This window comes from Podarcis gaigeae (genome assembly GCF_964106915.1).
Source record: "Podarcis gaigeae genome assembly, chromosome: 7".
In the NCBI taxonomy this organism is placed as follows: Eukaryota; Metazoa; Chordata; class Lepidosauria; order Squamata; family Lacertidae; genus Podarcis; species Podarcis gaigeae.
The window spans coordinates 57361355-57433443 of record NC_139683.1 but is presented as its reverse complement, the minus strand read 5'-3'; the positions used below and the strand labels follow the sequence as shown (position 1 = coordinate 57433443).

The 72089-nt window shown below is 41.1% G+C and overlaps 2 protein-coding genes across 10 annotated transcripts in view; one reads left to right on the top strand and one right to left on the bottom strand.

Moving 5' to 3' along the window:
* The window catches only part of SLC66A2 (solute carrier family 66 member 2), a 54953-nt gene extending 42332 nt beyond the window's left edge, over window positions 1–12621 (top strand). For 3 of the 4 annotated variants that reach the window (XM_083747055.1, XM_083747056.1, XM_083747054.1), the window contains one exon: window positions 9099–12621. In XM_083747055.1, the coding sequence (XP_083603181.1) occupies window positions 9099–9306 (208 nt within the window). In that variant the 3' untranslated portion in view covers window positions 9307–12621. The remainder of the gene's footprint in view (window positions 1–9098) is intronic. The other variant, XM_083747057.1, reaches the window with a different exon arrangement.
* A 2747-nt stretch (window positions 12622–15368) lies between these two features.
* On the bottom strand, window positions 15369–67260 carry KCNG2 (potassium voltage-gated channel modifier subfamily G member 2). 6 transcript variants are annotated; one of them, XM_083746963.1, is made up of 5 exons: window positions 66778–67170; window positions 66282–66487; window positions 66060–66104; window positions 29288–30120; window positions 15369–18617 (listed from the first exon to the last, which is right to left on the bottom strand). In XM_083746963.1, exons 4-5 carry the CDS (start codon window positions 30041–30043, stop codon window positions 17793–17795), a joined length of 1581 nt encoding a protein of 526 aa, XP_083603089.1. In that variant the 5' UTR covers window positions 30044–30120; window positions 66060–66104; window positions 66282–66487; window positions 66778–67170; the 3' UTR covers window positions 15369–17792. The 6 variants fall into 6 exon arrangements, with proteins under 6 accessions (XP_083603089.1, XP_083603087.1, XP_083603085.1 ...); XM_083746961.1 differs by lacking the exon at window positions 66060–66104; XM_083746959.1 differs by lacking the exon at window positions 66282–66487.
* Between the last annotated feature and the right edge of the window lie 4829 nt (window positions 67261–72089).

The following is a 72089-nucleotide window of genomic DNA, read 5'->3' as shown; positions in this document are numbered from 1 at the left end:
AGCATTTTAAAATTTGTGTACTGACTTGTTCGGTGAAAGCACTCTAGAATTTTAGAGAGGAAACTTTATCATTCTTGACCCTCTTTGCTTCTATTTTCTTGGCAGTATTTGCATATGTGAAGAAATGGTTGCACCGTGAGCAAAAATGTCAATGTACCTTGTGGTGTAAAGGATCAATTGTGTAGGGTAAAACTGACAGTTCACTTCTGACTGAAGCCAGAAAAGATACTAAGGCCTAGTTCACACTAAGTGATAATCCTTGGTTAAGCATGAACAAATTGAGCTTGTGCGTACTTACTGCAAAAATTGCAGCTGCTTTGCTCCTTCCTGACGAAGCACTAACCAGAACTAAGCCATGATTTGTCTATATCCAAGCTCGTGGTTTTTGTCTCCCAGACAGACCATTGGCAGTAAGCAAAGAGCAATCTTTGGCCACAGCTTAAGTTTTGTCTGTAGTGAGACAAACCTTGAACGTGGGTTCTTGTGTAACACTAAAGCAAACCACAGCAGGGCTGTGGGTAGCATGATAGCGGCATGATAGTAGCAGGAGCAAACCAGACATTTTTTTTTGTACCCACATATAGACTTGTTCATGCTTAGCCATCATTCAGCTTAGTTTTAACATGCAAACCAGGCTAATGTACATGTGGCAGTCTGCCGAGAAACGACTTAGGCTGGAACATTTTACAAATAGGTGTTTTGTCAACATGCAAGATTTTCTGTTGTGGCAGTTAATAGCAGATTCTAGCTTTTCTGTGGGTCAAGAGAATTGACAAGGGTTAAATTGTGATTGGCCCTTTAGTGGCTATTCTGTTCAGAATTTGTCCTTAGGTGTACACGAGTGAGGAGTCAGAATTCCAGGAAGGACCTGATGATTGGTAAAATTGGTTCTGGCTGGAGGCAGTATAAGGGTGGGCAAAATACTGTTTGAAGTCTGTCAGTCATTAAAGCAGCAGTTGGTTGGTCAGAGGGTGAAGATACTGAAAAGACTAAAGATGCAGAAAGTGAGCTCAGAATCCCTGATGGCAGAAGCTTAGGGAAGCCACCCAGGAAAGCGAAACCCCGGAGTCAGTTCTCCAGCATAACTTCTGACTAGTCAGTGGCTGGCCACAGGAAGACACCTGTTAAGACCTTTGTGGTTAAGTCCTTCAGCAGAAAGAAGACTTCAGAGGAACACTGATGTATGTCTGTCAGGTGGACAGCAGCAGTCTCAAGAGTCAAAGAATCATAGAAGTTTAGAGTTGAAAGGAACCACAAGGCTCATCTAGTCGAAGCCCAAGTGACAGTAGCAGATTTAAAACAACAGCAACTTATTTTTAACAGTTATTATACCACATACTATTAAATAACTAATCTGCAAGCAAACCATTTCTTATTATTTTATATTATCTTTAAGAAACTTGGCATATTCTCCAGTTCTGTTTGACTCATATCTATACTCTGCTACTATGTGTAGTAAAAGGCGGTTGAAGAAACAAGTTGGAATTAAAATGCTGCATTGATGATTTAAGAGGTTTTATTTAAATTGTATGAGGCAGGGATCTTAACAGAGTGTATAAATAGAAAACGGGATATTGTACCTACAGATATTAAACACCTAGCAACTAGAAATTGCTAAGCACCCAGAGATATGCAAACCAAATTCCTCCCTATGCCTAGTAGGATTCCTCTACATAATAGGGGCTAGAGCTGGTGGCTCTTCACAAAGTGGTGGCAGCTGATGGAAAGACAAAACCCTCTAGACCCAATCTTTCATAATGCATTTCAAGTAGCAAGCAGAAAAGTGTAAGTAATGGTTAAGTGAAAGTTCAAAGAATTGACAGTAAAAATACTTGCTCAGGGCAGATGCAAGCTAGCATAAGCAGTCAGACCAGATAGATGACACTAATAATGGTGAGATTTCTACTGGGACTCTTATAACTGAGACTAGTAAAACAAACATTTTGCACAGTGAGATGTACCACAGTGTAGTAATGACCCACCTGAGGTCTTTACCCACTACGAGAGAGAGAGAGAGAGAGAGAGAGAGAGAGAGAGAGAGAGAGAGAGAGAGAGAGAAGTGCTGGAAAGTCATGTATATTTTAGAAATCTAATTCTGTGGCTTGGATTTAAGAAACAATTTGCCATTATCCTGGCAGCAAGCATGTAACTGAAGCAAGACCATTTGTCTGTGTTCACAAACTTGATCCAGAATAACTCCTTTGCCATTTTAGTAGCTGTATGCAGATTCAGTTTCTCTCGCAGCACAGAGTCACAAAAATCCCCACTTGCAAGATTTCTCTTTGTTATTGAGCTACCCAAGGTACATGTACTTAAGAGCTACCAAGTTGCTTAAATGAAAATTGTCTTTGGCAAATTGGTTGAGTGTAAGTCTGGCTTTCCTGAATATAGTCATCATACGTTACAAGATGCCCTCTATGCCTTTTGGGGGGGGGGGGAAGACTGTGGAAATGTCTGAATTGGTAATCCATAGGGAGTTTCACATGGTCTCCAGTAAAAGAGGTTTTCTTCCATCTAACATAGAATGTGTCCTCAACAATAAACCATGCCCTGTGCTAGTTTTCTAAGCCTAAGCCAGGATGACCCCTCAGATGAAAACCCCAGTGACATGAAGACTGAAGACCTTATGGTATCTCCTGACTCCAGTGCTACCCCAGACACCCCCAACATCTCTGGAGAAGGGTCGCCAGGCCCATCAGCAGTAGAGGACCCAGAAAGACCCATGAAAGACGTTCCCAATTGACCTGCTGCTGCTCTTTCGGCTGTTGAATACTGGCATCAGAAGATGCAGGCACTGACATCCACTGTTCAACTGAGTGTACAGCTCAAGTCCAAAAGAACTAGACTTCTCAAGAGAAAAGGACCTACTTAGAAGCAGACAACCTTGAAGGCTGGGCTAAGAGATGTCGGTGGGAACTGGGTGACCAGTCTACATAACTCCCCAATGAAGACTGTCGGTTGCTGGTCATTGGCTCTGTGCACCCAACTTCCTGTTCCTACTTCCTGCTACCCTCATTGACCCTGGGCCTTGGACCTTTGCTATTACAGTGGTACCTCAGGTTAAGAACTTAATTTGTTCTGGAGGTCCGTTCTTAACCTGAAACTGTTCTTAACCTGAGGTACCAATTTAGCTAATGGGGCCTCCCACTGCCGCTGCGTGATTTCTGTTCTCAACCTGAAGCAAAGTTCTTAACCCAAGGTACTATGTCTGGGTTAGCAGAGTCTGTAACCTGAAGCGTCTGTAACCCGAGGTACCACTGTACTTTGCTCTTGGAAATGTGCCCACTTTTGTGTTTGATTTCTGCTTTACCTCTAAACCATGCTATCTGATGGCACCCACTTTGGAACTGCTTCATTTTGATTGACCTCTGCTTCTCCTTAATAATTTGTGTTTCTGGATTGCCCTGAAATCCAGCTGCTATCTTAATGTTTCAGAGTTTAGCCAGCCCTGTCTTCTGGGGTTCCAGCTTCTACTTCTGCTTTGGCTCAGGATCAGAACCCGAACACTTAGAGGCCACTGCAAAGGAGAGAAGCTACAATGGTTTCCCATTCTCGTTAGTAGAAAGACACAGACAAGAGATTAAATAGAAATGGTTTAGGACACATCTTCATCTATTTTTGAAAGACACTTGATGCTTTTCCAGAGCAATGAAGATACATGCACCTTCTTAGTAGTCCACATTACAGAAGACCTTCACTGTGGTCCAATTTGGGCAGTCTGCATAACTGGCTCTTCAATGCTTGAAGCTCAAAAATGGGTTAATTCTGTATTCAGAGATTGTTTCATAAGTGCTTCCCAAGTTTCAGATTAAGTGCATGACAGTGTGCAAAGTGGAATGTAGGGAAATATACATTAAAATCTCAAGGAAAGAGTAGCAGGGCAATGGACTGCATTGCCTGCGGTAGCTTATAGAATAACCTTTTCTTAAATATTTCAATATGAGCCCTGAATCCATGATGTCTTGCTTAGGTCTAGAAAAAGCTGGAGATGACTAGGTTTGAGCATGCTTTTTTAAACATTGCAGGTGTAAATCTCAATCATACTAGGTTTGACCCAAAGCAGTGCTGTCAAAGGAGATTAAAAAAATATATTAGATGACTTGCAGAACTTTATAATAATGTTTAACATTTGACTTTTTGCATTTCTGAATATTTTCTATGTTTAACTTTCTCTTGGACTGTCTTGTTTGTTTTTGTGTATGTTAATTTTGTAATGGCCACTTGCTACATACAGTAGAAATCTGACTGACTGAAGTTTTTACTTTTAATGTGGCACGTGGTATGCAAAATATAAAATAAAATGTATCTTTCCCATGGATAGCAGGGTGCTCCTTGCCAAGTGCACACAAAGTAGTATCTTGACTAAGAAAGTGAGGGGGGGGTGCTGGGTGTTTTTTTCTGAGAATAAATTGCAGTCGCATAAATATCAATTCTGTCATATTTTAAATTACATGCCTGTACTGCTGGAAAAAGGCCGGTGTGTGGTAAATGCAGTTTTATGCGTTGCATAACTGGATTGCTGCATTTGCATACCGTTCTTTAAAGTAGTAATTTTGAAGAGCTCAGCTATAAGAAAAGCGCTTCTACTGGGGAGGTGTGTTGTCACTGGATACCATTGGAGTGCATTACATCGCTGGGAAGTGCTATTTTTGTTGCTTGAGCCTCTGGCAATAACATCTCTTTCAGAGCACCTCCTGCTTCCTTTGCTCCCTCTGGCATATGTGTTGTTGCAAGACCCGATGTTACTTGTGCACCTCTTGCTAGTTAACCAGCCATGTTGCGGCTCAGTTCACCACATGCTTGATCCCCACCTGGCCCTGCTGCTTTGTATTCCTGACAGCCATGGAGCCGTTAACATTTCCCTAACCGATGGGTCTTTTAGTGACAAATCACAGTAACTTAGAAGAGCAGCCCACTGGAGATCTGCAACAAAGTGTGTTTAATTCTGCAGTTGGAAAAACTAAATTCTGCGAGGAGAGCCTCCTGTGATCAATACACACTAACGAAGTTGAAGCTGTAAATGTACAGTGGTACCTCAGGTTACATACGCTTCAGGTTACAGACTCCGCTAACCCAGAAATAGTACCTCGGGTTAAGAACTTTGCTTCAGGATGAGAACAGGAATTGTGCTCCGCCGGCGTGGCGGCAGCAGCAGGAGGCCCCATTAGCTAAAGTGGTACCTCAGGTTAAGAACAGTTTCAGGTTAAGAACGGACCTCCAGAACGAATCAAGTTCTTAACCTGAGGTACCACTGTATTAGCTTTGTGGGTTCTGGCATATACTGCTTGTTTTCTGCTTTTCGGGAAATTTGGAGGCTGCAGCAGGACTTGCATTTTGCAGAGCTGTATAGTGTGAATGTTGGTTTGGTAGGGCCATTGACCAGTTGAACTTGGTGGCAACTCCAGGAGCTGGGGATTGTCCTTGAGTTGACCATGCAGTACTATAGTGGAAGCATTCATTTTCTGTCTTAAATCTTACACTAATGAGATTGCCAAATTCTGCAACAAGTTTTCTTGTTTGTTTGTTTGTTGCTGTTTGTTTGAAGCTACAGAATCCTGGGTCTATATTGTATTTTATAGTCCAATATGGAAATGTTAGTGTTAGTCAAAGCAGCATTTGGGTCAGACTAAATTCTCCCCTGTTGGAATTTTACCGTTAACACAGTCTTGTTACATGTTTGATATACATGGATCGGCACATCACATGGTTGCTAGACACTTGGTAAATAAAATTCGAGTTCTACACATTCTGGACCTTTTATTTTGAAGTCGGCGGGATTTCAAAGTCTCCTTAGCTTATTCCCAGCTTGTTAAAATGCCTTCTTGTATCTTTCATTAAATGATTGCATTGTTGCATATCTCTTCCCCCTTCTACTAATGGAGAGGAAAATTGTTCCGTAGAACAGCCACTCAAAATGGGGAAAATAACCTTTGTGAAATGAAATCCTTCTTATCTGTCCATGCACTTGGCTTCTTTCTTGCTTCCAGGCAGATTGTGTGCTACTTCTAGCTTCCTGCCTATCTGGGGTTTCTTTCTCCCCCCCCCCCTAAAAAAAGAAAAAAAAAGAATTCTGAGCGGCTGTTGGACTTCACAGAAGGCAATGCTTTATTCAGCTTACAAAAGTCTCTTTCTCCCATATGAAATTCTGAAATGACTGAACAGGAAAAAGTGGTGTGTCTGCAAAGCTAGCCTGGTTTTCTTAGATATATGCCAAAAAAAAAGTCATTCCCTTATTCATCAGGGAAGCTGAATTTGTGCAGTGAAGAGACAATAATATCATAAATGGGGGCACACATGAAGCAGAAATTTCCAGTGTCACTAATTGTACCAGATGAGTTCCTGAGAGGGCATGCAGTGGGGGCAACTTTCCCTTTTTTTCTCCCTGGCCAAACACACTTTTACTAAACTAGAGGGGGTTGTAACTGCGCTGCTTTATCTTTTCTTCCCCTTTAAGTGGGCTTGAAATACAAAGCATTGATAAATGAGTGACTGCGGCATATTGAAAAAATATGTGGCATTAACTAAAACATCTGAAAAGGTTTTTCTTTTGTATTTATGTGCAAAAACTCAGGGCTGTAGGGTTGGGTGCAAAATATTTTTTAAAGCAGCATTTAAAAAGCACAGTCAAATAAGACGGTGTGTGTGTGTGTGTGTGTGTGTGTGTGTGTGTGTGATAAATTGCCTAGGTTTATTATTGTTCAGGGTTAAAAAGAAGTTTAGGATGTCCACGTATCCATTTCTAAGTTTTGTCTTGCCTCCACAGTGCTTCCCATGGGTTGGGATTGAAGATGCATAGTGAATATTACTGAAACACTGTGTAGAATCATTCCTGTTCTTAGACTGCACACAATACAGCATCAAAGGCTACCATAAACACTGTTGTCTCAATACTTTAATGAGAACGTCAAAGCATACATAGGGTTTAATGTTGGAGCTTATGGGTTACTAAAATGTTGAGAAATGCTCTGTGCAAGTACAATGACAGTCTTCCTTAAGGCAGAAAGCAACCCCCCGCTGCACTTTTGATTGCTGTCCTTGGTATTGATTCATGCAAGAGAGCTGTATCTGCATCTAGGGCTTTCAACAGTTTCCCAGTGCATGCCCCATGTGGTTTGTGAGCATGTAGCTTGTTTTCTGCTAGTCCTAGCATGAGCAGAATGGACTGCAGTTACATTTGCAACAGTCACCACCAATGACAGTAGCTCCGGATCCTATGATAAGTTGCCTCTTCTTCTATGAAGTCCTTCCTGTTTTGCTTTTGGGTTTTCAGGCACCATCCCCAGGAAACTGAGATCTTAGGGCATCTTAAGTAGCATGTGAGAGGATTGCAACTCTCGTAGCATGAAGACCCTTCCTTCAGGATTGATCATTTTAAAGCATTAATTTATCTCTTGCATAAGCTTATTTTGTGATCTCTATAACTGGGCTTGTATGAAGTGTATGCGCAGCTGTGATAGTTTTGCTTTCTTCAAAACACAAGTTGACTTGTGTTTAGGCTGTAATTCTGAGCCGCCTTAATACAGATTAAATACCATTGAATGCAGTGGAGCTTATTTCTTAGTTGCCACGTTGGGGACTGTTCTACACATCTCATATTTTATTTTACTTATGACTTGTATTGAACCATAAACAAATAACCGTATCCCTAACATGGATCTTCCCTTCTTTTTCTGGACTGCTGTCAACTAGAGTATAAACTTGTCTCATTTCACTTTTCTCTTTGCTTCCATTTTCTCTCTCATCGGTTAGAGAAATGCTGGACGTTTTCCCTATTTTGTCACACACATGGTTGCGTCTGATTACTTGTAAATAAGAGCTGAAGTGCTCATCGCTTTCAATTATATTTCATACACATTGCATAATATATTTTAGGTTATTATAACAATGAACTCCAAAGCTTTTACTGGGCCCTGCTTATAATTCCATTAAAAATATGTCCATTTATAATGCATTAAGACTGTTACAGGCACTTAAAAACTGGCAGTGGTTTTGACTTTCACTACTGAGAGTGTGTTAATGAAAATTTATTTTTTAAATTATAAAAGCTATCTCTGACTTCCTTCACTTCAATATTATACCTGAATAGAAATAAAAGTTTCAATAATATTGTGCTTTAGGACTCACAAGGGTAGTTTATACGAAGTAATGAGTGATGATTAAGGTACTCCTTCTTTTAATTATTTATATACTTGGAGACACTGTCTTATTTCTTGGTATGTGTGCATGATCCGATTGTCTAGTGAGTTGGGATAAGCTATAAACCAATATAAATAAATGGAAGGGGGAGTGAACCTGGAAAGCTCGAGTTAAAATTCTATCTTATGCTCATCCAAAGCAAGCCTTTATGACTATCTTGCTGCTAAAAGTAGAAAGATGACTTCTCTCTTCACATAAGCCTCACTTAAACCAGGAAGGCTCTATTTAAGCAAAGTTTTCCATTCCACCCAAGCTAGGAAACTGTGTTTGCCAGTTTTGGAACCAGACACAATCTTTAAAACCGTGGTTTGAAGTTGGGTTAAGAGTCTGGCTTTTTTGAAAATGGTAACCATAGTTATCTGCTTTGGGTCAAACAGGAAACTGTGGTTAATTGGATACTTTCTAGATTAATTATGATTTGAGCTGCTTGTGTGGGTAAAAAGTTCATGCCAAATTATGAGGATCCAAACCAGCTCATTCTCAATAACCTTGGGTTAGTCATAACTGGTTTCAAAAGCTAAATATCACGGCTTCTAATATAGGAACCTGTTTATGCATTTGAAAAATTAATAAAAGTGTGTGTGTGTGTTTGAAAGAGACATTTTGCTTTCTCTATTTTATGTACTGTGACATTCTTTTGATTTTTAGTATGAACTATATGGCTTATGACTGGCTACTCTGCAAAAGAGTAGACAAAAGCTCTATCCACATTCATGTTAGATTTGCCATGCATTATAGCAGAAGATAATAAAGTCTGCTGATGATTGTGCTTTGCTTATCCTAACTGTCACTCATATTTAATCAGTTACAGTTACTGTAGCTGTGCTACTGTCATAATTCTTTGTTTCAGTTTTCCATTTTTCCTCTTCTTAAAAGTGCTTTCCCTTTCTCCCCCTGTTAAGTGTCAAGATGGTGCTGATGTGGACCAGTGGTGACACCTTCAAGACCATGTACTTCCTTGTGAACCAGGCTCCCTTCCAGTTCTCTATCTGCGGACTCCTACAGGTCTTTGTGGATATGGCCATCCTGTTGCAGGTTTACTTCTACAGCTGCTACCCACAAAAGCCAGCTTCACACGCAACACACCCAGCCAGTACGAAGGCACTTTAAAGCACAAAGTGGAGGCAGCTATCAGTCAAAATATTTGGAACCAGCCTTGCAGCTTCACTTTCAGTTGTAAATACTGTGTTTCTGATGGGCTGCAAATAGAAGCGTCAAACATGGAAACCTAGCCAGGTATCAGGCCTGGCATTGTTTTTAATTATTTGCTTTCCTTGTGTTCCAAATCCATTGGAATGGATTTTTCTTTTTGGGGCTCACATGAGGGTGCTTTTTAAATATATATATATATATATGGACATATCTATAAGTCTTATTCACTCATCACGCTTCGTATATATGTGCTTGTGTGAGTGTGTGTATGTGTACCTACTCAAGGGCTGGATGTTTTTCAGTGCTATTTAAAAAAAATTCAATCACAAGAATCAGAGTATTTTGTCTGAAGCTTTTACCTATTTATATAAAATGTATAAGGGTCATACTTTTGGAATGTCTGTTATATTTCAGTTAGGACTCATGAAGGCAATGCAGTTATCGGCAGAAATGTTAAAATTGTTTTTTTCCAAATGGTGACAGAGGCTGCAGCTAGGAAGAAAGGGGTAAATGAATGATGTAAAGAAAATGTATTTTATTCAGTGTAAATGTGTTAAGCACACACTGCTGGACCAGTGTGTCCAATTAATAGATCAAAGTGTGAGGTGTGGTTGTGGAGTGGTTGATGCTATGGCCAGATGAAAAAAATAATGAATTGGCATTCAACTTGTTGCTGTGAAGAAAGAAGGGAAGGAAGGCGTCTAACACAACTCAGCCTTCTTTCTGAAGTGGCTACAGTCATAAGAGACCTGAGGAAAAATGCCGAGCAGGTTGAGAAACCCTGTAGAGGCATTGCCAAAAGACCCAATGAAGGATTTATGACAGTAGCCGTTTGGAAGCCAGAAAGAACCCAAATGTGTAGCCTAGGCCTTAATCTGAACTCTCTGTGCCCATATATGTCTGGCGGTGAAGCCAGCAGTGTTACATAGCTGAGACTTTCCAGTATGGGCACAGTGAAATGCCTTCCGACATACAGTCTTAAGCTGCACTGACAATGGGAGCACTGTCTATATAACTGCATCTTAATCTAAAATAAACTACCTGGGTGTGCGGTCTGCTTCAATAAATGAAAGGTAGACCAGGCTAGGCAAGAGCCACTCGGAGGAAGAAGAGCAATTGCCTAGTGATGAATAACGCAGCAGGCCTCTTTTTCAAAAAGAAAGCTGAAACTCGACACTTTCCTTAGTATTATTTAATGCCAAATGTCTTCTTTGCATTAGCCAAATATTGAGGAGGAGGAAGAATCCTAACAGTATTTCTAGCCCTTTAAGATCATGAAGATTGCTTCCTTTTTGCAAGTTCTATGGCCAGTAATTGAGATAGTATATGAAATACAGGTGGGAATTTGTGTTATCCACATGCAACGTAGATGAAGATTGGGGAAAATCTGTACCTAAAATATGTTTGCCAGTTTCAGACTTGCATACTTCCTTTACTGAAGACTTGATCTAGAATTCAGCAACTGCACAGCTTGAACTGTTCCACTTTTCAAACCACTCCTCTTTGCCAGGAGGAACTTGCTTTGACCCGGTAAGGAATATGCAGTCATGCTGTGCTTCAGGAACTGTTTTCTCCTCTCCACAAGCCATGGTTGTCCAGAAACATATATTCTCCAATGCTAGATGAAACTGCTACGTGGATATTTTGGGTCAGCAATAGACACGTGTTAAAGTGGTTGCTTTCCTCCACTAAAACGTTTTCAAAAAATGGATGAACTTGATGCACTTGCACGTCTGATCTACGAAAGCTGTTTTTAGCTGGACATCTTCCTCGTTTAATACATTTGGCTGTGCCAAATCTTCTTTGTACTGAAAAGGCAGAGAAGTTTCATAATTGTTATCAGGTTTTTTTAAAAAAAAGGAAAGGAAAGAAATTATTTGCCTTCTGCACTTGCACATTTGCTTCTAAATTCTTTGTCTGTTGAGTACGGAACAACCTCAAAACTGGCTGGACTTCCTCTTCTAACCAGTTAGACACTCCATGTCTGAGGAGCAAATTGTCCTGGAGATCAAGACTGTTTTTTTAAAAGAAGAAAGAGGAGAGGCTACTACCACCCTGCAGTAGCTGTATGGATCTTTTCCTCCCTGGCTGGCATATAAACAGAACCTCAGGAAAACTGTTTTATTGAGAGCTTAGTGTGAAGCGCTATGGTTGACCTCAGACTTTGTGCTATTGATTGGTTACCATGCTTGTTCCCTAATGCCTGAAGTGACCTTACCTAGCTGATGTTATGTGGCATGGCAGAATATGAATGTTTAATTGCTCTCCTTTTCACAAATGTTCTGGCTGTGTTAGAACTTCTGGGCATTTGTCTTTTAAATTATAAATTTCCACCACAGTTCTGTTTCCCTTGTATGCTGCTGTAATGATGATTGTATTTCTACTTGTACAACAGGATTTAATAACAGTAACTTGCAACGCTGTGCTTTATTTTTGTATGGGGCAGTCCTTCCCTCCGCCCATTGTTCTTTGAAAAGGGGCTTAAGACTCAGCTAGTGTGTGTTAGCTTAGTCTGTGCATATCCCCCATGCCTCTTTGTTTAACAAGTATTATTGATGGTAAAATTGGTAATATTTCCCAGGACGCTGTGCACAGATTCAGTTAGATCTGTTAAACTGATAACCATTTCTTGTCAATATCCAAACAATTTCCTTCATGCCAGGATTGCCGATGCCAGAAGAAAAGCCAATAGAGTTGTGTCTAAAAATGCTACATTCATCTGTGGCATCTAAACAGGAGCTGGGGAACCCATGAATCCCAAATTTCAAGGTATTTAGGGAAAGGCACAAGGGCTGTTTTCAGGCATGCCAGTTAACAACAATTCTAGTGGGACCACAGCTATCTCAGGTGTCTTTGACATTCTCCCAGGTGTGTAGGAATGCTAGTCTGTGATCAGCTTCTATGTACCTGGGAGAATGTTTAAATGACCCAGTGCAAGTTCTGCAGAAAAGACCCCGTCACTCTTGCTCCATGGTTGGATCATTGAAACATTTTCCCAGCCACAGGTCAACTAACTGCTTGCATACAAACAGATCCCACATATTCAGGAGACCATCTAAAGGGCACCTCAATGGTCAATGAATCACTGGCTTAAAAAAAATGCAGTTCTTTTTACTAGTAAAGAAATCTCTGTAACCAAGATCGCATCAGGGTTCAGAGATTAAGTAAATCTTAAATCCATCTTTCTGCTGAATGTATGGAATATCTCAATGGCACTAATGTTGATTTATCAGTTGCAATTTTTAAAAATAAACCAATCAGTTGTGCACAGAATTTGTTGTTGTTCCTTTTAAATGTAAGATAGAGAAGTGCCTTTTGGCGGGGGTTCAGCATGTCAGTAGAAATCAGTTTGTCTCACCATCCTATACATTGATGGGGTGTGAATGAGCGCCAGACACCATAAATTGGTTTCCTAAAATAACAGATCAGAATTATTATTTTATCATTTGTATAGCCCTTTTTGGTGTACATTATGCTGATGAAGTGGAGTGTCTTGTCTAGCGCTTCAGCTATCTAGTGGAACGTAGCTGAGCAAGGCTTTCCCCCAAGATTGAAAATCCAATACATTATTCACACAGGCTCATACTAGGCACTGATCCACTCTCTTGGCGAGTGTATTAGATGGATATGGTTTACCAGGTCTTATGTTTATTCCTTAAGTTCTCACATATCAGCTGCAGCAAATTATTTTGCAATTAAGTTTATGGAGTAAACAGGATTGCACATTCGTACAATTAAATATAGGGTTGTATTCAACTTCTGCTAAGAGTAGTACCATTGAAATCAATGGTCATTGCTAACTTTGGTCAATTAATGTCAGTGGCTCTACTCTGTATAGAAGTTAGTTGGATACAGCCCATACTTTATAACTATGTTCAACAGTACATAACCATTTTGATCCAGAAAAAGTAATGGGGCCAGATGTAATCAATGAGTATTAGGTATGAGTAACTTTCTTGAGACTGGGGCACATGGAAAAGAAATAGTTGTCAAATTATTTCCACCAGTCAATTCTGCAGGGAAAGACAGAAAATGTTTTAATTTTATTTCTTACAAAATCTCCACCAGCTTCTCAGAACAAATGTGTGAAAATACAGCTCAATAAAAACAAAGCAAACAGCTTCTGCGACACTGCACGGGGCATATCTCCAGTAGTTCTAAGCCTGGTTTAATCTGTTTAATCTTTCTTTGCAGCCCAGAACACTAGAATCCCTTTATAGCCCCTGGCAAATTTACTTGATCCTAGGGTCTGAAGTGCAGGCCAAACCTGCATCCTATGGTGTGCTCTCCAAAAAAGTTTGCAGTCTGAGAAGCCAAGTGGCTCAGCACAATATCTTGAAAACCGAGGTGGCCTGCTGTTTATTTTCCCTCTACATTCAACAAACAAGTGTATAGCTTTTAATTCGGCCAACATTTTTTTGGATATAAAACAGGGAAATGACATTTCTTTTATCAAGAGCACTGAATGGAATGGAGACAGTGCTGTTTTGTGCCACTTGCTATTATCAAAGACTCCCTTTGGCGTAGTACTGTGTGGATTAAAGCGGCAGCTGCTGCTATTATGCAGCAAAAAATAAGTATTTTATTAAATTCCTGCAACAGTGAGAGCCTTGTGGAAGCAGGAAAACACGATGCCCAACATTACCAGAACAAAGGAAAGCGGGAAGTTACTCCCTCAATGTCTAAAAGCAAGGAAAACATAATGATCTGAGCCATTAATTGTAGCCTAAATGAATTTCAAGAAGGGGCTTCATGTTTGCAAATTAAGAAAAGCGACAAGGAACAGTTGGGACTGGAACGGGGAAAGATGTTAAGGTTGGAGGCTGAATTCTTAGTGGTAATCTCATGGATGTCATGTGCCAGGGGTAAAGGGGGCTGGAATTGCCGTTTCCACCTTCTTTCTCCCTCCCACAAAAAATTGTTCAGCGTGGCAATCAAATAGGGTTGAGAGAAGGCTCCCATTGGTGTCTATTTGCTCTGTATAGGAGAGGCTGAGGGGCGCTAATAGAAATGTCAATCATTTTTTGGGGGGCACCCTTTAGACAGGCCTTTCTCAGGGACCAGATGAGCCACCGGAGTGCCCAAAATGGAGGGTGGGGCTGGGACTTACTATTAACATTGAGTTTAACACCAAGTGCAGTGACACTGTTCCCTTTTGCCTATACTGCCAGACTCTGTGTAGGCTGCTGATCTCTTAGTACTCTGATTCAGACCCACAGAAAACATCATGTCTGGAGGTATCCTTACTGTTGAACATGGAGATGAGACCAGCTGGAGCAAGACTCTCATCTTTTATTATTAGAGACACCATGGTATTTAGTAGAGCCCGATTGCATGGAACAACTTAGGCTGCATATAGGTGCATTTCACAAGATGTGGGATTTTCTATTACAGGGTGAAGCCTGCACCTCTAGTGTTTGCCTTTCTGCTATATATACCTGGTTCCAGCTCCAGCACTGATTCTTGTCCCCCCTACACCCTCCATGCTTTGTACAGGCTTTTGGCTGATTCCCTCCCAACCCAGCTTAAACGTCTTTGGTTTGTTTAGAATTAACATATAGATTTGAACATTGTGAAGTGGCCCTTAAAGAAAATATACAGGTTGTACCAAGGACTAAACTGGCCAGTTAACTGGTTGCCTCCTTCACCAACAGCTGCAACCTTATGGATGCTGTTCCTCACAACTACAAGATGTGTGTAAATACAGCAGCCACATGGGATGAGCTGCTCGCCTTGTCTCTCTGCCTATGTTAGCATTCTGGTTTAGTGGGATTTTAAAAAAACACACCCACCCAAAATTGTGCTAATCTCAGAACGGCAAAAGAAGCACCATATTGTTTATAAAACCATACACCAAAGAGAATTCCCTAAAGATTGGCTTTCACCCAGTACTTAGGATATGCAGAACTGTCTTACACATTAAATAAAAGCATCTAAAGTTCAGGACAAGAAACTGGGAGTTTGGTTTATGTACGATATAGATTAGCTTTCGTAAGTAAAAGAAGAAAGCACAATTAGATGGGGTGCTTCAAGAGAATTTTATTTTCAAATATCTTGGAACAAGTGGTAATGAGAAACAGGAAATATTAATTCAAAGCTATGTTTAAAATGATTATTATTTACTAAGGACAGAAGCATTTTGAAAAACAGTAGCTATTTTGTTAGTGAAAAAAACCTGAAATCAATAGACTTCCATGGTCCTGAATATGATCTGGAATGTCATTTTTCTCACAACCTTGCTGACCACAAATTAACTCATCTGAAGAGAAGCTGAACATCTGCCTTACTAGTTACTACTTTCCTCCACTAGAAACTTAAAAAAAACAACCCCAAGGCTGATGATGCTCTTATTTTTTTGCTCAGATCTGAAGCACTTGCTTTTGTAGGGTGATGGGGTGAGGCTCATGGCAAGTAAGATGTGTGCCAAACTGCTGCTTGACTGTAGTAGGAAAATAGCAGAGTGCCGACTTCTGTTGCTACTGCTCACTCTGTGTAGGACAGCCATGAAGAAATTGTTTGCATGCTCCACATGTAACCAAGTCTGTGGTGAGAAAGGAGTATTCTGTTGTTTTTGTGGTTGGTGTGTGTGTGTGTGTGTGTGTGTGTGTGTGTGTGAGAGAGAGAGAGAGAGAGAGAGAGAGAGAGAGAAAGTAAGAGAGAGATTTCTCAATCCTACTAGAGCATAACTTCTTTCAGTCTTTGTTCTACATCATAACAGCAGCTGTTGCATATCACCGATGCAGGATGCAAAAAGCCTTGTGCTTCTTCTCTGTGCATCTTCACAACATTGAAAGTTCAGCTTTTTCATATGCTGCCCTCTGCACCATGAGAACTGTGTGCCCTTTTCAGTAGTGGCTCCTCGCTTGTGGAATGCTCTCCCCAGGAAGGCTCACCTGGGACCATCATTACATGTCTTTAGGCACCAGGCAAAAACAATCCTTTTTCATTACGCCTTTGGCTTTTAGTTACCTACAGCTTGTATCTACTTTTTTAAAAAAACCAATCAGAAAGGTTTTTTAGATTTCTTTTATTAATTTAATGTAGGCAGGTGTTCATTTTTTGCTTAAAATTGTTCCTTTGAGTTGCCATGGCAAGAAAGCTACTAATAAATGTAATAAATAATAAGAATACTGCACCACTTGTCTTTACTGTTCCTATTACATCGGGGATGGGGAACCTTTATTTCCCCAAGGGCTGAGCAGGCAACAGGAGGGCTTGGCTTTTCCTTTTGCATCCCTTGCCCTATCCCTCTATTCACATCCACATACCTAATCTCTCTTCCCTCCTGCCTCATCCTTCTCGCGTTCTTTCACCAGGTGCTTCCCATCCTGGTGGGGCAATTAGGCATTGGAAAAACAGCTCTCATACACACAAATGGGAGTTTTTGGCATGCCTACTTTCCCTTGGCGGGAGGGGGGATGATTACAAACCACCCTGGCAATACAGTATGTAGTATCATCTCCCTGTTCTTTTTTCTACCTCCTCACCTATGTTCACAAACTCTATGTACTGGGGGGGGGGCACCCTGCCTTTTAGTTATTCGTGGATGATGGGAGGGAACTAAATGTCCTCCAACCAGACACTGACCTTTCTTAGATATGTTTTCTTCAGTTTTGAAAATCTTGGCACCAATGGGCGCCACCTCCTGAGAAGTGCAATAAGATACCAAACATTGGAAATAAAAAGCATCATTTTAAAACAATATACATTCAAATCTGAGCAAAAAGGAACATATTGTATACGTCTGCCATCCAAGCTAGGATGCAAAAGCTTACTGTGGTAAATCTGCATGTTTTATTAAATAATGCATAAAGAGCTAAAGCACACATCAGACCTGTCAGCAGGCAGCCAGAATTGTGGTTATTGATTTTCGTTCTATTGAAGAAAAAATTAAACAGAGAGGTAAACTAGGGGTAGCTTTTGTCAGAAATGGCCCTTTGTCCCCATACTTTCAAATTTACCTTTAACCCTTTCTGTGCAATACTCCATGACTTTTTACAAAACCATGAAACCACCTGTGGTACAGGCTTTAGGGAAAAAATGTTATTGTGCAATCTATCTCTTGCTCCCAGTCCTATGGCACATGTACTTTACCCTGAATTTGGGGCGCTTATTTAAAAACATACACACTACTGTTTTCGCAGTGTTATTCCCCCCTATGTGTACAGTGGAAACCTGTCTTTTAAACTGCTGTTCCTTCAAGATCACTCTTGAGTGCTGAAAAGTATCTTGTGTTCTAAGGATGTTGCAGATGAATTGTCTTCAGTATTATTTTAAGAAACAGGATTGGTCACTTAAGCAATGCTTAAAAGGGCAGTCTTTCTCCAACACTGTGTTTGGCTGAGTACCCTGATATGGGCAGTTCAGGGGCTGTTTCAGATACGACAAATATCTACTTGCCCTCGTTCCCATGGAGTTCCTACAATACTTCAGTTTCACTAGAGTCAGCAACTCTTAGTTCCCTGTTCAGTCTCTGCGTGAGCCACCTCTGCATCAACCTCTTGTGAACATGTGGCATCTCCTTCATGGGAACTGTCCTCATTCAGAGTTCTGGTGCTTTCTTCCACATGATGGTACTGTCTGCTAGCAGCTCTCTGCTGTTGCTCTTTAAGCTCGATGTACGAGCGGGAAAAAGTGTGGAATATGGACGTGACAGGGAAAGCCATTAGCAAAATGCCACTCAAGATGCTGCTCAGGGCAACCACCTGGCCGGGAATGCTACGAGGTACCATGTCGCCATAGCCAACAGTTGTCATGGATATGACAGCCCACCAGTAACTGCTGGGGACACTGGTGAATTCATGCTTGGCTCCCATTTCACTCTCCGCCAGGAAAACCAGTGGGGAGAAGAGTGCCATAGCGACACAAAGGAAGAGGACCAGGAGCCCAAATTCCCGCGTGCAACGGCGTACAGTAAGCCCCAGGGTCTGCAGCCCCAGTGAATGCCTGGCCAATCGCATGACATACAGGATACGGAGGGCTCGCAAGGTGCGGAGGACAAGGCCCACTCTCTCCAAGTACTTGTTTCCACCACCGCTGCCACCGCCACTACCCCCAGGTTTGTCAGTGTTTTTGGTAGAGGCTGTATCTATAATCAAAGAGATGTAGAAAGGCAAGATGGCCAAGATGTCTATAATGTTGAGTGGAGTCTTCAAGAAGGCGCATTTGCTCTCTGCCTGGATGGAGCGCAAGACAAACTCAAAGGAAAACCAAGCCACGCAGACCGTCTCCAGAACAAAGATGTCATGGCACTTCTGGGAACATTCACCCTGTGGAGAAGACAGAAAATGAAAGAGTCACGTAGCACAGCAGCAACATTTCCAATTCTATTTTATTAAGTTTCAACGTTTTAAACATATACATAACATAAACGGCCTCAGTCCAGTATATCTGAAGGAGCGTCTCCACCCCCATCGTTCTGCCCGGACACTGAGGTCCAGCTCCGAGGGCCTTCTGGCGGTTCTCTCACTGCGAGAGGCCAAGTTACAGGGAACGGGGCAGAGGGCCTTCTCGGTAGTGGCACCTGCCCTGTGGAATGCCCTCCCATCAGATGTCAAAGCAATAAACAACTACCTGACATTCAGAAGACATCTGAAGGCAGCCCAGACAGGGAAGTTTTTAATACATTTTAGTGTATTTTTCATCTTTGTTAGAAGCCGCCCAGAGTGGCTGGGGAAACCCAGCCAGATGGGCGGGGTACAAATAATAAATTATTATTATTATTATTATACAGTCAAAACATGATTTCGTCATTTTTGTCGACATCCCACCCCCCATTTCCCATGGAGTTGTTTTTCCCTTCTGTTGCAGCCTTTCTTCTATCTATCAAATCATAGCCACAATAATATAATCAAATTACTTCTGTTACTCATAGCTCAAATCCTGCTCACAAGTACATCATACTATAGTATTTCTTTAAACAGTCCAATAAAGGCATCCATTCTTCCATAAAACACTCATCATTAGAGTCTGTTAATTTTGCCAGTTCTGCATAGTCCATTATTTATCCATTCTTCTTTGGTTGGAACCACTTCTTCCTTCCATTTCTGCACATATAGAATCCTAGCTAGCAACATTATTTGTTGTCGGTTGCTACATTCACAGAGAAGCCCATGCTATGCCAGTGCATATGCATAATTTTCGAATGTCATACACAAGTAATTTCCTGTAGAATTAAAACTGTAATTATCTTGAATATGCAATGACCTCGTCCCTAAAGAGATGCTCCGCCTTCTTTATTGTAAGCCCTTATTGCAAGCCCTACATTTTCAGGATTTAGTCTTGGTGGCAATGCTTTATTTTTAGAAAAGTTCTACCTGCCCCCATTGGGGGGGGGGAAGCAGGTGACGTTCTAACCCTTAGTGTTGATAAGACTCCCTGCTGAATCCTTACATTATCTTTATAGCAGCTATTTCCCCAAGTCAAAATCCCACAGATGAGTGTTAAAGCACTGTCAAAGTAGCACACAGAAATAGTGTGTTTCATGTTCAGGCAAGAGACTGAGTGCAGTTCATGCATGACTGAGTGCAGTTCATGCATGAGTCCTGACCCTCTGCAAAAAAGCTGAGAACAACTATCCTGTACTAAAAAGTGCTGCTGTACTAAAGAGTGCTTCTCTATGAGAACAGAACTCTATTAGTTCTGTTTTACAGAACAATTTCCCCTCCAATATATAAATTAAAACTAATCACTGCTATTTTATTTTATCTCTGGGGCAAAACCTTGCTTGAATGAGTGATTATCAGTTCCTTACTAGAAGACGAACAATGCCCTCGTTTGAAACGCAACAAACAAACTTACCTTCACAGCACTTAAGCACCAATGAAGAATAATAACGATCATTTTTTTCTGTGATTGCTCTTCCACTTCCAAATATAGCTGCAATTCACTGTTAGCTTTTTTGCTATTAACTTCCCTAGGAGTGTTAATCACCTCCAGAAAGTAAATAGATTGTATGGCAGATAGTTTATTAGGATGATAAGCATGAGTTGTTTTCACTTACAAATTTCACATAATAAATTGTTATTCTGCCTCAGGTGAAGAGAGATGCATGTATTTTAAGAATATAAAATGAGCCCTGATGAATTGGATGCAATACCTACTTTCATCCTACTTTCACTGGAGCTGACCATGGGAAGCACATCAGCAGGGCAGCTTCAATTCATGGTACCCAGCAATTGGTGTTCAGAGGCATAGAACCTTGGATGCTGCAGGTTGTACAACCATCATGAGTTGAAGCCACTAATAGTCTTATCCTCAACAAACAGGGATATCAGACTGAACAGCAGAGTTAATACTTTCTTGTATCCCTACAATAAAGCTCTCTACCCTGTGGGTGAGCTAAGAGGCTGGGGGAGGGCATTACTGGGTGTGCCCAGGGTATGGGGTCTTTGTATGAAGCTGTGGTGTGACCACTCCTGAAAAAAATGCTTACTTACTTTATCTTTACTTTATCAAACCTTTATTAGGCATTATGGAAATAAAACCTTAAAAGAGAAAATAACATATAAAAGCCTTGAAATATATATAAAAAAGCAGCAGTTTGCTAAATGCATATATATATATACATATAGAGTCAGTGGTTTTCCTTGTTATCCTGCTCCTTGGAGGACTGCTACCAAAAACTCGGCTACCCCCGCCGTTACCCTTTGGTCAACGTCGGATAGGTAGAAACCCACACATTCACCTTGCTGCGGTTCCAGACCACCCAAAAGAGGGGACAGCACGCGTTGACGGAGCGTACTGTACAATGGGCAATGAAGGAGAATATGCTCTACAGTGTCCGGGACATTCATAGAGCATCTGCAGAGTCTCTTGTTTCTAGGAAAAAAATGCTCTGAACTTGATAGGTATTTAACAACTACTGCCAGGTCACAAGCGAGGACAAGGTAGTTGGGACAGTCATGGTGCCACAGAGGCAGGCATTCCTGGAGGAAACTGATTTGTCTTCAAGATGGTCCGATGCGTGTGGCTTTGGAGGCCTTTTTTGATGGCCTTGGCAACATCTGATGCCCCCTCAGCCCTCATGCTGCCTTTGCAAAGCAGGGGTAAGCAAGGTGCTGGGCTTTGGGAATGAGGCATGAGGACTCTGACAGGGTCCTACAGTCCTTCCTTCCCAAAGCCTATTTAGCACATTCCCAGTTTTGGGAAGGACACAGGATCACTTTAGGACCCTGCCAGAGCCTTGCACCTCCTTCCCAAAGCCCAGCACCCCACTAACCAGCTTAGTAAGCGTGAGGGCTGGGGAAGGTGTCAAATTCTTGCCTCCCTCCCGCTGCACAACAAAGCAGTGTGCAGCCCATGAGTTCCCGTGGCAAAGTATTATTGCGGCCCACTTAGAGGTTGGGCCACCCTGATCTAGACCCATCCCAATCTGGGTTCAAACTTAGGTTTGGGACTGAATTGGTCTTGGTTGCCCTGATGAACTGCCTTTATCAGGGGAGGCCCAGGAGAAGTACAACCCTGTTACTCTTAGTTCTCTCATCAGCTGTTGATATCATTGACCATAGTGTCCTCCTGTGGCAGATGGGTCATGTTCCTACAGTGGTGCTGGACTTATTTCCAAGGATGGTTCCAGAAGACAGTATTTAGTGTCAGGTGGTTGAAGTCTTTGTCCCAAAAACTCACCAAGTGGAGGCAATGGCACCACATATGAATGTACAGATAATACTGTATACAAATAATAATACTAATGTACCCATACCATGGGAGACCTGATATCAAAGGAAGTAGTAACCAGTGTATGTTTTGTTTAGCAAGATACTAAAGCCATTTCAATTACCACATGGCCAGGTATCTCTGAATTAACTTGATGTGCTTAGCATTTGCCAGCAATGTTATTATGCCAGTTTTGGGAGCACAGAAGAACAAACTTGACACATATTGCACATAGCTATGTCACAAACATGTCAGCAGAAAGGTTTATAACATGCAGCTGTGCCTGCATCATGGTTATGTGCCAAATATCAAGCTCCAAATAAAGTATTAGATTTTACTTATAGAAAAGGTGTTTGAATAACCAAAGTTTATTCCTATCAGTATAAGAGCTGAAAGTTCTCTATTACCATCCACTTCTCCCAACACTTACAGAGAAGAGGAAAGAACTTGTTCAACTACTGAAAAGTTGAACTACGGACCCGCAACCACCTGTATCGTATCCTAATTTCAGTTTCATTTCAGGTCTGGTCAGTTGAGGACATATAATAAAGAATATTTCAGAGAAGGGTGGAATTCTCCCCTGCTGAATTAAAGTACAGTCGTACCTCCGGTTATGAACTTAATTCGCTCCAGAGGTCGGTTCTTAAGCTGAAACCGCTCATAACATGAGGCGCGCTTTTGCTAATGGTGCCTCTCACTGCTGCCGCTGCGTGGCTTGCGCTCGCATCCCGGGGAAAAGTTCGCAACCGGGAGCGTCTACTTCTGGGTTAGTGGAGCTCGTAACCCAAAGCGTTTGCAAGGAGGACAGTACGTAACATGAGGTTCTACTGTATATTTTGTGGAGCTTGGATTTGGATTTATATCCACTTGTCTTACATTCATACTACATTTTATCCAAAAGAATTGTGACCTCCTGACTTGGTTGGCCTGAATTTATTCTAAAGCCAGAAATTTCCAGGCGCTTACTCTGAACATTTTACAGGATGCTGGAGTTTGTGTTAATACACACTATTTGTTATCTGATAGAACAAACATTCACTTTAAATTTGAGAATCCTAAGCTACACTCTGCTGCGGAGGGTTCTGCAAAGGTTAGTGATATTCAGACATCCCCAGAGGCCAACAAAATATATAACAGGAGAGGGATGAAGGGCTAATTACCCAAGGGAGCCCTTACAAAATATAATAAATAGGCAGCTCCATGCTGAGTTCCACCTCCTCACTGCCTCAATATAGTACAGCTCTAGTACTTTTGAGATGTCAAACTCATGGACAATGAATGCACCTGGGAGGGTTTTGAGGAGATCCCCTAACCTGTATATGTTCAGAAGAAAACATGAATGGAGGTGCCTGGTGTTTTTTTTTTTTTTAAAAAAAACCATTCTTCCTTATGGGAAGATCTGTGGCACGCATAGCACTTTCTCCATAACTGCGAGATATGCGTACAAATACAACAGAAGTGAATGGGCGCATGCACATGAAAATGGGCAAAATATAGTGAGCAGGGGAAATGTACTCAGATTTCACAGGTCGATACTTGTGTGTGCATAGTCATAACATCTGAAAAATATGCCAGAGCTCTACTGTATATAGGTGTTCTTACATAACTAAAGCACTTGTCAGAGAACACCTCCACATTCATTCATTCATTCATTCATTCATTCATTCATTCATTTATTTATTTGCCTTTGCTTTCTCCCAACAACTATGTTTAATCCTACTCAGAATGTTTTAAGCCAATTGATATTTTTTCCATTTAAACAGCAACACAAGAGCCAATAATATAATGACTGGATAACAGCAGTAAAAAAAAAAAATCCCCTTAATCCGTTCAGAGTAAAACGCCTGGTCCTCAATAAAGGTGATACTGAGAGCTGAACAGAGCTCATATACATACTAAAAGTCACCCGTTAAATCCTGAAATATGAAGTTTTATGATTTCTTTCACAGTAAGTACAACTGCAGCTGATATAGGAACAAAGAAGATTCTGCTGTGGAGTCTTGTCACCATTCCTCTCTCTCCCTCAAACTAATTGCAGCAATTCTATGATTCTGTGGTCAGCCTGCATAGGCCTCCGCATCAGAAGATGAAAATCTGCTCCTGATAACAGACACAAGAGGGACAGAATCACTGCAGCACCCTGTGATTTGCCACTATTTGTGCTCCACTTTTTTTTTGGTACGAAACCATGCACTTTACCAAGAAGTACTAGCTTTTTGTGAGATTCAGGTCGCTCAACAGCACTATGCAGGCATTCCTGCTGGTAAGGAGACAAGGGTGCATGGGCCATCCCATCCCCAACATCCCCACACATGGCAGCAACACCCGCTCCAGCACACAAACACACAGGGAATTGAGAAAAGGACCAGCCCACATGACCCTGCTCCTCCTACACAGTTGCTCTTTTTGTAACTATTGTCCCTTCTTCATTATATTATTATTTTTTAATTGGCAGGCTTGTACAGCTGCACAGGAATTCCAGGCAACTGTAATATTTGTCTACTAGCATAAGTTCAGAACATGGCAGCCCCACGATCCTGAAATCTTACCGTCTCTTCTCAAGTCATAATGACCCCAGTCTCCAACTCCATTTTTTCCCCAGTCAAAGAAAGATGTATAGGTATATACATCATTTTCACAATTCATGTTTAAAAATTATACTGTGCCATTTTGTATGTATGATGAGAAGCATGCAAAAGGAGGAACCCATTGCCACACTAAGGTGACCCTTCTGCCAGGGCAAATGTTTTGGCTTGCCTGTCAGAACAATCTCCTACCCCCTCTCCGTGTGTGTCGTTCTGGCGGTTCTCCCAACAGTCCTAGAGTTGATTTTGGGAAGCACATGGGGGAGGAGAGGCGGGGAAAGCCCTGTTGAGCAAGCAGGAGTCTTTGGGCGTGGGTTGAATCCTGCTCAAAGATTATATCTGGCCCTGTGAAACTGTGACAAGTCTTGATGTGGGCACATAATTATGTTCATATTTAAAGGCTTGGACTGAGGAGAATTAGAAAATTGAAGTGAATGCAAGATAGAACTACTGTGAGCATGGTCAACAAACCCATATCAGAAAAACATTTTCTCTCATTGACTTTAGTTCTGTACAGTAAAACCAGTGAAGTGTCCATTTTGCTTTATGCTGATTACCTAGTCCTGCTCTCTTTCAACAAAACTGGACTCAGAAGGATGCTGGTCAAATTTGGCCAACTGTAAAAAAGAACACCTAAAAGTTAAATATGCCAAAACTAAGGTTGCCCTATTCGGTAAGAGGGTTACCGAGTCCAAGTGGACATTAGATGGTCATACTCTTGAGCAAGTACATAGATTTAAATACCTAGGATTACTTATTGAAGAAAAGATTTCAAGGAATCCCCATGTGGATGAGTTTAAGCTATTACAGTAGTACCTCTGGTTACGTACTTAATTCGTTCCGGAGGTCCGTTCTTAACCTGAAACTGTTCTTAACCTGAAGCACCACTTTAGCTAATGGGGCCTCCTGCTGCCGCCGCACGATTTCTGTTCTCATCCTGAAACAAAGTTCTTAACCTGAGCTACTATTTCTGGGTTAGCGGAGTCTGTAACCTGAAGCGTATGTAACCAAAGGTACCACTGTATCTGTCCCCTCTACTGGACAGCTATACAGGTTCTTCCACTTGAGGGTGGAGAATTTAATCAATCCAGCCATCAAGATCTACGTGTCAAAGATCATCGCACAAATGCTTTGTGGGGCTGAGATGTGGGGAAGCAGTATCAAATCAGTAAAACCACACTCCTGCAATATCTCTCCCGTTAAAATCAAGTTTCCAGTTTCAAGATGGCAAAGTGTCCTGGATATTTGTGGTACCCTCTGTAGTTTAATTTGTATCCAGGAATGTTTGCTGAAGCCAGGAGGATGAGGCTCTAAGCCATGCTTCCTGCCTGTGAACTAGAAGCCTAACACTTCCTCTTAGTGACCTACTGTATGAAACTAAGCAGCAACCAATCATTTTGACTGAAAACAGACAACTGGAGTGAGCTTTGGCTTTGGCTCGCTCTTCTGTGCCAATACTGGCAAAGGCATTCCCTCTTCTGTTAGTCCCAGCACTACCATTGAAAAGACACAAATTGACAGGAGCTTTCTCAACAAAGGTTATAAAGCAACCACTTGCCTAAAATGTTAGGCTGTCATTTTCTTTGCAAGGTTGGTTTGACAGAGCTGCTTCCACACTGTGGCAACTCCTAAATCCATATTAGCCTGGGTGCAGTATTCTCACAATAAAAAACTAAAAAAAAAAGTCCAATTGTCTTCCAAATTGTAATAATTTTTGTTTTGGCTTCCGACAGTCTGAATTCTGAAGTGCTTTCAACATCATAGTCCTGCCTCTCATCATCATCAATGTTTTTCATAATTCCATATCCAATTTTTTCCCTCCACGTTTTGACTCTGGTTATGTGATCCTCATTCATGTCAGAAAACAGATACTTTTTTTATATGGAGTGCAGATTTGTCTGTACTATATTGTACTGGTAAAGGGTACTTTAGCACTTCCTATTATTTTTGTAGGTATGGTCTACCAAAACAGATGAAGACGGTAGGGATGCACAAATATGCCAACTTCAGTTTCTCATTTTTTGAACCCTAGGTTCAATTCTCCACATTTCCACATCAGTCTGAGATTTTTTAAAAGTCCTCATGAAAATTAACCAGCATTTGCATGAAAATTTATCCCAACATACACTTTTGTATGCACTTTTCCCTAAAATAATGCCTTTTTGCATGTTATTTTCACTAATATACACATTCTTATGGACACTTCACCCCTCTTCTGTATACACTGTGTGGCTAGAGAACTGCATTAGAGAGCTGAGTCCAGGTTTACTTAGTTAAAGGCAGTTCCACATATTTTTATGACTTACCAGGGCACAGATTTCTGACTTCTTGGATCCTCAAATTATAGCCTAAACTGATTCACTTAGTTACAGTAGATTATATATCAAAATGATATATAAACAACAGAAACCATTTTAGTAAAATTGCCAGTTGGATGTGAAACAAGGTCTGTGCTTGTTTTATGAAGCAAAGCTTCTAGTTCCCAATTCTTAAAACAGAGTACTTCGTTTTCACATGCATCTCCTACCATGGCTGCTGCACAAAACAGGAAAACAAGAAGTGTAATAAAGTATGTGTAGTATAATGCAAAAAATAATAATAAAAAAATCCGACAGTATCAAGTTCTCTGTATGAGTTATAATGGTTAATACCTACAAATCTTCCTCTAACACAGTGTCCAATTCAAGACTACTGAGCCACATATTCCTATTAAAATTTCATTAATTGCAACAGTTTTTCACTTGTAAGTTGAGAAGAGAATCTAGCAGCGAGGCTCCTTTGCACAGATGTTACTTAAACAGCATTGTTCCCATTATAATAAACGTTGATATGGGCACACAGTACCTTTCTCTGCATAAGTAATAGGCCAGCTAGGCAGCTTCTTCTTTCTTTCCTTTTCGGCCTTAGTTTTGGGGGAGGAATTGGTGAACGTTAAATGCAAAGTTTCTTTTGTTAACCAAATTTCTTCTTTCTCTCCGCTATTCAGAACCAGATGCAGAGGTCAGTATTTCTTGAAAAGCAACGGGTAATCAAAGCCAAATCATTTTGGTAAAAAAAAAGATATCAGAACTTGCATATTGAAAAGATGTACTAAACTAGTAAAAAACAAAACAAAACAAAACAGCAGACAGACAAATAAATATATTTATTTGCTTGTCAGCTGTGTAAAACAGTGGTCAGAAGACAGTTAAAAGCAAGCCATTATTATTAATCAAGTGAAGCAGGCCGGAGGTTGTTTGGTTAAAAGTATTAAGAAGTGCCTATCTCTTCTATTAGTTTCCCAATACCACCTTAAGTATTAGATGGCTGGCACAGGTCTGAAAAAGCAAAGGAGTCTTGCCCCCACTTTCACAGGACAACAGTCAATGGTTGCTGCTGAATCTGCAGTTACATGAGATTCTGCCACCAGCTGTCCCTTTACAGCAGAATCAGACCCCTGAAAATCAAACCTTTGTAGTATGGCAGCAACAGGTTAGGATTTTGATATATGTGGTAAAACGATGTTCCATTTTATGCTTTGCCCTGGCATATCAATAAGCAGTTTATCACTGCTCTAATTAATTGACTATTTGCCCTTTTTTGCTTGTCACCATCAGTTACAATAATATGCTGCTTCAAGGATATTACGTTTTTATACCAGCTTATTATCATAGACAATTTGTTTTATCCTGAAATTACTTTTTGAAACTTTGTCAGCAGTCACTGCCCGAGGACATAGCCACCTCTGGAGTGCTTCAGGCTGTATGTGTGGGATAAATCAGCCTCATATAACCAACATGCTTAACACTGATTAATGAATGAAGGGGTTAAGCTCCATAGAGCAAGTTGTCCTGCTAGGCTTAGCCAGGTCACATCCGCTCACATTGAGAGGAAGGGCTACCAAACTCTTTGTTCTCCCACTTTCCACCATCCTTCTGCCCTGTGAACCTTACCAGTAAGGAGGTCTAAGCAGAATGCTCCAAGCTTAGACCACTTGGAGCAAGCCATCTTTGTGTTTCTATACAAATAATTTAGAAACTCCTACCATTCTGGAACCTAAGTTATACTGCCTGTCTTTTTCTTGCTGCTGTATAGGAAAGCCTATGAAATCTGAACTTTGAAGAGTCTGTAAGTAAACCGTTTTAAACTTACCAAATGTGTGGTCTTTTTTGTGCTGAGGTAAGCGGCAAACTTTGTAAGCAATTTAGAAGGGGATATTTTAAAGGTCTAACAGCATATTAAATTTTGTAAGGTTTTAAGTAAGAATTCTGAAAAACAATTCACTTAAAAGTTGTCAGAATTTTGTACACATGCAAGTACTCAGTCTCCACTGATTCCAGAATGAATTGTGTGTATGCAGCCTGAGTAGACACACGTTGGATCAAGGAGCAAGTCTCAGTCAACGGCTTACATAAATGGCATTTCAATTTCTCAAAGCTCTTTCTGTCACTAGAAGAGAACCTTTTGATCCAACCAAAGGTTGCAATACAACAGCAGCAGCTAGGCAACAGAACTTTGGGAGACATCTGCTCAAGCTAATTTTCGAAATTTAGTATCTCCATAATAATGTACTAGGTTTCATCTACAGAAAACAGAAACTGATGCACCAAACATGGACTTATCGGGATGTATGCTGGGGATGAGGTGGAAACTTCACCAGCACTTTATGTTATTTTCAGCATCATTACTTTTTATAAAATGCATTTCTGTTCACTTACCCGGTCTTCTTCTTCTCTGAGATCTGGCATGGTGCTAATACAGAGACTAACTGCAGTGATGGCAACAAAGGAAACGGATATGCAAGCAAAGATCTTTCCAGGGATCCCCGAGTGAGGATTTTCCACCATATCCCTGAGCTTTCTCATGCAGAACTGCAAACGGCTACTGTCCTCGAAGGCACATTGTGGCTCTTCACTAGCTAGCATTTCCTCTTCAAACAGGGCAGCCTCCGCCATCTCTTCCTCTTTTTGTCGCAGCCTTTTTTTACAGCACCACTCCAGGTGTTCCTCTTCTATCCCCCAGTAAACCAGCTCATCTTGGAAAGAGAGGGCACACATTTCTCTCAGGAGCCTGAGCTTCCCAGCCGTCACAAAAGTCATGATGGTCCTGAAGGCACACGGGTTGCGGTCAAAGAAAAACTCGTTGCAATTGACATCATAGTCATCACAGATATCCATGATCTCTTCGTAGTTGTTACACGATTTTAACTTCCCAAGCCTGGTCAAGGGGCAATTCTCTAATGTGGTCCATGGGATTCTGTATTTGATGCCACCTACATTGATGATCACATACGCAGTTCGGTCCTCTCGGTGGGCAAAGCAACACAAGTCTTCCCCAGGACGCAGAAGTGTGGCCTTTTTGTAGAAGAATCCTTTCTTTGCCTGCACTTCGCAAAGTGTCTCCAAGTTGTTGTAAGAATATGAGGTGAATTCGGGATCTGTGGGCCCAGGGAGCAATGCCATTTCCTGATACATTTGTTAGGTTCATGGGGGTGCCTAGCCTATTCAAAGAAATGGTAGTTTCTTGACTGGTGGGGACACAAAAGGCCAGTCTAAAAATAAAGCAAGAGTGGCAGAGTTAGCAGTTTTATATGACAAAACAAATCTCATCTGCATTTCTTAAAACTTTGAGCACCTCTGCTGGGATCATTCTAACTTCCTATTGCCCTTAGAGAAAAGGAAAACAGGATTTTTGAACATCTGAATGTAGCACATAAAATAAGCAGTGACACATCATTTGCAAGAGAAGCTTGTGGGATCAGGAGCAGGAGACCTGCAGCCAGCGAGGTCCAAAGCATGGGATGATACAATAGACACACTGGACAAACATCTTGGGTTCAAATAGACCACAACTTTAATGATGACAAATGTAAGTAGGCTTTGACATAGGCAGTGGGAATGTACAGTGGGACCTCGGGTTACACCTCGGGTTACAAACACTTTGGGTTACAGACTCCACTAACCCAGAAGTGGTACCTCAGGTTAAGAACTTTACCTCGGGATAAGAACAGAAATCTCACGCTGGCAGCGGGAGGCCCCATTAGATAAAATGGTACCTCAGGTTAAGAATGGTTTCAGGTTAAGTTCATAACCAGAGGTACCACTATATCCTGAATCATTCAGCCCGACTGCTGGTTTAATATTTTGCAGGGTCTGTCCTGGGTTAAGAATTGCTATGTGACATACATCCAATACGGGTGATCCCTCTAAGACCGTCATTCAGCTCGGGGGGGGGGTGTTTCCATGGCCCATTGGCCTCCTTTGGACATCTGGAGAGCACCTGCACCTGGACCCCTTTAATGGGTTAACCCCAATTACCTGAAGCAGGAGTGGGTGGGCTCCCAGCCCCCCCCCCTAGATCAAGGCTCCAGCCCAAGGATACCCACCATGAGGTAGGCAAAACTGCCTGACAGGCCCAATTTGTCTGCAGACAAATTTCTCCCTGGTTCTGAATATGCAACCAACTATTTCCATAGAAAGGTCTTATGAAGGACCTGCCCTCTCACCTTCAGGCAGGACCATATGCTACATAGGATGGGAGGATAGGGAATCCAGGTCCAACTGAGCTGGTGAGTCTGGGTGATGCTTCTTTATATGCCTCATGAGCAGACCCAAGGGAACACTAGGGGCTGAAGTCTTTAGTCCGGTCCACAATGCAAGCCACGCCCCTTTGCTTGCCCATGATAGCTCCATTTAAATGCATGCCCCAGCAACCCACATGGCCAGAGGAGAAGGGAGTGTTGTCCCCCCCCCCCCAAGGCCATGTGAGACCAAAAGTTTGTCCCTGGCTCGGACTGTGATCATGCTGGGTTGCAGTCACCACTCGCCATCAGTAAGCGGTCCGTAAAGCTCATCTACAATGACAAAAGGTACTCTAACTATCCATTAACTAGTGAGATATATTGATGTACGTATTTGGAGTATGATTTATTATACAGTGGTACCTTGGGTTACATACGCTTCAGGTTACATACACTTCAGGTTACATACGCTTCAGGTTACAGACTCCGCTAACCCAGAAATAGTACCTCGGGTTAAGAACTTTGCTTCAGGATGAGAACAGAAATTGTGCTCTGGTGGTGTGGCAGCAGCAGGAGGCCCCATTGGCTAAAGTGGTGCTTCAGGTTAAGAACAGTTTCAGGTTAAGAACGGACCTCCGGAACGAATTAAGTACTCAACCCGAGGTACCACTGTATTGTGCATCCTTTACTTTAAAAATATTATTTCTACATGTACTAAAAATATTTTAAGCATTTAAAGTAATTTAATCAAACCATCTAAACAAGAATGTTTACCTAAACTTGCTTAAATTACACAAGACGAAATAATGTTTAGTCACTGTGACAACATAAATGTACTAATGAAGAGACAAAAAGCTGCCCTAGACCAATTAAGCCACACAATGCAGAGCACAAGTGGAGTGGAAACAGCAAGTGTCATAACTGCAAAGTGCATGAAGAACAAACAAGTCCAGACAACTTACATTAGGAAAGGGCACTGTCAACACAATTGCATGCTTCGTCTAAGATAAAATATTCAGAGCTAAATATGTGGGTGCCATCTTTCCAATGTATTCCTCACATTGTATCTCAAGAGTTGAGAAGACCAGAACATGATTTCTTTTTTCCATTTCAGCATACTTAGAACAAGTGTTCATGTATCTAAACACCTGAAAGACTATGGTAAAGAATCTTGTTTTGGCATGAATGCTGATGTGTGTATATTTTACTTTACAGGTATGTCTGGCTTGCTACTTCCATTCCACAAACAGTGACGTTTATAGTCTTTCATTTGTGTATATAAACTTAATGACAAAAATGCATTAGATCTACAGCTGTTTTACATCTTCACTCGACAACCTTAGGCACTTGATAATTTAATTCCCAATATTTTAAAAACATAGGCATGGAGGAAACGCTAAAAAGTTGCTGAAGCACTTGTTGCTGTTATGAATGGAATGTTGCCTGCTGCCAAATATGACTCAAAATATAAAGGTGGGAAGCAAAATTACACCCACTGACCTATGGCCCCAACCTATGTTCTCAAGGCAGGGATAGCCAAGGTAGAGTCCTCCAGATGTTAGCTTAAAACTCCCATAATCTCTGACTAATGTAGCCAGTGGTCAGGGAAGATGGAAGTTGCAGTTCAAATCCATCTGGAGAGAACCACATTGGTTCTAAAATACAGGAACTGCTATTTGCCTTTAGCCAGGGATAGCCAGAGAAGATGGGGACTCTCATGGAACTCTGGCCCTTTTTCTTCCTACCAAACAAGTTTCAGTCTTGGAGTACCTATATCTGGAAAAAATAATAATAATCCATTTCATTGCTAACAGATAATTGACCAGTTAAACCACAGAGCCTAGGACTTGCTGATCAGAAGGTCGGCGGTTCGAATCCCCACGACGGGGTGAGCTCCCGTTGCTCGGTCCCAGCTCCTGCCAACCTAGCAGTTCAAAAGCACGTCAAAGTACAAGTATATAAATAGGTACTGCTCCGGCGGGAAGGTAAATGGTGTTTCTGTGCGCTGCTCTAGTTTGCCAGAAGTGGCTTAGTCATGCTGGCCACATGACCTGGAAGTTGTACGCCGGCTCCCTCGACCAATAAAGCGAGATGAGCGCCGCAACCCCAGAGTCGGTCATGACTGGACCTAATGGTCAGGGGTCCCTTTACCTTTACCTAACATGTTGATTGTACCTTGAAGTTAACTTCTTCATGTTACTTCCCCTTAATCTAGATCAAAAGGAGCATCCAAACAGTTCAGTTGGGCTCAGAGGAACTTTGCAATATGAATACTAATGCAGCGCTATATTTATCAGCCACATACAAATCTCTTTTGGTAGATCAAGGCAAATGTCTGTGAATAAGAGCCATTTTAATATGACACTAACCTAAAACAAGCTTGAAAGTAGATACATCAATTGCAGGTTAACATACAAATACAATTCTTTCTCTAACATCAGAATACAATATACCGTAAGCCTGTTCAAGCTTATGAGCAAGAGTCCCATGGAACAGAATGCATTTCAAAACACGGTTTATTTTGTTGTGATTTAAAGCCACAAACATGAAACGTACGGTACATAAAAACCAGAATGTGAGGAATTCTCTCCAGAGAAATAGGAGAGTTCATTCGGAGTATATGGTAGCCTGCAGTGATTAGTGTCATATAACAGCATCAGCTAGGAAACATTATTACTCACAATAAGCAATTTCTATATCATACTGTCATAACATTGATTGATTCATGCCCTAGCAGTAGCGAAACATCACAGAAGCTACCGTACTTTTCCGTCTATAAGACGATGTTTTTTTACCTTAAAACAACGCTTAAAAATTGGGGTAGTCTTAAACATGGGTAGTGCAGAGGGAAATGATTTCTGTCTTGAGTAGTAGATTGTCACTGGTGTAATAATAATAATAATAATAATAATAATAATAATAATAATAATAATAATAATTTATTATTTATACCCCGCCCATCTGGCTGGGCCTCCCCAGCCACTCTGGGCGGCTTCCATAAAAACCCAAAATACAGTAAACGTTATTGCTGCGACAATGTCTGTTTGTGATTGGGCGCTGCTGCGGCAATGTCCGCTTGTGATTGGGCACTGCTGCGACAATGTCCGCTTGTGATTGGGCACTGCTGCGACAATGTCCGCTTGTGATTAGGTGTTGCTGCGACAATGTCTGCTTGTGATTGGGCGCTGCTGTGACAATGGCTGCTGGTGATTGGGCTCTGCTGCGGCAATTGGGCGTGGGACTGGCGGCTGCTGGTGTCAATCGGAAATATGATAGGAGGTTTCTACGTTGCATTCGATCGCAAGCATTTGGAATTTGGGTGAGCTTTTTTCCAGCATTTCTCCCATTCTGGATACTCTCCCCCCATTTTCTTAATATTGAGTCCCAAAAATTAGGGGGTGTCTTATCCATGGGGGTGTCCTATAGACAGAAAAGTATGGTGATTTGAGGACAAACCTTGGGTAGTACTGAAGTTGCATCACTAACCTAAAATGCAAAAGCTTCCAGGTGTATCATATAGGATGCTGCAAATGAAATGGATTACAAGTAGAGATACCTGTACTAATAACATGCCCAGATCTATGCTAGCAGGACTTATTTTCTGGCACTGCTCCCCAAGATACAATTGCATCACGGCACCAAATACTACCATACAATAATTCTATCACGCACCACTTACAAGAAAAGTAACTTTAGAGGTATTCCTACAGCAAACCTCAATCTAGTAATCCGAGCATTAGGGCATTAAATTATTTTATTATGGGTTAGAGCAAGTCTCCACTTTTTGACTTCTCTCAGGGAAAACCTTACTGCTTAGTGAGTTGTCATCTGTATTGGGCCAATATAATTGGGCCATATTAACATCATGGAAACCCCAGGACTGGTTGACACTTGACGACTGACAGCTGTGATCTCAGTGTGTCTGAGATACAGACTAAGGTCGCCATCTTTTTAACAACCATCTTCTACCTTTTACTGTATAGTGTGGCATACACAAATTAAGCAGGTGAAGCTTTTCCATTAAGTTTATCAATATGCCTCACGAAAAGCCTCACTTGCTTCATTTGTTAGAAGCGCAATGTCACGGCCTCTGAGAAGTCACCAACCATAGTAAACATCTCCACATGCTCACCCACTAAACAACTGCCTAAGAGTGAGTCTTGTAGGCATGAACTACTTCGAAGAAGATGCCACATTAGAAAAATGTGAAGAAGAAGAAGAGGAGGAGGAGGAAAGGAAAGTCTGTGAATTTGAGTTTGTAGAGTGGTTTTACAGCAGTCATTCAAAGAGCTTTGTGCCACTGCTATGTCCAGTGGAATCCCTTTCCAAAAGGCCACATTTCAACTGCCCTGCAACAGTTGCTGGAGTTGGAACCAGAGGCTAATTAATAATTTGTGGTTGTAACAAGTGAGAAGAGGTCATGGCTGTGTTTCTGAAGAACTCAACAGGTCAAAGGCCAAAAGAACATGCTTCAGGCAGACATAGCTAGGCAAATACCTCATTGTTGCAAATGGCGGTAGAACTTCATTCTAGCAACATCAGGGCATAAGTCGTCAGCATGTCATATTCTCCAGGGACCCTTGAAATAGGAAGGTTACCTTGTAACTGATGAGTTTAGAAACAAATCTTCTGGTTCAAGGAATAATCAGGGATTTTTCCACAAAACACAAGCTGGTTATTCACATTTCAAGTATAATTTTCAAGGCTTCATTACTAAAGGGGCATGCCCTCTGTACAAAGAGCATTCATCTGTTTGGAAATATGTCAAATTGCCTTCCACTTCCAACTTGGAATGCAATAGGATGGAAGAAAACATCATAATTTCTTCTTTAGAAATAACAAACTGAACCTGTTATAGAGGCCTTTTTTTTTGTAAAAATCTCTTTGAGTGACAGGGTTTTGTTTCTGTGCATTTATTTTCAGCTGCAAAGGATATGTTGTTTCTCAAAAAGCATATATTGTTTTGCTACACATATTGAAATCACTCTGTGTCAGTTCAAAATGCCCCACTTCATGCTTGCCAAGGTTTTTATTCCTCTCACCCCATCAATGGTGTCATGTTTGAAAATCCTATTACAATTGGGGGAAAATAATCTGCGCTTTCAATTCCTTCAAACAAAAAAACCAGCCAAGCACCTTCTTTTGAACAGATGTTACTAAGAGATATGCTGTACCATAATGTGAGACCTAGTTCATGATATAAAAAAGAGATGCATTCAGAGGAATCTGTACCAAAGGCACACACACATCCATTCAGCAACCATGACCCGGAAAATCTAAGTACACAAACTCAAAAACTCTCATCTGTTCTTAGAGACAGTTCTTCTCCTTCCATGCATGCACATACATCTACTGTGTTGCCTGAATCAAATGTCTGTAGATGGGAGAAATATAGATTGCCCCATCCAATCAATTTTTTGAGAAAGGTTTTAGAACACAACATAAATGTGTTCATCTGACCCCAGCAGCAAGACAGGCTCTCATTAACCTGAAACAGCCTGCATGCAAATTAGGCTGCATGCACAATCCTATCTACAGTGGGACCACCAATTATGCAAGGGTTCTCTGTCTCCTGAGAAGAAGCAGTGATGCTACTGGCTAGAGGTAAAGTGAGTGGCAGTGCCCCACCATGCTTCTACTGGCTACATCACCACTTTCCCCTTTTTGGAAAGGAAAACTCGGAAAGCTCCTACTTCATACTCCTAATAAGCATCAGTTAAGCAGGGAAATGAGCTCTTGAGTTGGAACTAGGGGTGGATAAATTGGTAAATTCTTGTTTCTCATTTTTCCAATCTGAAGATCAGTTCTTCCAAATGTGCACATCAGTATGCATTTTGGGTTTTTTTAAAAAAAAGTTCTCATGAAAATTCATCAGCACTTTAGGGTGAATTACTCCTAATATATCCTTTCTGTGTTCAATTTTACCTAATGCACATATTTTTTCAAAGCACTTTCCCTTAATATAATGCATTTTAAATCTATTTTCACTATGCATTTTTATGCACACTTTAGCATATGTGCCTTTTTCTACACGTTTTTGCCCCTCCTTTCCTTTATCTAAAGAAAACCTAGGCTGTCCATAAAGTAACTTAAACTACAAAAACAATTGAGCAGGTTGCCAACAGAGGTGCAGGTTTCCACCCCACTCTACCCCAGTATTTAGCACTGTCCGTCACATATACAGCTATCTCCTTGGTGGGCAGAAGTTCATTGGTGTGTCCAAGGTGTAAAGAGATCCTGGCTCCCTTGGTAACAAATTCACATGGCATGGAGAAAGCGGATAGAGAAAATTCATAATACCAGAACTTGTGGACATCCAATGAAGTTTATATATGAAGTTTTATGCAATATTCAGGATGAATTAAAGGAAGTACTTATTCATGCAGGGCATAGCTAAACTATTTGCTTTGTAATTGAGACTGCCAGTGTGGTGCAGCGGTTAGCAGAGGTAGACTTGTAATCTGGTGAACCAGGTTCGTGTCTCCACTCCTCCACATGTAGCTGCTGGGTGTCCTTGGGCCGGTCACACTTCTCTGAAGTCTCTCAGCCTCACTCACCTCACAGAGTGTTTGTTGTGGGGGAGGAAGGGAAAGGAGATTATTAACCGCTTTGAGACTCCTTGTTGTTTAGTCGTTTAGTCGTGTCCGACTCTTTGTGACCCCATGGACCAAAGCACGCCAGGCACTCCTATCTTCCACTGCTTCCCGCAGTTTGGTCAGACTCACGTTTGTAGCTTCAAGAACGCTGTCTAACCATCTTGTCCTCTGTCGTCCCCTTCTTCTTGTGCCCTCAATCTTTCCCAACATCAGGGTCTTTTCCAGGGAGTCTTCTCTTCTCATGAGGTGGCCAAAGTATTGGAGTTTCAGCTTCACGATCTGTCCTTCCAGTGACCACTCAGGGCCGATTTCCTTAAGAATCGATACGTTTGATCTTCTTGCAGTCCATGGGACTCTCAAGAGTCTCCTCCAGCACCACAGTTCAAAAGCATCAATTCTTCGGCAATCCGCCTTCTTTATGGTCCAGCTCTCACTTCCATACATCACTACTGGGAAAACAATGGCTTTTACTATACGGACCTTTGTTGGCAAGGTGATGTCTCTGCTTTTTAAGATGTTGTCTAGGTTTGCCATCGCCTTTCTCCCAAGGAGCAGGCGTCTTTTAATTTCATGACTGCTGTAACCATCTGCAGTGATCATGGAGCCCAAGAAAGTAAAATCTCTCACTGCCTCCATTTCTTCCCCTTCTATTTGCCAGGAGGTGATGGGCCTAGTGGCCATGATCTTCGTTTTTTTGATGTTGAGCTTCAGACCATATTTTGCGCTCTCCTCTTTCAACCTCATTAAAAGGTTATTTAATTCCTCCTCACTTTCTGCCATCAAGGTTGTGTCATCTGCATATATGAGGTTGTTGATATTTTTCCGGCAATCTTAATTCCGGCTTGGGATTCATCCAGCCCAACCTTTCGCATGATGAATTCTGCATATAAGTTAAATAAGCAGGGAGACAATATACAGCCTTGTCGTACTCCTTTCCCAATTTTGAACCAATCAGTTGTTTCATATCCAGTTCTAACTGTAGCTTCTTGTCCCACATAGAGATTTCTCAGGAGACAGATGAGGTGATCAGGCACTCCCATTTCTTTAAGAACTTGCCATAGTTTGCTGTGGTCGACACAGCCAAAGGCTTTTGCATAGTCAATGAAGCAGAAGTAGATGTCTTTCTTGAACTCTCTAGCTTTCTCCATAATCCAGCGCATGTTTGCAATTTGGTCTCTGGTTCCTCTGCCCCTTCGAAATCCAGCTTGCACTTCTGGGAGTTCTCGGTCCACATACTGCTTAAGCCTGCCTTGTAGCATAACCTGGCTAGCGTGTGAAATGAGTGCAATTGTGCGGTAGTTGGCGCATTCTTTGGCACTGCCTTTCTTTGGGATTGGGATGTAGACTGATCTTCTCCAATCCTCTGGCCACTGCTGAGTTTTCCAAATTTGCTGGCATATTGAGTGTAGCACTTTAACAGCATCATCTTTTAAAATTTTAAATAGTTCAGCTGGAATACCATCACTGGCCTTGTTATTAGCAGTGCTTTCTAAGGCCCATTTGACTTCACTCTCCAGGATGTCTGGCTCAAGGTCAGCAACCACACTACCTGGGGTATACGAGACATCCATTTCTTTCTGGTATAGTTCCTCTGTGTATTCTTGCCACCTCTTCTTGATGTCTTCTGCTTCTGTTAGGTCCTTTCCACTTTTGTCTTTTATTATGGAAATCTTTGTACGAAATGTTCCTTTCATATCTCCAATTTTCTTGAACAGATCTCTGGTTTCTTCCATTCTATTGTTTTCCTCTATTTCTTTGCACTGCTCGTTTAAGAAGGCCTTCTTGTCTCTCCTTGCTATTTTTTGGAAATCTGCATTCAATTTCCTGTATCTTTCACTATCTCCCTCGCATTTTGCTTGCCTTCTCTCCCCCGCTATTTGTAATGCCTCGTTGGACAGCCACTTTGCTTTCTTGCATTTCTTTTTCATTGGGATGGTTTTCGTTGCTGCCTCCTGTATAATGTTACGAGCCTCCATCCATAGTTCTTCAGGCACTCTGTCCACCAAATCTAAATCCTTAAACCTGTTCCTCACTTCCACTTTGTATTCATAAGGGATTTGACAGTGGTTTTTCCTACTTTCTTCAGTTTAAGCTTGAATTTTGCTATAAGAAGCTGATGATCTGAGCCACAGTCAGCTCCAGGTCTTGTTTTTGCTGACTGTATAGAGCTTCTCCATCTTTGGCTGCAGAGAATATAATCAATCTGATTTCGATGCTGCCCATCTGGTGATGTCCATGTGTAGAGTCGTTTCTTGTGTTGTTGGAAAATAGTGTTTGTGATGACCAGCTTGTTCTCTTGGCAGAACTCTATTAGCCTTTGCCCTGCTTCGTTTTGAATTCCAAGGCCAAACTTGCCAGTTGTTCCTTTTATCTCTTGACTCCCTACTTTAGCATTCCAATCCCCTATAATGAGAAGAACATCCTATAATGAGAAGAGACTCCTTAGGGTAGTGATAAAACGGGATATCAAATCCAAACTCCTCCTCCTCCTCTTCTTCTATGGAACTCGCTCTCACAAAATGGCAGTGATGGCCACCAACATGGATGGTTTTAAAAGAGAAATGGGCAAATTCATGGAGGACAAGGCTACCAACAGTTACTAGCCACAGTGGCTATGTTCTACCTTCTATGTCAGAAGCAGTATGCCTCTGAATATCAGTTTCTGGGAATTGCAAGTCTTCAGAGTACTGTTGTGCTCATGTCCTGCTTGCAGGCTTCCAAGCAGGCATCTGATTGGCCACTGTAAAAACAGGATGCTGGACTAGATGGGCCATTGGCTTAACTCAGCAGGTTCATTCTTTGGCAGGAGAAGTGCATTGCAAAATTCAGGGAAGCATGAATGTTGAAGGATGGCTATGTTTTAGAAAGTGTGAATTAGGTAGGTTCACCTTTATATGTGAACCGAATCAAAAAATTTCTCCAACCCTAGTTATCTAAAAACCTAAACAGCACCTGTAGAAAACTTGCGGCTTTTGCTTAAGGAACGTAAATTATGACAGACTTTTAATCCTATTTTTAATAATGAATAATTTTAATTGTAAATTTTATCTTACTGTTGTATAGGCTGATTTTTTTGGATTCTGATTGCCTCATATGTGTCAGCTCTAGTAGCTTAACCTAAAATCTAAGTCACCTTTATGGTGTTAATGAACTTTCCATATACAAGGACAGAAGGAACAAAAGCAGTTAAATGTTGGGCACCCTAATCTTTCACTAAAAACAGCAGAAAAGTACTTAGAGCCCTGTGTGCTGATTCTATATAGTTAGCAGTGTACATTATGAAGCTAGCTGACATTGTAAAAGCTGAAATGACTTCCTTTAAAAAAAACAACAGGGAGAGATGTGAATGCCTCCTCGTATTTTATGATTCACAAAACTCCTACAGTAAATTGCTAGCTCTGTGTAGTCCTTATGGGGGCATTTTTGTGGTGGTAAATGATAGCTGCAAGATCTACGAGGGAACCAAAGCGCGAGGAAAATAGTGGATAAAAGTGGATAAGCTTACAATTATTTCAAAAGGGAGTGGGAAGAAAGAGCATTCTGCTAAACCTCTGGTGGTCAACCAAAGAATGCAAACTGGAAGTCTGACATATTATAATAAGCCAAGATCATTTAGTGGTTAGCAGTGTACTTACAGAAGCTGTCACTACTAGTGGGAAGGGAAACAACAGGCAAGTAATCTCATGAAAAATTCTAGGAAGCATGCAGCAGTGAGGAAAGATGATATACATGAAGAATATGATGTTGGATAGGAAATCAGCAGAGCTTATTTCCTAGTAAAATATATTCATGATTGAGCCATAACAATTAAAGCCTACATCCTATATTGAAGTCAATTGTGAAACTACAGGGACTGAACCATAACTCTACTAAGATATTTTACAAATTATAACCAACCAGCATTCTTGCAGTTGCCATTTGTCTAATAGGTGATATACTCTCCTTCCCAAGCCCACCTCTCAAAGACGGCTGCCGCAGAGGAAGAGCTAAGAAGCAGGACAATTCCACTGGCTCTGCTGAGACACTAACGACCTTTGACTCTACCTCTTGCTAAACCATCACCTAGCAGCAGCCATTCCACCAGGTTACAGAAGAGGTGGACGGTAGGGTTATTTCCCCCTGGAAATGCACAAATCTTACGAATCTGCATTTCATAATGCACAAAGCCATATTTAATAAAGCACAACAGCTTGAATTAAAACCCATTTAACCATTCTAAATAAATCTGAATAGCTAGACATAAATGCTACACAGGACTGGCTATAAGAATGTTGGTCTCAATCTTAACAGTCCTATGTACTTTTTACATAGTTTAAGAGGCACATGTAACCTCTTAAAACTATGACTGCACTAGGCATGAGAAATGCATTAAATTTTATCTTTTCCATTCCTGTTTTCTAAACCAAGCTGCAGGCTTGTAAATATCATTATTTATTCAGTAAATGTAAAACACAGAGAAGCAAATAAGCAAGCAGGCTCCCATTATGTCCAATAGAGAAGAATATCAGTTGCCAACCTTTGGGCCCATTTCCAAACTGGATAAACTCCCATGGACACTACATTCACCACAACCTATTCTGTCAGGCACAATCAAATGCTTCTTACAAGCCTTCTTTCCATTTTCAGCAGGGAGAGGGGGCACCAAGGGTGTAAGAAAAAGCCTCTACAGACACCCCCAGGTACCATGTTGGCAATCCCTAGAGAAGAATATGAATTTGAGACACTTTGGATATCTGACACAAATACCTTTTAAATGCATGAAAATTGCACAGCATCAGACCTTGCAGGACTGAGACTTTTATCTATATACTTTTGGAGAAATTTAAAAGGGGTTCCTGGGCTGGATATAGACATGTCAAAGAAGTGATTCAGTTAAACGCACTGTAAACTCATACAGGGAAATCTGGTAGGGAAAGATGGGACTCCACAGCACCATCTGGTGTCACAGTGTTATATCACATATACAATGCATATAAAACACTTTTCTTTACCAATCTAGCTGAGTCCTTAGATCGGAAGTATCCCACACTGGAACCCAAAATAAAGGGATGCATGTTCCAGCTGAAAATATAGGCCTTGACTGAAAGACAAATGTGCATAGGTTCAGCCTCAAAAATAAGGAGGCGGTTGCGAAGCAATGTTTCTTATACACTCCCCAAATACACCTGTAATTTCTAATCACCAATCAGAGGATCACAGCAATCTTAACAGTTGCAACCCAATGTCACCATCCTAAACCTATCAAAACCATTTAGCTCTTCAGAGGAGCCCTCATCATAATATCATCTAATCACATATACTCATTTTTCAGTATCTCTATTAAGATTTTGACTAATTTTCCTCTTCATTAAATATTTACCAAGATCATCTTTCATCTGCCTACAAAACAATTCAGGACTAAGCACAATTGCCTTGCCCATACCGCTCAGAAGTCCTGATTTAAGTGGGACATCCTGAAATTACAGAAGCCAATCCCAGCTTCTAATTGGATCCTGGAATGTCCCTTGGTCTGGCACTCTGGAACATGTCAGCTGAATGCCAATCCAGAAAAAAAGCCCATTTTTCAGTCCAGCGTTCTGGCACAAGTCAGCTGGCTTGTGCCAGAGTGCCAAACTGAAATGTGCTCATTTTTCCCTCTTGATTTTTGGTCTCACTCAGGATCTTCCTAATTTTGGTTCCCAGGATGTTGGAGGGTATGCATGCCTAGCTGATTCCCTCCCCCCCCCCATGCATACAGTGCTCACTATGGATTCTAATCTTTTCAGTGTTCTGGAAGAAACACCCGCTAAATGCAGTACCTGAAAGCAGCTAGTTCTATACTGTAAAAGGTAGGCAGGGGCCTTTCCAATTTAGCTAAGCCATAGGCTCAAAAGAAAATGGAATCATCACAACAATGCAGGTTTATGAAAGTAATATTTTATCCACCCATGCACCCATCCTAAACATTAGGAAGAACTTTCTGACAGTAAGAGCTGTTTGACAGTGGAATTTGCTGCCAAGGAGTGTGGTGGAGTCTCCTTCTTTGGAGGTCTTTTAGCAGAGGCTTGACAACCATATGTCAGGAGTGCTCTGATGGTGTTTCCTGTTTGGCAGGGGGTTGGACTCGATGGCCCTTGTGGTCTCTTCCAACTCTATGATTCTATGATTCTATGAAATAGATATACCTATAAAACATTACGGAATAGGGTTTTGGGGGGAGGAGGGGGGTCCCTACCTACCTACAGAACATTCATGTTATTTACTCAACAGATATTCACATTATTGGGCCCACTTAAAACACTGCATGCTTCCATTCCAATCCTAAATCGACACTGAAAATACCAAGGATCTTATCTCAAGTGTGAGAGATGAATGCAAAGATGGTGTGTCTACAATCAAGCTCCTAGCTTTCTGCATAGCAGATGCCTCCCGTTGGGACACAGGTAGATCTAAAATGTATTAGGAGGATAGAACTTTTTAAGAAAATCAACTGAAGCACTCTTAATTTTCCAGCAGCAGCAGCAGCTGCACCACAATATGACATACTAGAAGAATCGAAGTCTTTCAGGCAAAAACTCCAGAAATTAAATCCTAGACAAAACCCCAGACTATATACACTATTGATTTTTTAAAAGCAATGTAGTAGATAAAAAATAATATCAAAAGAATCCTTAACAAAGAGGTGCTTATACCTCTAGTGTATGATGCTTGACCAAGAAGAGTAACATTGGCAAACATGCACCATGTTAGGTCAAATCACTACTCACCCATTTAACACAGTGCTCATTCACTTCTACATAAACTGTAATGGAGAGCATATTTTGCTGCAGGGTGAGCATTCAAGGGACTGATACTTTCTCTGTATCCTGAGTAAGTTGCAGACGTTTTCTTGTTGGAAGGACCATGAATAGAAAAAAAAGTGTGTGTTTTGCTGGCATTCACTTAGACCTCATTCTACTTTTACACATGCCTGTTGCTCAGATACAGCAGAAATATGTTCTATACAGGCATGCAGTTATTATTAAATCTAATGAAATACAGTTTATTTGAGAATTTCAGATAGGAATGGACACCATGAAACAGTAGCAGCTGAAATTGTTGTTTAGTCGTGTCCAACTCTTTGTGACCCCATGAACCAGAGCACGCCAGGCACTCCTGTCTTCCACTGCCTCCCGCAGTTTGGTCAAACTCATGTTGGTAGCTTCAAGAACACTGTCCAACCATCTCATCCTCTGTCGTCCCCTTCTCCTTGTGCCCTCCATCTTTCCCAACATCAGGGTCTTTTCCAGGGAGTCTTCTCTTCTCATGAGGTGGCCAAAGTATTGGAGCCTCAGCTTCACGATCTGTCCTTCCAGTGAGCACTCAGGGCTGATTTCCTTCAGAATGGATAGGTTTGATCTTCTTGCAGTCCATGGGACTCTCAAGAGTCTCCTCCAGCACCATAATTCAAAAGCATCAATTCTTCAATGATCAGCCTTCTTTATACAGCTTAGGTCTAAAATAGCATAAAATTAATTCCCAATTTTCTGATACTACTATCTCTTTGTTGTTACAAATAAAAAATGGAGATTAAAAGAAAATCCGGTGCTTTCTCTGCACTGCCATTCTTATCGTTTTAAACAGCACTGCTTATCATTTTGTGAAATTTCCTCTGCTAAGATCCAGTGCTACTATTTCCCCTTTTCTAACATCAAAGTCTTACTAATTCTCGTATTTGTGCCCCTGAGAACAAAAAGTATATAAACTGAATGTGGGCCCAGCGTGTATTCTTATTTACCATCTTAACTTGCCATTAAATATATTTATCTCACATCTATATTAGCTGTACAAGTGAAAATGCAACCATTTACAATGAATTATTCCTTACAACAATGAGATGGCAAGGAAGCTACTGTCATATTCAAAGGATAAAGGACAATTGTTGCCTACTTAATATTATTAATTACATGCTATGTAAGCACTATAGTTAAAATTGTCCAAAACCGTAAGTTCACTGCTATTCATAAACTACTTCATTACATTTCTCATTTCCTAGCCTTGCTTTTTATTTCTATCAAATATCTGCAAAGCTGCCCCTATCATCATCTTCAGATTTTCTGATGACGTAATGATTTATGATAAATCTGTGGCCCTCCAGATATCAATGAATTCCAGTTTCCATCAGCCCTATCCCAGCATGGCTGATAGGAATAATGCAAGTTGTAGTGCCACAGGTTCTCCAACATTGCCATAAAGCTATGTCCTACACATGCACATAACGTTTTTATTATTATTGTGGAATAGTAAACAAATGTTTTCAAAAATACTGACACCCCCCACCCTTTTGGAGCTAAGAGGCAGCTTATTTACTTGAGTTATTTACTGAAGATATTTAGGGCAAAAGCCCTCTCAAAGCAGCTTACCAGATAAAAGCAAACAATAAAACACACCAAATAGATAAAACCAGCAGTAAACCACGAAACAACAGCAGCTCAACAAGAGCATTTCAAGGCCAAGGAGAACAGTGTATCTTCAGAGGTTTCCTAACACTAGCATTAAATACCAAACATGTATTAAAGCAACAACTAAAACATAATAAAATACAAAACACTAAGTCAAGAGAATTGATCGACAGCAGAGAGAACTCTGTACTCTGAACTCAAGTCACACCAAACATCCTCAAAAAACTAAAAAATTGGAGACAGTCTAATTTCCCTCACCCCACAAGAGGAATTCCTAAAGCCTTGGTTGAGAAGGTCCACCATCGGGGACCATAAATCCACCATCGGGGGTAGGGGTGGGCGACCCAAATAAGAGCTTCTCAAGGGATCTTAAAATTGAGTATATTCATGTGGGAGAAGACAGTCCTGGACACAGAACATAGATGGCTACAAAAACCAATGCACAGAGTGGAGCTTTCAGGACAAAACTCTTGGAAAGAAATTAAGGGCCCATTCTGAGCAGAATGAGAAGGGGTGCCCCCCAATTTAGCAAGGATGTGAGGACCTACCAGACACGGTGGCCAGAGATGTGCAATGCAGAGGTACAGTGGGAAGGGAAATACAGTGGTACCTCAGGTTAAGTACTTAATTTGTTCCGGAGGTCCGTTCTTAACCTGAAACTGTTCTTAACCTGAAGCACCACTTTAGCTAATGGGGCCTCCTGCTGCTGCCGCTTCGCTAGAGCATGATTTCTGTTCTCATCCTGAAGCAAAGTTCTTAACCTGAAGCACTATTTATGGCTTAGCAGAGTCTGTAACCTGAAGTTTATGTAACCTGAAGCGTATGTAACCTGAGGTACCACTGTAATCCCAAAATATTGTACCCCCTTATGCAAGATTCCCAATTTCAGACTGCTGACTCCATCTCACTGCAGCCACAAAAACTGCAAAGTTTGGTAGGGATTTTCAAAGGAGCATGGGGGCTACAAAGGGGAGGGAAAAATCAGTAAAGCCAGCTACTTAGGAAGTCCTTGCTGCCCCCGTTTTTCTCTTTAAAACTTTTGAAAATAGCTGCTCAGGGTGTGAGCAGCTAGCACAGAGGACTCCTTGCTGCCATTAACCTTGAATGAACACAGTGTAAGTCCACCTAGGAGCATCCCATCTCTCCCAAGGCCAGACTATATGGGGGGGGGGATAGCTTTCCCTATGTAAGCATAGGGGATAGCCGTGCTTTTTTCTGCATAATTCTCTCCGGTAGTGACAGGATGACATCAAGCCTTCTTATTCCCAGGAGGACTTGCTCCATGTTCATTCAAGGCAGCTGGCAGTCTTGTAGGCTAGCCGCTCAGGCTGTTGATGGCTGGTCACACGATTTTCAGAATTTTTAAAGGGAAAAAATCAGGGTCAGGTGGGGAGAGACAATGGATGCATGCAGCTTTATTTGAGAGATCGCCATAACTTTTTGGAAAGTAGCTTCATATAAATAACATCCTGTTTTAGTTTGTATGTCTTGGAGATCTCTAGCAATCATTTTGTAAAGAAATCATTTTGTAAAGGCAATCATTTTGTAAAGAAGAGAAGCTTGTTTTTCTTCCCAGCTTTAATCTCTTGCAAATTCCCTGAAGGATCTTAAGGTCAAACTGGAATCATCATCAGCAATAACCACCTGCAGGTCAAAAGCTGCCTCGCTATTCTCCATATATATCCTTCACAAGGCTTGTACAATCATTTTTTGAGTGGGGTTGCAAAGATATACCTAGGGGCATAATTTCACAAAATTGAACCATGCAGCTGGCCTTCCCATAATATACAAGCCATATAGTACCTCACTGCTCAGTGATAAAGTTTTCTAAGTTTAAAACTTCTGTTTAAGAAACTTTATATACAGCAAATTAGTCTATCATGTCTATTTTTGATTTGGAGCCCTCTCAAAGAAGCATCTGAGTCCATCAGTTGTACCAACAAATAATTTTTAACAAGATAATTAAGCCAGCATGGGTAACTGATAGGAAACTGAGATCTAACTATGATTGCTAAACAATATAAACCAAGGAAATACAGAATTGATTCAACAATCCAGATCTTCTTGTTCACCTTGCAGTAGGTTCACAGGTACTTTGGTTAATTTCCAGGCGTTTTTTTCAGCCAGAACTCACCGGGATGCAGGTGGGCACCATTGCCATTATAAGAAAACTATAGCACTCTCTATATATATTCCAACAAACTATTCAGTACAAGATCTATAAGGACTTATAAGCTACACTATCAGCAGAACAAGGTAACAAAGGTGTGATATCAGAGTGGACAGCAGGAGGTTGGGCATTTTTTAATGCTTCCTCATGTTAACAAAACAAAAAAACCCACCCAAATTCCTTCCTATATGAATTACATATAAAACTCTCTCTCTCTCTCTCTCTCTCTCTCTCTCTCTCTCTCTCTCTCTCTCTGTGTGTGTGTGTACTCCTGTCTGAGAGCCATCTTTGAGTGTGTGCCTTCTACACCATACTGTTATTGTACAGTAATCTAGGAATGCCATACTACTAATGGAAGGTAGACTCAATAAGGCATTTTAAACTACACTTTAAAAATGCCTTATTGAGCCCATTTTGTAAAAATGGCTTTATTAGCCATTGCTTCAAGGGACACTAGACGACACACGTAGATGGATCCCTGCCCATCCTCGTTGCCTTCACAAGAAAGATAAGATAAAGCTAAGAGAGAGTTAACTTGGCCCAGTTTGTTCTTGCTCACTGGGGAAATATCTAGAAACTTCTAGCATTCTCATGATTTTGTAAAATCATTGTAAAAATGGCTTTATTAGCCATTGCTTCAAGGGACACTAGACGACACACGTAGATGGATCCCTGCCCATCCTCGTTGCCTTCACAAGAAAGATAAGATAAAGCTAAGAGAGAGTTAACTTGGCCCAGTTTGTTCTTGCTCACTGGGGAAATATCTAGAAACTTCTAGCATTCTCATGATTTTGCCAAAATGACAATGGAAACCTATTAACTATTCATGATTATGTTAACAGTAGACCATTTTATGAAGAGAATATAATATAGACACAAGCTTCAGCACATTGCAAGAAATCTGACATAGAACAAGTCTGAAAGGAAACAACAGTCACTCTTCTGAACAGCATATTTGGTAGTTACTATTTAAGAACCTCCACACTGGCCCAATCTTTCATTTTTTCCATGATTTATTCACAAATTATGGATTTTTCCTCAGGGTTTATCCCTGAAGCCTTTCTCATGCATGGGTATAAGCAGCAGAGGTTTAGGATCAGAGTTTTACTTCTCCTAGATGGGTTATCTTCCCAGGTTGACATCTGTCCCTCATTTCCGTCTGCAGCACTTAGACCCACTATTTGTCTCATCTGCTCAATCCAGCATTAGAGGAGAGTACACAATACTTCAGCATCTGTCAGGAATTGATTTACTTTAGAATTCTTTGTAATACAGACGTCCTTATAAAAAGTTTGTGGCAGATTAATGCATAGCAACAATCCAACAGGGCCCAAGTTTTATAAAGAATTTTATAAATACAGTATTAGCAGTTTTAAATTTATATCCCTTGTTACATAGATGCAAACTTGCAAAGTTTGCCATCTATGCAGTTTATTTATAAACAACCAAAAGCAACTAGCCATGTTTAAAAAAGAAATGAACTCATTATACTCTTTCCTTTATTGTTTAAAGAATATTGCAACAGATGCTGTTTATTGGTAAAGCATACCTTAAGAGTTTGAAAACTGAAATACGTGCTACTGTTAAGTAAAGAAGCTGTTGACGCTTTCTTAAAACCTTTTCTTCTGAATTTCAGTTCACAGGCTGGGGCTGAATGTGTCCCTTCTTAGTCCCATTGCTCAGATGTTATGGTTTTGCACATCAGTGAAAGAACTAGGCCAAAACTCAGCTCCATATCAAGCCTGCTTGCTCTTCTGAGACAAGAAACTTTTGACATATGGAGGAAATCAAGACTACAGCTCTCCCACTTCTGTCCTGAAGAAATCTTCAGTGGACTGAATGGCCTTTATATACAAAATGTGAGCATTACCCACATTGTTGCCACATCCAAACAGTACATTTAAAGCAATCTTATACCACTTATGCTACAGTATCCCCAATACAAACCTGGGAACTGTAGTTTGTTAAGTGTCTCCTAACAGCTCTCAGCACCCTTAACAAACTACAATTCCCAAGAGTCTTTGGGAGAAGCCAGGATTCTTCAAGTAGTATAAGAGTGCTTTAAATTTATATTGTGGTCTGTGTATGTATGTAGCTCACTTCTAAACAGAGTACAGTATAAAGGACAATGTAAGAACATCAGACACCACAATGCAAAGGAAGGTTTTAGCTAAGAACACACACGTTTACATGAAAGAAACCTATTAAAATCAACTCTCAATTGTGAAAGAATGTTAGTAAAATAATTATCCCTATGACCAGGAGTGTCTGTTGTATAAAAACCTGGGCACATCCTAGTGACTGGTGCTGGCAGCTGGTTAAGAAAAATTCCCAGACGACAAGCCTTCTGAAAGTTCAGCCACCGAAGGCAAATACAGTGGGTAGTACCCACTAAGTTTCACTCAGAGTATACCCATTGAAATTAATAAATATGACTAAGTTAGTCTTAATTTCAACAGATCTACTCTGAGTTGAATGCCATTCAGTCAGTCACAGAACAATCGTAGAGAGCAAGGGAGCTAAAAGTTTACAGAAATAAGTATATCTGCATACACAATATTTGCAACTGCATCCTTTATTCTAAGAGCAGCCCTGTTTAGGGAAGTTTCTAATGTCTGATGTTTTCTTGTATTTTTAATGTTTTGTTGGAAGCAGCCCAGAGTGGCTGGGGAAACCCAGCCAGATGGGCGGGGTATAAATAATAAATTATTCTTATTTTATTCTTATTCTTATTATTTTCTTGTGGCACAGAATTTAGACTTCCTATTTTGCAGAACATAGGAGGAGGAACAGCAACAGCTGAGCCTTGTGTTTTTATATTGTAAACGGCCCTGTGATGATCCTCTGATGAAGAACAGTATAGAAATGTTAATAAAAAAATAGTAATTCTTTACCATCCTTTTTATAGCACTTCTTGCCAAGGCACAGTATGATAACCTGAACTTCCAAAGGACTGTTAGTTGCATACAGGCCAGGCATTCAACAAAATGAAAAATCTATGTGAATACCAATTTCTGTCTCTCACTGTGAAGTCATCTTTGTGACTTCGCCTGGGTCTGCCGTCTCCTCTAAGCAGATTTGGTTTAGATTGATGTGGCTTAGCCAAGGAAGGCAGACAGGCAATAAACAGGTTACTGACAAAGGAAAGGAACAAATAGGAAGACTGTTATTAGTTTATTGTAGCTTTTATGGTGAAGTTAACTACAGTGACTAATGTGCAATGGCAGCTACTTTCAGAGACGACTAACAATATGACTGTGAGCTATCTGGAATGTCTTAGAAACAGATATTAAGTTTGCACTTGCCAAGCTATTAGCACATGAAAACAATCTATTATGGGTCACCACACTTCTGTGTTCTCCAGAGAGAACAGTGTGTGAACTTGAAAAGAAAAAAATCTGCAAAACTAACCAGGTTTAATGCTTTAATTTCATTTCAGGGTTTTATCATCTGCTCTTCAATTTCCCTCTTGAGTAGGATTTGTTCCAAAAGCAATTATATTTTCAGAGTTAAATGTTAATATATATGGGGAGGCAGAAAGTGTAAATCCTGCCTCCAGCAGCAGAAGCAGCGAATGGCTGCCACTTGCTAACCAGCCAGTACAAAATGGGCTTGGAGCAAAGAATTCTGGACCAAAAAAGGCCGGTGAGGATTTACAGTATCACAAGGGGGCCACTTGTTCTTGTGCAAGTAATTTTATATGCTTAAATGAAGGGCACACGTAACATTTTTAAATAACTGAAAACCACAGAGTCGTTCACATTTTATCATTATTCTAATTTATTTCTTGCAAATGACTTACAAGAAGGCAATGTGAATTCCTTGTAAATTTGCATCAGGCTGCAGGCCAATTAACACCATCTGTGTATAGATGACTACACAAATTAATCATTCCAATCTATCCATAATTATTTTTCCTGGACATCTTGTATGATTAACCAGAATAGAGGAATCTGCACAGGTGCCATAGACTGATGTGGGAAGAAAGGGAGGGCACAATAATCTCCAATGTTTGGTCTTGCCTGGGAAAAGTCCTTCGGACTATTCTGTTGAAGACCAAGAATGAATGATGGTAAAAGTTCAGCCAAGACAATCTCTCTCACCAAAGAATGTTCAGGGGTTAAGTGACTGTTGTTAACTGGTCCCTGCCAATCCCCCATAACTAACGATTTAAAGCAGGCAATATGATAATTCTATATTTTCTCCCAGACCTTCTGTTTCCATGAGGTCTGTGCCCTAAGATCCTAAACGAAGTTGTATGTTCTGGCTCACTTTCTCTTTTATGTCTTTACATTATTGCTAAATTTGTTGAAATTTATACGTGGGAGCACAAAACATTCTGTCATTTGTTAACGGAGCCCAATGTTATTATTAACAATATTTTATCTACAAAGTTCCAATCAGCAAATATGAAGACACAACCAATTTCCCTTGCAGATGGAAACACTGAGGCAATATATACCCTGCAGCCAGTTTTTGGCATTCACTTTTGTTGTACCTTTAGGAAATAGCTTTTAAATGACTTCTCTTGAAATCTCTGTACATTTTCTATTAAAATATATCACACTTTTCGATCCAACTTGTTATTTTCTTATATTCAGGTAACAGGAAAAAAATGGTCTTCATGAGAGAAGAAGATGAAGATCTAGTTACGTAATAGACTTTATTTATATTTTATTGACAGTTTGCATCAAATATGCGTGTTGTGGGATTTAAATAAGCATTCTACAGCAAACGCTGGATAAATACAATGCTTATTAAAATTATTGAATGGACTTATTGGGATAGGAAAGCTCAGGGGGTTTGAATAATTTACAGCTATGAGACTACAGTAGATAACTATTTTATTATTTCCGAAAATTCTTACTGGAGTTAAAAAAAGCCCATACCATTATGATTTGGTAGAGAATGTTGTGGATGTGCTGAGTGCAGAGAATTAGAGAAATAAAATGGGCAAAACAATGTATCTTCTGGCGCTCTATGTAACTTAGGGTGCAACCCTCCCCTTCCAAGGGCAGAGAGGTTGTTCTGCTGCTGGTATTTTCCCTTAACTGGCAGTGGAAAGCTCTGCCACCATGGATGCTCCATTGGCGATGCTCCATAGAGAGGTGAGTTTCAGGAGCATGTCTGGAGCAGATTCAGGGACCCCCAGGACAGGGAAGAAAAGGAGCACTGCCCTGAAGCTGGTGTGGTTATTTCCCTGCCCTTTGGAACCAATAATCTTTGCTATTGCATCTACAAAAATTATTAGATTTGAAGTCTGCATCATATAATAGCAGCATTAAAGGTAAACACCCTGAACTTTAAAATGCACATTTATATAAATTAGAGAGTAACTTTTAAACTTTTCAGTATGACTGCAATGAGGCCTTCCTAAGTCCTGCTTGTCAACAAACTTGGTTTTGAGGTTCATATGAGGATATAAGTCAATACCACATAAGAAAAGCCAGTGTGGCAGGTGGGGAATGGAAGAGAGGGCAGATCAAGGTTGTCTATTGCAGAGGTTAAAGGGTATATCAGTAATAACACAGAAATATATCCAGGTATGTAGGTCTTCCTACATTTCACTGATAAAGTTATTATTATTAATGTTCTTGTTAAACACTGGAAGCTGGAAGCCTTTGGCAACTCTAAAAGAAAGCATATTAGATATCAAAATTAAAAACTAAACAGACTTTAAAGTATTCCTCTGAGGACATCCTATCTACTTCCCAAGAGTTAACGTTTATAATATCATCAAAGGCATTTTGTGAAAAGAGACTAACCACTCTTGGGCGAAAGCCAAGTTTTCAGTGTACCTAATATGAAACAAGACAACAGAATCCAAGGCCAAAAAAATTAAAGTTGCACTCCTATTCACAATTAACTGAAATGAAGTCAATTTCAGTTATCCACTATTGAACATAGTGGGTACTCTTTTAAGTAAATATACAAAGGTTTGTGCATTTAATCTTAAAATAACCCCCCCCCAAAGAAGACAAAAGAATTCTGCATTTGGATCCCCACCCCTGGATTTCATTTGCACAATTAACTGTCCCATCTCCACAAGAAATAGTCTCTCTCTCTCTCTCTCTCTCTCTCTCTCTCTCACACACACACACACACACACACACCATATACTTGTTCCAGAGGGATACTCTTACTATCACTTGTAGACTGAATTGGAGAAAAGCTAATTATGTTAATTAGCCTACCAGTGTCAAGATGCCTGGTTACAAACAACAATTATTTGTTTGTTTTAATGAATTATCACTGTGAATAACTTAATAATTTAATTATCACAATTCCATATACTGTCTGACCTGTGTTTTTTTTAATAAAAGAAACCTCCCTGAACTATTTTGTGACTATATTCCTGTAAATCTGGCTGATGATGGGCTGTATTTCACCAATGTTTATTGCTGAAGTTTCTTAAGGTGCCGTCACTCTCTTTCAGCAACTGATGCTATCCTATGATCTAATGTAAGACATTACAAAGACATGATTAAGCTCCAGTGCTCTTTACCCGTGGAACCTCTAACTGCGGAAGATGCAGAAAGCATGGGACAATACAAACTCTGAATCAATCAAGCATTTCTACTTCAGAATCTCATAGAATTACTGAAGAAAATCTTTGAAGTCCAATTAGACACTATATAGCTTTCCTGTACTCATTCTGCCAAACCCAAAGGGTGCAATTATGAAGGGAGGAAGTCAAGTATAGCTTCTTTATTTCTGTCTCTGATATACAATAGAGCTATTCAGGTTGTGCTGCAATACAACCAGGTCATTAAGCCTCTGCCCTGCAATGGTTTTTTAACAGACTTCTGCAACTTGTGACCAAGCAGAATCCAACCCACAGGCCATGTATGCAAGTTAACAGGGGTGTCTGCCTGATATGGATAACAGAAGAGCTGTGAAGCCCCCAGGAAGCCACAACCCATTGTTAGTTAGCTATGCTTTGCGGACCCCAAAGTTGCAGTTTTTCTTGACAATCAAGTGGAATATAAATCTTATTGGGGGGGGGGGGAGTGCAGGCTTCATGTAGTTTGCCAAGAGAACTGTGGACTCAAAAAGTTTGAAAACCTCTGTGTTAGACTATTACCGTATTTTTTGCTCTATAAGACGCACCAGACCATAAGACGCAGGAGGAGGAAAACAAGAAAAAAAATATTCTGAATCTCAGAAGCCAGAACAAGAGGGATCGCTGCGCAGCGAAAGCAGCAATCCCTCTTGCTGTTCTGGCTTCTGGGATAGCTGCGCAGCCTGCATTCGCTCCATAAGACGCACACACATTTCCCCTTACTTTTTAGGAGGGAAAAAGTGAGTCTTATAGAGCAAAAAATACGGTACCTTTATCACAAAGTGAAACTGGAAAGGCAACACTGCAAAAGTGATGGCCAATATTCTACTTTTCAGAGAGCATGTAATGGAGAAAGAGGGAAACTGAAAAGACAATGCTGAGATTAAAAAACTAGCTTTACAGGCAACCTTATGAAACACTCAAAGAACCTCTGCTCATCCACATGACTTGCCAACTAGAGACATTTGATGACTCAGAAGATGGTAAAAGTTATATAGATTTGGAATGGCAGTTTTCAGAAAACACACACATTATCTGTTCCTCTCACAAGGTCCCAAAGGAACATGCTCAAGTCTAGGCTGTGCTGAGTAGAGCCAATACTTTTTGATATGCTGTTCGGGGTGTGTGTGTAATATAACATACTTCAGTGGCAGAAGGAAGATACCATTATTATTCAAGACAGGATCTGCACTCCGTGTGTGGTTTATGGCTTGTCACAGAAGTAGGCATAAGGTACAAGAGCAATATGCTCCCTGTGGGCTGTGAGCCAGTTAAGAGAAGTCCCAGGGCAGCTTGTTAAGTATTACTGCATTATCAGAGCACAAACAAATAATAGATCAGATGTCCTGTATTTGATTGAATATGATACTCTGATTGATTTGTGGAGATGAATTTGATACAAGAGTTCATGCCAGAGTAAATGTGTTAAGTGTGTAAGGTGCCACAAAAGTGTTGATTTTGCTACTGTAAACTAACTTGAACCCTCTTCTGCTTGGATTCTGGAATTCAAAAATGGTTCTCCATCAAGGCAATAACAGGTATCTCAGTGTCATAACCAGACTACTAAATCAAACTGGTACGGTTCTAGAAACCTGATGCAATTCAATAGTGTCTGCTTGTTCAATAGCCTGCTTCAAAAAGGAAAGGCTGGAGACAGGGCCACAGTTGGCAAGAGTAGTTTTTTGAGCCAGAGCTGAACTGCAAAGCTGGCCGTCTCCTCCAACTCTATGATTCTATGATCTCGTCCTCTGTCGTCCCCTTCTCCTTGTGCCCTCCATCTTTCCCAACATCAGGGTCTTTTCCAGGGAGTCTTCTCTTCTCATGAGGTGGCCAAAGTACTGGAGTCTCAGCTTCACGATCTGTCCTTCCAGTGAGCACCCAGGTCACATACTACCCCACAATCGAGTCTGCTTTAGGGAGAGGCAGACTGAAAATGATCCAAATGAACAGGACAAAACTGAGGTGAAGAACACTCAAACTCTGCACCCTAACTTGGGACTCCCAAGTTGAACTGAATTCAAAAGATTTTGCCTGCACCATCAACAGCAAATTCATTCCAGCAAACAGATGATGACTCAACGTTCAGATGAAGAGTCCTAGGTCATACCAGGTCACGCACCAACTGGAAAAAGCAAACACAATGACAAAGCTTCAAGGTGGTACTGAAAAAAAATGTATAAAAATTTAGTGAAACAACAAGATGTCCAATGTTAAATGTCCTATTTTTCCATATTCTTCTGAGGTGTTGTCTTTTGCTGCTGCTGTTGTCTGCTCTGCTCTGTTTACATTTGGTCTGCTCTCTCTCTTTCATTTACCAACTAAAACAGCTCTACTGTACAAGACTTTGCAGACACATTGGCAGCCAAGAAGGGAAGTTACTTTGCCGCCACGACTGCCACAGCATAGTCTTTCAAAAATGATATATTTAGCAATTGGCCAGCTTCAGAGAAAGATGAGAACTACTTGTGCTCTAGTTGTCTTTCTTCCTGCTTCAGCTGTCTCCGTCAAGGGAGACATGTTCTGACAAAGTGTGAAAGGGCATCTCAGAATGATTGTGCCAGTGAACTAAGACAGCCTTTCCCAACCTGGTGCCCTCTAGATGTTTTGAAATACAGCTCCCACCAGGCCCAGCCGCCACAGCTGATGGGCACAACATCAAGGAAGGATGATCTATTTTATCAGTAAACTAATCTGTCAAGAAGTACTATCAAGGTTAATAGGGGTCTCTACCAGAGAGTCCTGCAGATGTTGGATTCATGGGCTATTCTAAGTCAGCTACCGCCCCAACATAAAAAGATACTCTACCTTCTGAATATGATATGGCAACAGTGCTCAATTACAACTGGAGAAGATTGCTCTTAATAACATTAACAAAATAGAAGAGGAAGAACAGGTGTTAGAAAAGTTTTCAAATCCAAACAGAAAAAGAATGAAACTCTTTAAAACAACCCCCCCATGTATTGCGTCATTTTAAAAAGAAACCATCCTGTAGTACAGCATAAAACATTTTCTTAAGGAACTAAAAACCAATAATGCAACAAATACACCGGTATCTATAGTAGAGTAATTCTCAAGCTGGGTCTAGAAACCTCAAGAATTATGAGGAACGGTTGAGGGAACTGGGTATGTTTAGCCTGGTAAAGAAAAGACTGAGAGGTGATATGATAGCCATCTTCAAATATCTAAAGGGCTGTCAACACGGAGGATGGAGCAAGCTTGTTTTCAAGTTACAAGAAAGGAGATTCTGAGTAAACATCAGGAAGAACCTTCTGACAGTAAGAGCTCTTAAAACGCGCAACAGTCTCCCTCAGGAGGTTGTGGACTTGCCTTCATTGGAGGTTTTAAAGCCAAGGTTGGATGGCCCATCTGTCATGGGTGCTTTAGCTGAGATTCCTGCATTGCAGGGGGTTGGAATAGATGACCTTTGAGGTCCCTTCCAACTCTACAATTCTATGATTCAGCAATACTGATTACACTTTTGGTAAGAAATTATCAGATTACTTATTCTGGAACAGCCTCACAAAAGCCTCACAGTACTGTTAATAAGGTGGGAGGAAAGGTAAAGGAGCCCTAGACGGTTTAGTCCAGTCAAAGGCAACTGGACTATGGGGTTGCGGCGCTCATCTCACTTTCAGGCCGAGGGAGTCTGAGTTTGTCCACAGACAGTTTTCCGGGTCATGTGGCCAGCATGATTAAACCACTACTGGCGCACGGAGAACCGTGACAGAAGCCAGAGCGCAGGAAATGCCATTTACATTGCTGTTGCAGCAGTCTCTATTTATTCACTTGCACAGGCATGCTTTCGAACTGCTAAGAAGCAGTAGTATTTGTCAGGGGAGGGGGGGGTCATACTCTAAAATCTCTGGTTGATGCCAAGAATTGTAATGTCCATCAAATTTAAGAAGGGTCAACTTTGGGTATTCTTAACTTTTTGAGGAAATTGGTTGGTAATGATTGCAATGCTAGATAGTTTTGCAAACTACACTGGAAACATACTGCAATTTTTGGTCATCCTAAACAAAAGGATGAACTGTTACAAGATAGTGACATGAATTTGTGATACATATGCCCCGTCTCAACATTTATTTTCTGGAGTTCTGTGTTTTAGCATTATTTTCCCATTGCTGATTAGCATCTTTCCTCAAAAGGTCAGCCTAGGACAAAGAAACATTTAAAGTCATCAGAGGCAATCATCTTGATTGCTATACTTTAAATAAAAATGTTCAACTGGGGAATGTCCATTGAATATCACTTCAATTTATGACCTCATTAAGTAAATAATCTTCTCAGTTCAGAGCCATGCTTCAGTCTGCAACATTGGCATTAGGCATAAAAGGTCATGAGGGTTGCAGGACCTTGATGATGCAGAATTGAGCAATATATATAGGAAATGACATCTACAGCAGGAATTGGGAAACTCTGACCCTCAAGATGTTTGTAGACTACAAATCTCTGATCAGTAGCTATGTTGGCTTGGGCCAACATCTCGAGGGTCACAGGTTCCCCTTCTCCAGTCCAGCGGTTCTCAAGCTTTTTTTCCTAGGCCACACTTTCAGAATAAAAATTTGCTCATGTCACCCCATTTTTTTTATTGATAAGAAAGAAATACATTGGAAAACAAACAACTCATATAAGTGCTTTATTTATAACACAGAACACAACTACTTTATAATATGATCACGGGACACCCAGAAAGTATAAACCCAAACAGCTACAAAAGAACATGTATCATTCCCCAAATATAATTATAAACAAACCTCTTAGGTAAGTACTGTATGTAAATCCCATGAGAGGTGTGAGCTTACTTTTGCCAGGTAATCTAATTTATATTAGGTCTAATTTGAGACAAAGAAACTCTCATCTCATCAATATAAAGAAGGCTTTCTCTTTTCTCATCTTTCATATTTGTCAGCGTTGAAAAACCCTGTTCACAACAATATGTCATGGAGAACTGTAGACTAGCTCACGCTCCTGAAGAGAGGCATGGATACTGTTTCTGGTTGTATAGCCAAGAAATATGAGTTTCTTTGATTGTCGTTGAATCTCCCTGCCACACTTGGCAAATAGAATAGTCATTGTGGCTAGTGCTGTACAGGGTCCTGCAATCCCAGTGTAGGCAAAACCCTCATGAGATAGGTCCTACTCTAAATTGTCTCCCTGGGGCCATCTGTTCAGCCTCAATGTGTTGCCTTTTATGTGTATTTTTTGTTCTCTTCTCTTTGCATAACAAGGGATTGGTAGCAGCCTGTGCATGGCTATATAGTGTACCAGCACTTCTCTGAAGCAACTGCCTTGTTCTCCACCATCTGAGCTTTCCTCAGAAATAATTAAGTCTCTAGATGCTACGATGGTGGAGAAAACTTCAGAAATGTAAACCAAACATAACTATATGCAGCAATTTATGTGTAAAACTTTATATAGCCTTAAACTATTAATACACTCAGTGTACCCCAGAGATATGTTATACCGTTTATACTGGAGAGAGGTTAACTTAAAAGCTGGAAGTATTTCTTAAAAGAAGAAGAAGAAAGAAACACACAAATAGAATACATGCAGAACTTTTTTTAGTTGGAATTTGGGAGATCATCTGTTCTCTTTCTCTCTGATGTAGATTCAAGTACTGTAGATACTGCTGGACAGGAAGAACATAAAAGATTCATACCTGCTCCATAGTGGTTCACAGATTACTGGGGCAACTCTTGAGATACAAATGACAAAAATTAATAAATAAAGACGTCCTTTATAGTAACAGATCCACTGTTTATCCTGATTTACAGCAAGCTGTGTCTTCCTCCTCCACTAGCCAGGGTGAACAAAAATAAATCTTCAATGATAAATAAACAACAATTTAAAAACAAATAAATCTCTTTAAAACACGCTAGATCAGATTTTTTTTTTTACTTTTAAAATTCTATCAAGTTGCTACATGATGCAGATATAAATTCTGTAGTGCAAATACATAAATTCTGCAGATATAAACATTCTGTAGTGGATAATATAACATCTCTATTTAGTTGCAAGCAGATATGTTTTACTTGTTATGGCAAGCAATATGTACACATTAGGATGCCCTACTCAGTACAGAAATATAAATCAGAAATCTGGAAACTTGATTTCAATCAGAACTTTAAACTGTCCCATTTTCTTTGGGGTTTAAGTCAATAACTTAAACTCCCCTGATTTAAATCAATATAACTTGATACTAGTTTCCCATAAATCAACACTGAGAATGGCCACGATGACAGGGCAAGGACAGGCTCAATGACAAGAATAATACAGGAAATAAAACAAAAGCAAACAAAATTGTTTTTCAAAGTACCCGATTGTCCTCCCATTCAGCAAACAGTAAACCGAGAGCAGATCAAGCCTGCCATCTGGATATTACTCTTATTATTTCCATCAGGCAGCTCTCATTAATTTTCTAAACCCATTATGTCATACTCAAACATTAAAAAGTGGGTTCCTTTCTCTTTGGGGCTGTCACCTTTTTAACCTGCACTCAATTTTCCAGTAAGAAGCAGCACACTCTAGATGCAGCAGAATCCTGTGTAGTTCTACTCAGAAGTAAGCCCCACTTAAGTTCAATGGGACTTGCTGCTAGGTAAAGATGCACAGGACTATATTCTTAAGACTCCAGTCCTACACACACATATCTGGGACTCACCAATGAATAGACATGCCTAAAACTGCATTGGCAATTGCAAGCAATGATCTATTTTAAGACTGCATATATTTAAGCTAATTAATATTTAAGTTAATTAATGTGTGCAAAAAAAGCAGCAGGCTGAGACTCTTGAAGAGATTGCAGTTGGCTTCCTGAGTTCAACACCCTTCTGGAGGAGCCAGAAGGACAGAGATACCACCTGACTGTTCAATCTTTTCTATTCTATATCTTGGTTAGGTTTGCAAATAACACTAATGTTAACAAATGCTAATGTTAATTAATGCAAGAATATTATTTTTCTCCTTTTTAATTTGCTGTGAGAGCTGTTGTAGCTGAAAAGCGACTATCCTCAACTGATGCTATAGGCACTAACCAATAATGTCCCCATTACTCCTACATTGCTCACTGAGGCAATGGGTGAGCCAACGAACAAAATTGCACCTTTGCAGGAGCTCAATACTGTGGGCTGGATGCTGCGAAAATACAGACCTGCTACAGGACAATGCTATCTGGAACGCACCACAAAAACTGCCAATTATTACATCTACCCTCACTCCAGGGACCTCAAGAAACTAGGCAATATAAGAAGACCCTGAGACAACAATCAAGGATGAACTGGGATTTTATGTCAGAACAATCCTACATCATCTAGTCAGAAGCAATCCTCGTTTTCAGTGAGCTTACTCCAAGATTATAGAATTACAGTCTAAATGCCCATCTTCAAATATTATATGAGACACAAAGAAAAACTAATTCCTTGATCTTGCGTGAAAGTAATTATTTCCCTCTCATCATTCCACTTACCTTGTAAATAGGGGCAGGAAACCTGTGGCCCTCCAGATGTTATCGGACTACAACTCCCATCATCGCTGACCATTGGCCATGTTGGCTGGGACTGATGGGAATGGGAGTCTTGAGGACAACAAGTTATCCACCCCCATTCTAAAGTATTGTTAACTTTTTTGGGGGGAGGGACAATACCACTGTGTTCCCGTTGCTGTTATATTTTAAATTATATTACATGTTTGTTTGTTTATTTGATGCAGTCTTTCAATCTTATATTTTACTGCATTCCAATTTTTAAGCCATATTCAGTTCTGAAAAATGAAAGGTTTACCTTTTTTAAAAAAAGTAATGAAAAGCTCATTCTTGATACAAAACATATCAAGTGAGAATATTCTGTCTCAAGGTGTTGTGAGCTCCATGTTTTCTCATCTGAAATGTACTGGTATGAAAAAGAAAACTAATTGAAAAAAAAGCGCAAAAACACCTGAATAAAATTGTTTTTCCATTCCACATGATTAGGCACAGTGTGTGTAAATTCTGATGCATGTTCTCTCATTTCTGCTGTCATTCGTTGGCATTTCCACCAAATAAAATGCATTAACAGTGCAAGGGTAAACTACCAAAGGTAGCTGAACCACTGCAATCCAATGGACTTATCATCCTTGCAGGATGGAAGTGAGGTCAGGAGACCATCCTTTTCTGTTTATTGTGTGGGTGCTGGTGGTGGGACTGTTAACAATTTTCCTCCCACTGGGAACAAGAGGGAAATAAAATATGCCAGTTCCTGGGCTGGCATGGTTTCATCTCTTGTTTGGTTCTGTGTTTTTCAATCCAAGCCTCCTCCTGGTGTGTCCTTAGAATACCCCAATGTAAGTAGAAAAAGACCCATGCATGTTTCCGCAGCGGTAGGTAGAGAACATCTAATATCAGGTCTCTCTCTCCAAACTTGGAGAAGAAGCAGCTTTCTATGGATGCTGGATCATCATATCAGGGGCTACAGGACTGCAGGATCTGGCTAAAATCCTGTATCCACATTCTGGGAGGAAGGCTCATTGAACTTAACAGAGTTTCTTTTTGAGTAGACATGTACAGGATTGCTCTGTGAATTGTACTCAGGACTTTGTAGAATAATAATAAAATACATAAATGGAGAGCTAGTGTGGTGTCACCAGAAGTCTGAATGATCGCACATAAAGTATTGGATTAGGCTGGGATCTGCTCAGCCACGAAGATCTCAGTGACACTTTGAGCAAGGCACCATGTTTCATCCTAACCTACAGTGGGAAAAGAAACATAAAATAAAATTATGCCCACTGGCCTGGGCTTCTTGGGAGAAAGTGGGAGATAACTGGGAATTAAAAAAATGAATAAATAAATTTTGAATAACTTTCCATAAAAGGAAAATGCCATTTGCCAATTGATCAACAACTGTGAAAATACATTGGCTGAGGTAATAAACAGATATTACCAAATGAAAGATGTTTTGTATCATAACATGGAAAACATTTCCTCCCATATACTACAGAAGGGGATATATCTCTTTGTGAGATCTGACATACTCTACAAGAAAAGTCTGTGGAAACATCAAGGAGCGTGAAAATGGAGATGCAGGTACAAAGCAAGATTGCTTGCTATAGAAGGGGGCCTTGCGGGGAGGGGGGGGGGATATGCATGAAAAACACTTGGAGAAACTCTTAGCGTAAAATGGTCCATGAAGTCAGATGGAAGTCAATTGCTTTCTCGCAGCTAATTTTAATCTCATCTCCGAAACTGAGTCTAGACTCATTTCCAGTTACACCATTGTCAAATCAGAATGTGTCATAAATGATTAAACAGGCAAACTTATGCTGCAGTCCTTTACACCCTTACTTAGCCCTATGCACGTTACTTCTGAGTAGACCTGCATAGAACTGAGCAGCCAGGATCCCTTTTTTATGATAGTGGTATGAGTTTGGGATGAGGGAAGTAGGCTGTATGCCGGCAACCCTTCTAATCTCTGGATCCAGCAAAAGTTACAATATAAGCAAGGATTGAAATTCCTGGTGAGGGTATATAGCCTGGGAAATAGGCCATTAACAAAGGAAGTGGCTCAGCACCAGAGGGCAAATAGGTGAGCCCCCTCCCTCCCTCCCTCAACTTGTTGGTAGTTAGAAAGACATAAGGCCACAGTGGAGAGTTGAGTGATAGGAGCTAGAAGGGGGTGGGGACAACAAGCTGGAAAGCCAGAGAGATGTTTGATTTCTGTTTGAAAGCAAGGCTGTGACTATGGGGGCAGCAAGGCCCTCTTGGGGTGTTAATGCTGTGATCCTCCCCATCACAGGTTGTATATAAAGTGGTACCTCACGTTAATAACTTAATTCATTCTGGAGGTCCGTTCTTAACCTGAAACTGTTCTTAACCTGAGGTACCACTTTAGCTAATGGGGCCTCCCACTGCCGCCACACTATTTCTGTTCTCATCCTGAAGTAAAGTTCTTAACCCGAGGTACTATTTCTGGGTTAGTGGAGTCTGTAACCTGAAGCATCTGTAACCTGAAGTGTCTGCAATCCGAGGTACCACTGTATGTGTAAAAAACCGTGTATCATAAAGAGACCATCTCCACTGACCCTCATTCTGAAGGAAACATGATCCCTGTGTAAGCACCTAGAACTTGGAATATTGCACCACTCAAGAGTTTGGGGTGGCATGCAACTATATATATGTCATAATGACACTGCTTGCCTCTGCAGGTGGCAACCTCATGCAGGGAACAATTCTAAGAAGCTGCTCTAAGACATAAACCAAGTTAAGGTCTCCCTTAACTTTACCTGGGCTTGACCAAGACAAAAAAAGGACTGTGTCTCATGTACACATACACCAATGTACAGAATAACTGAAACAAGTTTATCCTGAATATAAATAAGCAGCTGACTTTATGCTTTCAGCTCTTGAAAGATTAGCTCTTACCATTTACAAGGCTTTCTCAAACAAAACAAGTCCAAGTCCTCTTTGTCACTTAAATTTCAAATGAGACCTTAAACAATGGACACAAGGGAGCTAAACTACAAGCATTAGATTCCCGACAGAGATGAAATCTTAAATTATATTGTTACACACAGTACAGTGAACACAGTGCATGCAACCAGAAAGTATATTCTATAAATACTAAGCATAATATGCACAGTATTTTGGCATCTAGTTTTTAAGTGAAAACACCATAACCCCTTGTTGAAAAACATACTGAGCTCTTCCGTTCTAAGGATGACTGAATTTGATAAAAGTGAAGTTTTATTCTTAAGGGTCACTTGGTTCATCCATGTTCATCCATACATTATAAAATGCAGAGGCAGATTCACTTTAGGAAAATAAAAAGGCACTATGATGACAACTAAGCCCAATTATCTGAAAGCCAAAACAGTGATGATCAATTATAGCTTACACACATAGCGTTCTCCTTCTAAAAACAAAATCCACTAATTTTTCATCATGCAACCTTTTTTAAAAAAACTAATCTTTGATGCATATCACACTTATAAATTATATTTAAATTTATTTACCTATCACAGTTCCAGGAAAACCTACTTTCATATGGGGGTAAAGTGGGTGCCATTTCCCATGCGGGCAGTTACTAGTACCAATAATTTATCTTATGGATGAAGGAGGTAATGAGAACCTGACAGCAGCTTGGCTCTGGGTCACAGAAACTACAAGTCACCACCCCGTCCCATACGAATTCAAGACCACCCTAAACATACCATGCAAGACACGATGATCTATTCTAAACCATACACACCTTGGTCCTGCCACTGAGCAGATTTTGAGTAAAGTGAGGTCTGGACTTTGGAGGAAAAAAAGGCAAAGTAAGCAATCTCACTTTTTGGTTCTCTTTTGTTTTATGCCCTTGTTTATTAAGTCAGAATGCAAAATACCAACTATAGCAGCTCCTGAAGTTTGCTTTCTTCCTGCCTAACGAGGAACGGAGGCCAGGCATTGAGAAGAAAGAAAGGAGACTCACTCGACTTATTACATGTGATGAACCATTAGGCTGATAACAGGCGATGCACCACAGCATTCCATTTCAGCAGGAATCTGAGGAGTTCAAGAGGAAAAATAGCAGAGAAAGTCCCTGCCAACGGCTTTACAGACAATCTACGCCACCCAGTTCCTTGCATCCGGCAAGAAGGAAGAGAGCACTTGGGGTTTCCTTAGAATCTTGGTAACCTAAAAAAAGGAGGCGTTTAGATGCTGGAACTGGTTCTCTCTTTGAAATTCTTGTTGGACCGGATCTCATGCACATATCTAGCCCCTTTAGCTAAGCTACGGCGCTATCCTCGCGCTTTAAGGCTGCAATGCTACGAGGTCTTCGCCGGGAACAAGCGGGACTTGCACCCGAGGAATCACGCCGCAAGGCTCGGGCTGCGCGCGGAGCCCTTTTTTAACGGATCTGGCCAATTCGCAGCTCCTACCCAAACTTCCCGCACGCCTCGGCGCCGGCTCCTTGGCTCGCTCACCTCCACTTTCCAGCAACTCTCCCGCTTAGCTCCTTCCCTCGCGCTGCGAAGCCGCTCGCCAAGCTCCGGCAGCAACCAAAAGCGGACTTCCCCCTCTCTCTCCTTTTGCCCCGCGGATGGATAGGAAAGAAGGGACGAGGCTGCGCGCTCCCCAGCCCAGGCTCCTTGCGACGCTTCAAGCCCCGGCAAGCTGCACCCTCTCGGCGGCGCGCTGCAGGTGCTTCCCCAATCCCGTCCGGGCACTAATAGCAGGAAGCCGCCCTGCCGGCTCGGAGGAGGCAGCCCAGAAACGGGGCGGGAGCGCAGGACGCCGCCCCGCGCCACCTCGCCTCAGGCGCCGCCTTCTGCGCGCACACTCGCTTGCCGCTAGAAGCCCCGCAGAAAAGGCCGTCGGGTGCAGGAGCGGCGCCTACGTCGCGCTTCCCGGAGGGGCGCCTCGCCCGGCATTGGCACGCGTTTGGGCGGGCTGCGGAGGGCGCGAGCGTTGCGTGCGCCCCAGGAGGCCGGCGAGGGCGGGAAAGCGGGCGGCTTTTTTGGCCGTTCCCCCGCTGCTACGAAGTCCTAAGCAACGAGAAGGAAAGCGCCTCGTGAGCCTCGCACTGGAGGGTCTCAACTTTTCTGGACGAGCACTCAACGTGTTGCAGATATTAAGCATAAGAAACGCTCCTCATTGTCCACACCCATAAAAATATTCAAACTTTTACTGGCAGAACTCATTGAAATAAAGCAGAAAACATCAAATGAAACGGGTCCCAAATATTCATACGATGTCCAGCATAGGCTTAGCATCTTACAAAATATGAAAATGATCCAAGCTGATCTAAAAGCAAAGGTCTCTCCCCCCCCCACCTGCATACCTCCAGACTGTTTACTCTCCCTTCAGGAGAGTTTCTTTTACACATTCATTGAGTTTGGGAGAAAAGACACTTCAAAATGGGAGATTTTGCAACCCAGTACTTCTCACATGATCTCAGGTTACAACACTAACATGTTAGCTACCAGAGAAATAGGTCTGCAGATTTTAAATAGACTTTTCTTTCATAAGAGACTGAATAAAACAATTAGTCTCACTTGATGCCGTTATGTTCTCGCCTTCGTGTCACAAGCGCAGTGGCCCCAGGCTCTGCAGCTCTCTCACCTGCTTTCCCACCACTCTCAAAGTCAGCTTATACAACATACCTGGAGAGTTCGTGCTGCTGTGAGACACATTCCTCTGAGAGTTCAAGCGGTTGCAGGGCATTATCTAACATGCAAGAGATTGGGTCTGCGTGTTTTTCAATCGTTTATGAAATGCTAAGTAGGTGCCTATGACCTTTCGAGGTATTACAATTGGCATTCCAGTTCTAGCTAAAAGGAGTCAGCTTTTTGTACCATTCAACAGGAACAACTCCCCCCGTTGCTCTGGTGAACCATATCCATTAGCTCGTCCATTTGTGCGATTTCTAAAACCTTGAAAAGCCTTTCTATAATGTAGGGATGAATCACATTTCCTGCCAACACAATTTTTGCAGCCACGTTAGTAATAACTTGCAAAATTACTTACAAGTTATTACCTTCAACATACAGTAATTAAAATCAGTACGGAAACATCAAATTTCAGCAGTATTTATTCCCACTGTCTGGCTTTTAAAAATCTTCTCTTTCTCCTGTATCTCAGCCTGTTCTTGATGATACCATAAGGGCTGCTTATTGTTCTCAGGTTTGGAATCTTACCTTCTTTTGCCCATAGTCTTGTCAAGCAAGTCTTGCTGTTTTCAGTTGGTAAATATATTGAGAATTTCCTCTCTTTATTCTAGAGCCACTACTGCAAGTTTAGTTCAATTTCTTGTTATTTCCTTCACTGCTTATTAGAACATTCTACATTTAGGTCTTCCTGTTTCTACTCTTAAGCCACTGTCTTAAAATGCTCTTGCTTGGTTGATATTTTCTGCTGCTCATTCAAATATTTATACTCTCCTCCCCTCTGAACTCCCTTGGTAATTCATCTTCAGTTTAAGTTGCTTCTACCTACTGCCTACCATACTGCTCTATATCACAGGTGGGGAAGCTTCATTTTATGTGGCCTTATTCTTCCATCTCATCAGAGTTGATGAGAGTTTACTTTATCCCCAGTGTTATGGCTTGGGGAAAATAAGTTTCCTCTCCACACACATACCATCTGACTGAGAACAAATGGATAGCATTGCGTATGTGCTGTCTGTACTAAAGAAAGGAATTACTTTTACTGTATGCTTCCTAGAATAGTTGCTGTAATAAACTTTCGTACAGTGGTACCTCACGTTAAGTACTTAATTCGTTTCGGAGGTCCATTCTTAACCTGAAACTGTTCTTAACCTGAAGCACCACTTTAGCTAATGGGGCCTCCTGCTGCTGCACGATTTCTGTTCTCATCCTGAAGCAAAGTTCTTAACCCGAGGTACTATTTCTGGGTTAGCGGAGTCTGTAACTTGAGGCGTATGTAACCTGAAGCGTATGTAACACGAGGTACCACTGTACTTCCAAACCCCTTCTGTGTATATATTTGAGAGTAACCATCAAACTCATTAGGACTTACTTCTAAGTAGACTGTAAAACCTGAGGTAGCCATGGTGAAATTTGAATCCTGTTGGTCTTTATTTTGAATTAGGTATATCCAAGTAGCCTCTGTCTGCCAGCATGCAGACCCCTGGCAGCAAAAATATTGCCCACTCCTGCTCTTTATCTTTAAGCCCAGACTCTTTATATGTAACAATCTTCTAGCTAAGTCTAAGATTACTGTATTTCCTCTCCTTTTATCCCTTTTCCCTTGCTGCTTTCTAGCCCTGGAATGTCCTTGCAGCCCTGAGAGGCATCAGATTCTATTCCTCTTTTTAATTTTTTTTACCTCTGCATACCTCAGGAAACCTCATGAGAAGGGAAGACTCCCTGGAAAAGACCCTGATGTTGGGAAAGATGGAGGGCACAAGGAGAAGGGGACGACAGAGGATGAGATGGTTGGATAGTGTTCTTGAAGCCACTAGCCTGAGTTTGACTAAACTGCGGGAGGCAGTGGAAGACAGAGGTGCCTGGCGTGCTCTGGTCCATGGGGTCACGAAGAGTCGGACACGACTAAACAACTAAACAACACCTCAGAAACAGGGACATGGGTGGCGCTGTAGGTTAAATCACAGTGCCTAGGACTTGCCGATCAGAAGGTTGGCAGTTCGAATCCCCGCGACAGGGTGAGCTCCTCTTGCTTGGTCCCTGCTCCTGCCCACCTAGCAGTTCAAAAGCACGTCAAAGTACAAGTAGATAAATAGGTACCGCTCTGGCGGGAAGGTAAATGGCATTTCCGTGCGCTGCTCTGGTTCACCAGAAGCGGCTTAGTCATGCTGGCCACATGACCCAGAAGCTGTACGCCGGCTCTCTTGGCCAGTAAAGCGAGATGACTGCCGCAACCCCAGAGTCGGTCACGACTGGACCTAATGGTCAGGGGTCCCTTTACCTTTACCTTTACCTCAGGAAACATCTGTTCATCCGGCCTTTCCCCAATTGACCTTCCTTTTTCCTCATTAAAGTGTCTTACTTTTACTTTTAGACTGTAACCCTGCAGGTGGAGGCTTCTTTTTTTAAAAAAAAATGAAGCACAATTTTAGGTAATAAATACATAAATAGCAGTCACATTAACCACTTGAAACCATCATAATTGTATCAAAGAACACCTACACAAAACAGAATAAAAGCCTGCCTGTCAAGCATTACATTTCTAGCACATAAAAGTATCTAATCCAAATATTTGATTTAACTTTGCAGGTGTCATATATCATCTATAAGGTAATCTGAACTAAGTCGCCTTCAAAGAAGAGCGAAATGAGAAAGTTTAACTGATAGGACTTAAGTGAATATTCTCTCAGATCTTATCCAGAATAGTGGCACCTTAGTTGAGAAACTTGTGTATCACTGTAATAAAGAACATACGGAAAGTTAAATATGAGTGCCTTTTTGGTCCCATCTCCAAGATTATTTATTTCATTTATACCCTATTTTTCCTCCAACGAACCCAAGAAAGCATTCATGGTTCTCCTACCCCATTCTATGCTCAAAAAAACCCTGTAAAGCAGATTCTCACCAGGCTGAGAACTGGTGAACACTGAGCATTGCGGTTAGATGGCGATCTGAACTCAGGTCTTTCTGATTCTAGACTGACATTTCAACAACTGCACCACATTGACACCTTCTGATCAAGTGCCAATAAAAAAATAATGCAACCAGTGACGGCACCAAAAAAAACTGCAAAATAAGCAGCGGATAAAGATAGATAGATAAGATAGAACTCAAACCATGGCTTGAAATATTTTTAAAAAGTGAGAGAATAATAGACTCTTTGCCTGGCATTAAAATGACAGCAATGTAGTTACCAGGAAAACCCTGCTGGGGAGAGGATTACAAATTATGTGTGCCACCTCTGAAAATGCTCTTTTTCGGCTCAACGATCACCTTACTTCAGAGGGTAAGGGGATCTGGAGGAAGGCCAGCACAAGCCATTTCGCTGTCTTAGGCAAAGGGCAAGCTGTCGCCAGCGGATGAGCAAACAGAAGCCACATGCAACACCACCAGCAGGCACAGGCACTCATAGGCGCCACAACTCGGCTCCCACTGCAGACAAGGGAGCATAGAATCACAGAACAACAGAATCGTACAGGTGGAAGGGACCCCAAAGGGTCATCTAGTCCAACTCCCTGCGATGCAGGAATCTCAACTTGTGGTTCCCCATCCAATTTAAAACCCAAGCTGGACTCTGCTTAACGTTGCAAATGTGCTAGTTGTTTTATTGCTGCGCCCGTCAGTGAGTCTGAGCAGCTTGCTACGCAAGCACATACTGGTTTGGATTTTGAAGGTAAAACGTTTGGCTAGCAGTTTACCCGTATTACAGCTGAACTACTTTTGCACTTTGAGGCATACATTTTTAACATATCTTCAGTTACTTACATTCCATTACACTTTATGAAGTAGTAGGCATACAAACACTTAAATCCAATGAACAAGTGAATCTTTCCCAAATGTTTATTGTGTCAGGGTTTTTTTTATTTATGATCTATACAATCAAAAACCCTATCTATACAGCCATTTTTGCATTTCCACACTTTCTCATATTTGCATTTGGCCATGTGGAGGAAACTACATTTTAAGTTGGAACTGTACATTATGTAATTGCAGTTCCCACTGCTAAGGAAAGAAGCCACCATTTGGTTTTTTAAACACCTTGACTTTTAAGCCATGGGAACCACTGGAGAGATCTTGCTTATTGGAGATTAATAAAACTACAGCAAACATTATTCCATTTCACCAGACAT

What these genes read in the sequence shown, in the direction of transcription:
- KCNG2 (XM_083746960.1), bottom strand. Translation starts at nt 30,043, where the DNA reads ATGTATCAGGAAATGGCATTGCTCCCTGGGCCCACAGATCCCGAATTC. An exon ending in TCAGAGAAGAAGAAGACCGG is followed by an intron (nt 18,618 to 29,287) that starts GTAAGTGAACAG and finishes TCTTCTCCACAG; the next exon opens with GGTGAATGTTCCCAGAAGTG.